The sequence below is a fragment of the Phoenix dactylifera genome, chromosome 17 (genome assembly GCF_051530095.1).
Source record: "Phoenix dactylifera cultivar Ajwa chromosome 17, Ajwa_hap1_PhDact_Kaust_v1.1, whole genome shotgun sequence".
Taxonomy (NCBI): Eukaryota; Viridiplantae; Streptophyta; class Magnoliopsida; order Arecales; family Arecaceae; genus Phoenix; species Phoenix dactylifera.
This window is the reverse complement of record NC_143206.1, coordinates 4,069,029-4,141,117: the sequence shown is the minus strand read 5'-3', so window position 1 is coordinate 4,141,117 and position 72,089 is coordinate 4,069,029. Positions and strand designations below refer to the sequence as shown.

The following is a 72,089-nucleotide window of genomic DNA, read 5'->3' as shown; positions in this document are numbered from 1 at the left end:
ATATTTTTTAATTTTTAATTTAATTAATTTTTTAACTTTTCTTTTTTTCTTTAAAATTTTAAATTTCAAATTTCGAATTTCAGAATTCAAATTTTCAATTTAAAATATTTTTTGAATTTTAGAATTTTGGAATTGTTTTTTTTTCAATTTTTATTTTTTTTGAATTTTAAATTTCAAATTTCAAAAATTTTAGAATTTAATAACTACGAAATTATTAACTAGAAATTATCAAAATAAGAAAAATTAATAAAAATAAAAACTTACTATCGGAGTGCGTTCACTCCAGGCATACAAAATCCGATTTGATCTTCGTGATCGTTCTTGCTTCTCGATTTGCCTCCCCGGCAACGGCGCCAAAATTTTGTTGTCCGATTCCTGTTTAATTAAAAATATGCTAAACAGATCGTTGTTAGAACCGACAAACAAAGTTTAATTTAATTTTACTCTTACCTTTCCTACTCATTGAATAGCGGTTGTAAGAGGTCGATCCACAGGGAGGCGATTGGAGTTGCATAAAAATTAGAACGTTCACTCGAATTTGAAATTGATTTTTGAATGATAAAGGAAAACATTACGTCGGGGATGTTGATAGATTCTCTAATCTACCGGAGAATGATTTCTACTTGAAATTAACGGAAAGACAGGTACTTAAATCCAAAAAGTATTTATATATTAATGAAAACAAAAGCTCTGGCATAAAATGGATAAAAACTGTGCTAGGAATATTGAAGACTGGAATATCGATTGCATGAAAGAAATTTTAATGTATTGCATAAAAAAAAAAGAAAGATTACAGAATTTGAAGAACGAAAATTAAAAACAATAGAAATTACAACTTTAGCATAAATAAAACTCTCTATTAAAATAAAACTAAAAATCCCAAAACACATGCTCTCAAAATAAACTCTTAATAAAACTAAAAACTAAAAAAAAAACAAAGCATGCTCTGTTTTCAAAAGAGAAAACAAAGCATATCTCTTTGTTTTTTTTCTTTCTCTCTTCTTTCCTAAACCGAACACACCCTTCCCCTATTTCTTGGCCCCAACCGAGCACACCCCCCTCCCCTCTCCTCCTCCTCTTTTATAGATCGCGGGGTGCTGAGATTAGGGGAGGAATGCGTGTCATCCGGGATACTGGGAGGTGGATCCGGATGGAGACGCTGGGAACGTTGATTACAGACGCGGTGGATAATGGGAAATTGCTGGGACTCCGCGAGAGATGCGGATGCTTCATGGGCGGATGGATGGCTGTGAGGGAAGTTTGGGACGCGCTGGGAAGACGCCATTCACGGACGCGGTGCTTGGGGGCGATCTGTGAGGCGGGATCACGGGAAGGAGGGGCTGGCCGCTGGGATTCCGGGATGAAAGGGGATTCGGAAGAGGCTGGCCGACGGAAGGAGATGGATTACCGGCTGCTGGGAGGAGCCTTCTCGGATGGCTGGGACGTTGATCACAGACTCGAGGCAGCGGGATCGACGGAAGGAAATGAGATGGTGCTGCATCACGGGCGGAAGAAATGGGAGCAGGGGATCGCGAGGCTTGGGAAGATGTCGGTGATGAAGCGGGAGATGAAGACGGACGCGTGATGCTGGGATGCTTGAATCGCTCGGAACGATGGGAGCGTGGAGATGGGAGGCGAGACGGGCTGATCCTGGGAATCCGGAATGGGCGCACGGCTGAGGAGCTAGGACGAGCGGCCGTGGGAGGCTTGGATCATGGGAGAGGGGCTGGAGATACTGCATTTACTCGGAACAGCAGCTGGGAAGCACAGTGATTGCGGAGGATTTGGAGACGCCTTGCAGCTGGGATGCGGCTTCGCCAGTGAACGCGATGGACGATCGCGTGGAAGGCGGGGACGGCTGCTGATGCGGGGAATGTGCTTCGGTTGGGACCTTGCTGAGAAGAACCCGGGGAGTTGATGAAGAACTGTATGGAAATGGCTGAAGAAGATGGCTTGCTTTGAAGACGTTGAGGATGGAAAATCCGTGGAGAACATCCGCTGTTCCAGAAAGATGGCAGGGATGAAGACATGCTGAGTCGAAGGACGTCGGGGAGGTGCTTGCTGTCTGCGAGTTCGGGCGTTGGCTTGGCCGGTATTGGGCAGCAGGAGGACGCACGCGAAGAAGATGACGTGCTGCCGAGGTTGAAGAAGGCAGCGTGGAAACGAACAAGGGAAACCGAAGGCCGTGATGTGTTGTTTGGGATGAGGAGATGGTAGGATGATGGGAGGTTGTTGTGGCAATAGTTTGCTGCAGACGTAGCGGTGGGAAGATGAAGACTTGGTGGCCGGGAAGTTGTAACGTGGGAGTGGTTGTTGGGAGGAAGATAGATGTGAAAATATTAAATTTTTCGTAATACTGTTCATATGAACAGTGTCATCTCGTAACACTGTTCATATGAACAGTGTCATCTCGTAACACTGTTCATATGAACAGTGATTTCAGCATTAACTTCAGGAATGAATAGTATTTTCAGCTATTCTTCATGGGATTGGAGGTTAAAAAGTTCTTTTTTTTTGGGGATCTCTATTCCGGAAGAGTGCGGGTGCTTATTCGGAAAGGAGGGAACGTGAGGATCACTGGAAGATCGCACATGGGCTCGGATGTTTGGGTGCAAATGTGCTCGATCATATCATAGTAGGATTGGGCCTGCACAGTTTGGGCCATGATGCATTAAAACTTTAATTTGTAATAATCTGTGCCAAACAAAAATATAATATTAAACCAGTGAATTTATTATTATCAGTTAGCAATAACACTAATTTAGGTGATATGTAGATCGCATTTTTGTGCTCTCATCAATATATATTCATCTTTCAACGAAATTAGGAAGAAGAAGTGGACTCCCATTGCGAGTTCTCTTCTTCCATCTCACATGCCCTGCGCGTGAGTTTTTTTTCTTGCTTTGATATTCATGCAGGATATTTGGGCCTCTGTGGTCTTTTAGGCTGGTCAGTGGTTTGGGCTCTTACATTCTTCTCCCTTCAAATAATTTTGTTCCCAAAATTGACATGCCTAAATTTTAGGCTGGTTAGAGGTTCGGCCCACAATAGACACGACTCCAATAGGCTAAATAAGGCCAAAATTCGACCCAGACATGACCCAATAGGATGAACAGGACCTAAAAGCTATATAGCCCACAATAGATACGATCCAACAAAGCCCAAAATGCAAATTTGGCCCGCAATGGGCATGGCCCAAGAGGGCCCAAAAGGAGAGAACAAGCCCGAATTGGATGACATGGCCCAATGAAGGCCGAAATGATGTTCTTCATCCCGTGAACTAAGAAACAGGGAGCAAGGGGAAGAGAAGGAAGAGTAAGAGGTGATGCCGAAAGGTCCAGCGGTGGCCAGGCCTGGGTGGCCGGAGGTCCAGCACAGTGGAGCCGGCAATGGAAGCAGTGGAAACTGCAGTGGCAGCCGACGGAAGTGGCAAATGGATGACGATGGAAGAAGACCGAAAGCATTCTTGGTTTGGTCCAGAATAGATTGTCTAAAAATAGAAAAATGAGAAGAAGGGGAGCTCACCGGCGAGTCGACGAAGGGAAGGATCTCGGCCAAGGGTTGCTCAATCCGGTGGTCAAGTGGCAGCAGTGGCGGCGCTTTCAAGGACAAGGGGAAATCAAAGAAAACAGGGCACTCGGATGGCATAGAGGGAGAAGGGGGAGTTTTGGGTGGCATGCCCACCACCGGAGAGGGAGGAGGAGGGAGGTGAAGGCTCGATGATGGATTGATGGTAGATGTTGCCCAGTAGATACAACCCAAGAGGGGGGGGTGAATTGGGTCTTTTAAAACTTTTAAACTACTTCTAGTACTTTTTGATTAACTATGCTAAGTTGTATAGATGCACAGTGAAAGTTAAACTTAGCAAGGGTTTGATGTATAGACTTCGACTTGATTAAATATGCTTGCAACTAAAGGATGTGCGGATAAGAATTAAGCAAGCAATTTATCTAAGTAAGTAAGTGTGTTAGTTAGACAATAACTAGAGGCATTACAAACACAAAGGACATATAGTGGTTCGGTGCACCCCAGCACCTACATCCACTCCCCAAGACCTCTTGGGAATTTCACTATAATCCTACCGATTACAGCCGGTTGTTTTACAAGCTCACAACCCAACTTGTTGTTTTACGAGCGCACAACGAACTCGGTCGGTTTTCCCAGGCTCACCGACTAGAACCAACCCCGATTGTTTTTCCGGGCTCACAATCAAACCCTTACACGTTGGTTTTACCCTCGGCTCACCAACAAACCTAAACCTCGTTGGTTTTCCCTTTGGCTCACCAACAAACCTTAATCCCGTTGGTTTTCCCTTTGGCTTACCAACAAACCTTAATCCGTTGGTTTTTCCTTTGGCTCACCAACAAACCTTTAACCCCTTGATTCAATCTCTTGATTGAATCAAGTTACAAGATATTAAAACAAAGAATAAAAACAAATCAAAGCTTCTTAAACAAGCAGATATGACAATATAAACAAATAGAGTAAAGAGAAGCCCTCAAACGAGTTTTGAAGATGGAGGAGCTCGGCTTCTTCTTTACTTGATCCTCCTCTGATTTGGCATGAAGTTGAGGATCCCCGAGGCAGCACACGGATGGAGAGGAAGCTTTCGGATTCACTTGGATGCTCTTCTTCTCTCTATTTCGTTTTGGATAGCCCTTTTGTGCTTGTGGGAGATTTCCTTTGTAATCTCTTTGAGATCTCTTTCCTAGATGATCTCTCCCATTTTCATGATTTCTCCCCTAGCTCTCTTCTTGTTTTTATAGCTTTAGATGGCGTGGAAACAAGAATATAGCCGTTAGAGACAAAAATAGAGCCGTTGGACACAGTCTGCACTTCCTGACAATATTACCGTTGGGATCGGAGTCGACTCGCGCGATCAGGAGTCGACTCGCCTGTTGCAGGAGTCGGCTCGTGCTTTACTGGAGACGACTCGGCCACTGTTCCAAATTTGAATTAAAGTGCATGCCTTGACTGGGAGTCGACTCGGCTTAACCTGGAGTCGACTCGCCAACTTCTGGAGCTGACCTGGCAATTTCGGAGTCGGCTCATCCACTGAAGTCCGTGGATCCAATTTTGAATTTTGTCCTCTCGAGTCGACTCGACTGTCCTGGGAGTCGACTCGAATCTCAGAGCCCGAACTCCCAATCCTCTGTCTTTTGGCTCATCCAGTCTTGGAGTCGACTCGAACTTCCTCGGAGTCGACTCGGCTCTCAGTTTCTAAAAGTTGGTCTTCTGCCTTTTGACGTGAAGCTATCGTGGAGTCGACTCGAGCTGTCTGGGAGTCGACTCGAATCTCAGAGGCAGTAACTTGATCTTCTGTCTGTTGATGGTCGCGCAGTCTCGGAGTCGACTCGTGTATTGCGGGAGTCGACTCGAATCTCAGAGTCCATGAAATGCTCTCTGACTTTTTCCTTGTGTTCCGCTGAGAGTCGACTCTTGCTTTCTTTGGAGTCGACCTACCAACCATCGGAGTCGACTCGCGTTCCACTGGAGTCGACTCGAATCTCAGACCCGAAAACTGCTCTCTGACTTTTCTGCCTGTGACTCCTAGGAGTCGACTCATACTTCCCCGGAGTCGACTCGGTAAACATTGGAGTCGACTCGAATTCCTCAGGAGTCGACTCGAAGACTATTCTTTTGAATTTTTTTCTTTGATTTTACTCCTCCAATTTGAATCCTTTGAACTTTAAGCTTGGGCCAATAAATTGTAGCTTTCTTCCAACTTGAGAGCTTTGGAGGCCTTCTTGTGTTCTCCCAACTTGCTATGTTCCTTGCAAAATAAATATCTTTCTCCTTGCAACATAAACATTAGTATCTATACTTCAAGGTTTTGTGATCATCAAAATCAATCTATGAATCAATCTTTGGGTCATCAATCTCCCCGTTTTTGATGATGACAAAACTTGGAGTATATGCAATATAAAAGATATTGATTTCTAGAAGTAATACATAGCTAAGTTGCATGAAGTAGAAAACATATATATGTAAAAACATACTTCATGATAATGCTTTAGATTTAATCAGCTTAACACAATTAACATATTTAAATTTTAAGCTGATTTGTATTCAATTCAAAGTAATAAAGCATTCTGAGGTATATAGCATATACTTAGATATTTCTCCCCCTTTTTGACAACATCAAAAAGATAGTGAAACATTAAGCACAAAGATCAGAGCAGAACACATCGAGTGTGAATTCAAGAGGTTTTCTAATTTGATACCACAGATAGTTTTCTAATCAAGTGTAGGTGGAATCTTCCTTAGGTTAATTCAAGAAGTATTACAAATGATATTCAAGGAAAAACATGAGTGGAAATCTAACCTCTCTTCACTGAGTATGAAAGCTTGTTCGTTTAAGACCTTTTGTCCAATCTATTAAGTATTTTATCAACATGAGAGCAATTTAATTAATTTTCAGAGTAAAAGATCAAAACTTATATATTTGGAAAAACATATCATCATGTTGGATCATTAATTCTTAATGACTTCAAAGTTCTTATATGATAATAAGAGCATTGGGGCACAAATACCAAAATATGAGTTTATGCAATTTTTGATACATCTTTGAGCTCTTTTAAAGACTTTCTTTTATTCCTTTAGAAAATAAGCATAATTTGATACATAAAATAATGAATTTGCACAAAATTGAAGTTCCAAAAATAGATTTTCTAAGAGATACTCAAGAAAATTTAACACATTATTCTCCCCCTTTTTCATTAAATTAGAGGCTCTTAAGATTTGCAATTTGGTTCAAGAGTGATGCATGAGATATACTAACCAAATAACACGCCTCAAGGTGTATCATACAGATTTTCAGATTTAAATTTTAGATGATACATATTGGAGAGTATTAGAATCACTTTTCATTTAGTGTTCTTTCTCTCTCCTTTAGTTATAGATTTATGCGATTAAGTTCCATAAGACCTCTCCTTCTGAAATTTTCTTTCTCCCCCTCAATTGATCATTCCATTTAAGAGTTTAGAATCCTAAGATAATGTTCAATAAGATTGTCAATCTCAAAAATATATTTCAGCTTATTTTCATAAGACTCAAGGTTTGAGATAAGACAACCTTTATAGAACTCATCTCAAGGAAATTAAAGCATGTCTTGCAATATAAGGAGGTTCATCAAAATCAATCCATAAAATTCAAAGTATGCATCAAAATAAAGTGTCTTTGGGATAGGATACTGAATATCTAAAGCTCCCCCTCAAAAGATGCATTCTTCTTTAATCATTTTAAATTGTTGAATTTCAGATTTTAGTGATAAACGTGAATAACACTGAAATTCTGTAATATCGAGAATGTAGAGTAATCTAGTATTATTCTAAAATATATAGTAATTACTCTTTCTAATCCTTTACGAACAAGTTATGCTTTCTCTTAATCTTAGAGAAAATGTATAGAAATATTAATCAGAAAATGATTCATTTGAAGCTCAATTTCTTTCAAAAGCATTTACATTTTCTTTCTTTTAGAGTCATTTGAGTGAACTGAAATATTTCTAGTTTTAAGATCATTCACTCTATTGATGGAAGTCTTTAATAATGTAGGAGAGAAAAACATATAGATGATCATTGAAGTATATCTATTTATAGAACTCAATTTCTTAATTATAGTTTTTCTGCAATGGATACATGAAGCATAATAAATCTTTTTAATATCAAAATAAACTCATATATTTAAAAATATTTGTTTGCAATTAAGATCATTGAAAGACACATCATTTAGACCAATATTAGTATACTTTGAAGATAAGAAATGATATGTTTCGGATGCGTATCGGAGCAATCAACCAAGGCATCAAAATTAATTCTGTTTTTCTTAAATTAAGATTTTATTTAGAAATCATATTGAGTTTAAGCTTTTATACAAAATTAGATTCTGAATTTCATAAAGATTTTCAATAGAGGCTTTTAAAGTCATAATTTGAGATATGGATCTTCCACATTGTAGCTCATCTTAAATCATTATGATTGAAGACACATATTTCACACATATAAGAGGATATTCAGAATATTTGTATTTATGTTTAGCACATTATATACCAAGGTTTGAAGGATAGAACAAACTCAATTCATTTTGCCTAAATAGAAATATCCTTCTCTTCTCCTTTTTACAAATTTATTCACCTTTCAGATTTTAACGATGATTGTGAATGACAAATCTGAAATTTCTTTTTAACAATACAAAAAAAAATTATATAGTATTCCAAATATTCAATCAAATTATCCAAGAATGAAGCATTGTAAAACATTGAGAACCCATAAATCAAGACATCATACCATATGCACACTATATTAAGTGTTAAGTCATACATTAAAATAATAAGAACAAGCATGTCAAGGATCAAAATCAATTCTTTTCAAATAAACTCCTCCTATTTAAATATTATCTTGCATTGATTTCATCCTTAAATTATGTTTTCAAGTGATAAAAAAAAACTTGATTCTTCTTATATACTTTCATTTACTTTGTCTTTCATTTTTACTTTCTTATGCTCTATACTCTATTTGCTCCCTATCCGATGGAGTTGGGAAGGGGCACGAGGTACTACCACTAGCTTCCCTCTTGTGCCGTCCCTAATATGCCCTACACCGAATAGTTGGGTCAAATAGTGCCGGGTACTACCACTAGCCTCTCCATTGGCACCATCCCTATGATGAGCAATATAGAAAGGTTAAAATGTTTACTTCAAAACCTCCCTGTTTAAGTGTAATTAATTATGGATTTTATCCCTTCCAAAAGAATGCTCACACAAGTCTCACAAATGTGTCGAATATATTAAGTTTGTTTTGCTTTTCCTTAAGGTTGAAGTGTTTGCCTCTACTTGGATTTTACTTCTCTTGAATAATATCCATTTTCTTTTCTTTATCTCTCTCTCTCTTTTTGTTATTCTCAAGTAATTTTCATGAGAGAGCAGAATAGAGAATTAATCTTACGTATCATATATATGTATATCATGCAAACAATATTTTCATTATGCTCAAGGATTCATAACTTCTCACAAGTTAATTTACATCAACATTTTAAGCATATACTTGTGTATTTCATGGTTATGACATAGGCAAAGATATATTTTAGTTTGGGCAAACCATGAAATAATTTCTAAAAGTATAAGTCAGTCAATACACATATAGACATGATATCAAAAATTAATAATTAAAGAATTTAATCATGCCATAATAAGATTTAAGTTACTGACTTTGCTCAACTAATTTGTGAGAAGGGTATCTAAATTACCTATTCATTATATGTTCTTCAAGCCAAACTAGATTTCTTATGTGTGAACTTTTGGCTGAAGAAGATCCTCTCTCTTGTTTGCATGTGAATGTTTAGTGTATCTTACATGAAGATATCCTTCAAGTTGAAATTTCTCATTTTTCTTTCTTGAAGAAAGGTCATTAGTTTCTTTAAGATACAAAGCATTCATCCAACATATATATTTTTTAACTAGATGACTCAATATAAGATATGACAATAGTTGCATGTTGAGTCACTTTACTCAAGAGATTGCCTAAATATAAGCAAGCACATATCATTTGAACTAAAGAGATAGATTCATTAACCAAGATAGTTCAAGTCAATTTAGTTTAGATTCTATTTGCTTAAGATAATTATCAATAAGATATGTTAACTATGTTTTAATCAATTTATCTTAAACATTTGTTTCTATCAAAATTCAGATTATGATTTATTTGTTATCAATAAAATATGATTAATTAAAGGTAGATTGAAGTCTTGCACAAGGTCACATAATGAGCATACAATCTGGTCTACTAGCTGTATGATAAAATAATTATTCTATCATGCTTCAACACAGCTTTAACACAATAGATCTACTTTGCTCATCCTTTTCAAATTCAACAAGATGGGGTCATAGATATACCTTCTTCATGCCAATCTTCTATAAGAGTTTTCTTGTGGACTAACGTTGGTCAATGAAGATCCCCTTTCCTGTTTGTCTTAATTTGGAGTTTGAGAGAAGATGTTAATTCATTCATCATATTTCAAACTCACTTTGCAATATAACTCTTCATTAGTAGAACCAAAAATGATGTCATCAATGCATACTTTGAGCAAATAAAATATCACAAATTCATCTTTTTGATGCATAGATTTATCACTATTACTTTCTATCAAAAAGGTTGCTTAAGCTTTTATATATCATGCTTTTGATGCTTGTTCTAAATCACATATTGCTTTATCATATATGTAATGTGTATTTTTAAATATGGTGGTTATTTTTCATAGATCTCCTTTTTAATGAAGTAACCACATAGGAGTGAATTCTACACATTTATTTGACAGAATATAAAGCTCATGAAGCAAGCACATGATAATGATGATCTTTACTTCTAATCATGCAAGAATCTTTATCAAGATCTATTTCCTCTTTTCTTGATTTAGTCTTTTAGTAGTCATCAATTTTTCTTCATTAAGTGCATATGTAAAAGATTAACCATATAATTTGATTTTAGTATTTTGATAATAAATCATTAGCCTCATAAAGAATAAAATGAATTGATATTTCTGCAACTAAAATCTTTTCATTGAATATTCTATATGCATTGCTTGATGAATGATATCCAAGGATAGAAGTATCTTTATCAGATTTGGCATTATTTTCATAATAACATGTACGACTGAAAAATATGAAAGATATGCAATGGTTCATTTTCCATTTTTCAGAAGATCAAAATTTTCATCAAAAATAAAAATCATATGTATGACAAGCAGTGATGATAGTCTTTTAAAAATTATTTAAGTAGATGACTATCATACATAATTGTCTTTTTCATTTCTTCAAGAATTCTATTAATCCTATTTTGCTTATGGTGTCCTTGGTGCTGAAATCATTGGATTTAATATTATTTTCTGTATAACCTTTATCAGGATTTTGGTTTTCAACACTGTGCCATGATACTCTTTATCTTCACAGTTTGGAAACCTTTATCATTTGAACCACTTTTACAAGATTTAGTAAATACAGAAAAATACTTCAGTTTTATTTTTCAAGAATAAATCCAATGTAAGCTTTTGAAAAAATTAGTGTTGGAAACAACATCTCTAGATTTAGAAATTATTTTTGTTTGTTTCCTTAGTTAGCATGCATAGTAAAACTTTGACCTTTAAGAGGATAATCTAAGTAAGCCTATGGCAAGGTCTTTTGAGATTAAGTACATACTAGCATGAGCTGATTTCATATGCCAAATATGGTTTCTTTAATCTTGGTATTCATAGTGCATATATTCAAAAGCATACCAAGTACACATTATCATATCTATGATCAATAAACAATAATGCCATAGATAAAAACTCTCAATCAAGCATATAGAGAATTCATAGAGTTATTCTTAATAAGTTGATTAATCATTTAGCACCTTATCCACTAGTGAGTAAAATGAAATGATTTGATTATATTTCCAAAAGTATTTTCTATATCACAAAATTGATCACTACTAGCAAATCATATCAAATACTAAAGCACAAATAATGATGAGATGCAAGAATTACTGATTTCATTATTATTTTTTTTTGTTAATAACTTTTTAAGTTTCTTTATGTTCCATAGGTACCTTGGTACACCTATGTGTACATCCTCATTTTCTCATTTTGGGTACCCAAGCTTGCTTGAGTCCTTGAGAGTTAGGACATATGGTTCCTTTTGGAACCCATATCTGTTTAATAGTAATAACTTTACCATTTGATTTAATTATACTAGAACGATAGGTAAAGTTGTTATTCCCATTCTTTTCATGTTTGAGATAAGTTATCTTATTTAATGGTTTGCATGGTGAATTGATAACCTTTTTCTCTAGAGGTTTATTGTTAAGTAAAGGAGTCAAGCCAAGTTTTGATTTATCATAAGCAACATATTGGCTTTCAAACATCATTTTCAATCGTTCTGAGCTTACGGTGAATTTGTTAATAAAAGATTTTAATTGATTAATTTCTTTACTTAAGTTTTGATTTTCTCTAATTAAGCTATGATTTTTCTGAATTAATTCTTCTGAAAATGACCTTAAGCTTTCATTTTCAGAATTTAGTTTCTCTTGTATTTCATCATTAGAATTTCTTTCTTTTGAAATTTTCAGATTTAGTTTCTTAAGATTTTTATTCTTTACAGCTAATTTTCTACATTCACTATACAAATCGTGAAAAGCATTTAATAATTCATCATAAGAGAATTCGTCTTGAAAATCATTTGAGGTAAAAGTAGATTCAGATTTTACCTTGTCTTCCTGTGCCATAAAGCACAAGTCCGTTACCTCTTGTAGTTTCTTGGAGCTAATATCATCATTGTTGCTCCTAACTTTTATTTTCTGGCTTGACTCTTTCTTGGTCAAGGCTTTCTTCCTTTTTATCTCTTTCTTCCTTTCTTCTTGCTTCCTCTTTTTCTTTGTCTTTAGGAAGCTGATTTGCCTCGGAGTCGACTCGGACCTTATTGGAGTCGACTCGGTTATCTTGAGGGTCGACTCTGAAATACTTGGAGTCGACTCGACTGAGGTGGGAGATTCAACACCTTTTTCTGCAGTCTCATTGTTAGAATGTAATTGAAGCACATGAGAGCTAATCTGAGATTTATCATAAATATTTTCTAAAGTATCCCGGATCTCCTTAGCAGATAAGCATGCAGAAATTTCATTAAACTTTGTTTCTTGAATAGCACAATATAATATGTTCATAGCATCAGCATTCAATTGTGCTAAGTCCTTTTCATTAAAAGTTTGAGAGAGTATGTGAAGATCATTTATTATGATTTTTCATAAGTAATAGTTTTGTGATTGAATAAAGATGCGCATGCGTATTTTCCAATGTGTATAGTTTATGCCATTAAATGGTGGAGGTGTATTAATTGATTGTCCTTCTCCTAGAAAACTATCTATTTGAGTTGTCATGATCTTTGGCTCTTGATCGTGAGATCAATGATTAAACTTAGAGCACCTGCTCTGATACCACTTGTTGCCCAGTAGATACAACCCAAGAGGGGGGGTGAATTGGATCTTTTAAAACTTTTAAACTACTTCTAGTACTTTTTGATTAACTATGCTAAGTTGTATAGATGCACAGTGAAAGTTAAACTTAGCAAGGGTTTGATGTATAGACTTCGACTTGATTAAATATGCTTGCAACTAAAGGATGTGCGGATAAGAATTAAGCAAGCAATTTATCTAAGTAAGTAAGTGTGTTAGTTAGACAATAACTAGAGGCATTACAAACACAAAGGATATATAGTGGTTCGGTGCACCCCAGCACCTACATCCACTCCCCAAGACCTCTTGGGAATTTCACTATAATCCTACCGATTACAGCCGGTTGTTTTACAAGCTCACAACCCAACTTGTTGTTTTACGAGCGCACAACGAACTCGGTCGGTTTTCCCAGGCTCACCGACTAGAACCAACCCCGATTGTTTTTCCGGGCTCACAATCAAATCCTTACACGTTGGTTTTACCCTCGGCTCACCAACAAACCTAAACCTCGTTGGTTTTCCCTTTGGCTCACCAACAAACCTTAATCCCGTTGGTTTTCCCTTTGGCTTACCAACAAACCTTAATCCGTTGGTTTTTCCTTTGGCTCACCAACAAACCTTTAACCCCTTGATTCAATCCCTTGATTGAATCAAGTTACAAGATATTAAAACAAAGAATAAAAACAAATCAAAGCTTCTTAAACAAGCAGATATGACAATATAAACAAATAGAGTAAAGAGAAGCCCTCAAACGAGTTTTGAAGATGGAGGAGCTCGGCTTCTTCTTTACTTGATCCTCCTCTGATTTGGCATGAAGTTGAGGATCCCCGAGGCAGCACACGGATGGAGAGGAAGCTTTCGGATTCACTTGGATGCTCTTCTTCTCTCTATTTCGTTTTGGATGGCCCTTTTGTGCTTGTGGGAGATTTCCTTTGTAATCTCTTTGAGATCTCTTTCCTAGATGATCTCTCCCATTTTCATGATTTCTCCCCTAGCTCTCTTCTTGTTTTTATAGCTTTAGATGGCGTGGAAACAAGAATATAGCCGTTAGAGACAAAAATAGAGCCGTTGGACACAGTCTGCACTTCCTGACAATATTACCGTTGGGATCGGAGTCGACTCGCGCGATCAGGAGTCGACTCGCCTGTTGCAGGAGTCGGCTCGTGCTTTACTGGAGACGACTCGGCCACTGTTCCAAATTTGAATTAAAGTGCATGCCTTGACTGGGAGTCGACTCGGCTTAACCTGGAGTCGACTCGCCAACTTCTGGAGCTGACCTGGCAATTTCGGAGTCGGCTCATCCACTGAAGTCCGTGGATCCAATTTTGAATTTTGTCCTCTCGAGTCGACTCGACTGTCCTGGGAGTCGACTCGAATCTCAGAGCCCGAACTCCCAATCCTCTGTCTTTTGGCTCATCCAGTCTTGGAGTCGACTCGAACTTCCTCGGAGTCGACTCGGCTCTCAGTTTCTGAAAGTTGGTCTTCTGCCTTTTGACGTGAAGCTATCGTGGAGTCGACTCGAGCTGTCTGGGAGTCGACTCGAATCTCAGAGGCAGTAACTTGATCTTCTGTCTGTTGATGGTCGCGCAGTCTCGGAGTCGACTCGTGTATTGCGGGAGTCGACTCGAATCTCAGAGTCCATGAAATGCTCTCTGACTTTTTTCTTGTGTTCCGCTGAGAGTCGACTCTTGCTTTCTTTGGAGTCGACCTACCAACCATCGGAGTCGACTCGCGTTCCACTGGAGTCGACTCGAATCTCAGACCCGAAAACTGCTCTCTGACTTTTCTGCCTGTGACTCCTAGGAGTCGACTCATACTTCCCCGGAGTCGACTCGGTAAACATTGGAGTCGACTCGAATTCCTCAGGAGTCGACTCGAAGACTATTCTTTTGAATTTTTTTCTTTGATTTTACTCCTCCAATTTGAATCCTTGAACTTTAAGCTTGGGCCAATAAATTGTAGCTTTCTTCCAACTTGAGAGCTTTGGAGGCCTTCTTGTGTTCTCCCAACTTGCTATGTTCCTTGCAAAATAAATATCTTTCTCCTTGCAACATAAACATTAGTATCTATACTTCAAGGTTTTGTGATCATCAAAATCAATCTATGAATCAATCTTTGGGTCATCAGTAGAGGAAGGGGAGTTTTTATAGTGGTTTCCGAATGGGGTTATGGCGCGTTCACTGCCGCGATGCCCACGACGGTTGAGCACAATCAGCGGCCGTTCCTAGCAGCCGTGGGGTTACCGTGAAATGGCCACGGTGCCTTTGCCCCATCTTGCCCGAGGAAGGCGGAGTAGAGGATTGCGATCACGATTCCCTGTTCCACTCTCTTTTGGGCCAAGGGCTGAAGTCGGCTAAGCTTGCTGATTTTAGCCCATTCGGGCCCAGCTCTCACAGTTTTGACAGAGTTGAGAGAAGGTTTCGAAAGCGGGAGGACGAAAAGCCTTTTCTGGAGGCAGTCTCTACTAAAAGCTCTGTCACACATCTTCCAAAAGGAGGAAGAGGACATCTTCCGGGCTCTCAAGGCAGATATTGGCAAGCACAAAGCCAAAGACTTTAGTGATAAGGAGCTTCATAAGTGAAAGGTTATTCGCGATAACTGGGAGATGATGGGCGGCGTCGTGAAGGCCGATTGTCACCCATCTACCACCACCACTGTGGCTCCTTAGACACCAGCATCTAGAGCCAATGCGGTGCCTCTGGGTGGTCAGTGGTGCAAAAATCCAACAAACACCCACATCGAAGAAGCACACACCATTCTCGGCCAGCCACCAAAGGATATAAAGAAGCTCTGTATTTCAAACGTTTGATGTGTATGGGGAGAGAGATGCATGAAAATCCCACACAATATGTGAGGATAATGGGCGGAAGCTAGCAGTCCCTGCCGACTTCAGCCCATGGCCTAAGCCAGAACAGGGGAACGCAATCACAATCCTCTGCTCCAGCTTCCTCGGGCGAGACGGGAACAGAGGCACCATGTGTTGCCCAGTAGATACAACCCAAGAGGGGGGGGTGAATTGGGTCTTTTAAAACTTTTAAGCTACTTCTAGCACTTTTTGATTAATTATGCTAAGTTGTATATATGCGCAGTGAAAGTTAAACTTAGCGACAGTTTCATGTATAGAATGTGACTTGATTGAGTATGCTTGCAACTAAAGAATTCGCGGATAATAGTTAAGCAAGCAATTTATCTAAGTGAGTAAGTGTGTGAGTTAGATAATGACAAAAAGCATTACAAACACAGCAAACATATAGTGGTTCGGTGCACCCCAGCACCTACATCCACTCCCCAAGACTTCTTGGGAATTTCACTATAATCCTACAGATTACAGTCGGTTGTTTTACAAGCTCACAACCCAACTTGTTGTTTTACGAGCGCACAACGAACTTGGTCGGTTTTCCCAGGCTCACCGACTAGAACCTCCCCGATTGTTTTTCCGGGATCACAATCAAACCCTTACACATTGGTTTTACCCTCGGCTCACCAACAAACCTATCACCGTTGGTTTTCCCTTTGGCTCACCAACAAACCTTAACACCGTTGGTTTTTCTTTGGCTCACCAACAAACCTTAACACCGTTGGTTTTTCTTTGGCTCACCAACAAACCTTACACCGTTGGTTTTCCCTTTGGCTCACCAACAAACCTTTAACCCCTTGATTCAATCCCTTGATTGAATCAAGTTACAAGATATTAAAACAAAGAATAAAAACAAATCAAAGCTTCTTAAACAAGCAGATATGACAATATAAACAAATAGAGTAAAGAGAAGCCCTCAAACGAGTTTTGAAGATGGAGGAGCTCGGCTTCTTCTTTACTTGATCCTCCTCTGATTTGGCATGAAGTAGAGGATCCCCGAGGCAGCACACGGATGGAGAGGAAGCTTTCAGATTCACTTGGATGCTCTTCTTCTCTCTATTTCGTTTTGGATGGCCCTTTTGTGCTTATGGGAGATTTTCTTTGTAATCTCTTTGAGATCTCTTTCCTAGATGATCTCTCCCACTTCCATGATTTCTCCCCTAGCTCTCTTCTTGTTTTTATAGCTTTAGATGGCGTGGAAACAAGAATATAGCCGTTAGAGACAAAAATAGAGCCGTGGGACACAGTCTGCACTTCCTGAGAATATTACCGTTGGGATCGGAGTCGACTCGCGCGATCAGGAGTCGACTCGCCTGTTGCAGGAGTCGGCTCGTGCTTTACTGGAGATGACTCGGCCACTGTTCCAAATTTGAATTAAAGTGCATGCCTTGACTGGGAGTCGACTCGTCTTATCCTGGAGTCGACTCGCCAACTTCTGGAGCTGACTTGGCAATTTCGGAGTCGGCTCATCCACTGAAGTCCGTGGATCCAATTTTGAATTTGATCCACTCGAGTCGACTCGACTGTCCTAGGAGTCGACTCGAATCTCAGAGCCCGAACTCCCGATCCTCTGTCTTTTGGCTCATCCAGTCTTGGAGTCGACTCGAACTTCCTCGGAGTCGACTCGGCTCTCAGTTTCTGAAAGTTGGTCTTCTGCCTTTTGACGTGAAGCTATCGTGGAGTCGACTCGAGCTGTCTGGGAGTCGACTCGAATCTCAGAGGCAGTAACTTGATCTTCTGTCTGTTGATGGTCGCGCAGTCTCGGAGTCGACTCGTGTATTGCGGGAGTCGACTCGAATCTCAGAGTCCATGAAATGCTCTCTGACTTTTTCTTTATGTACCGCTGAGAGTCGACTCTTGCTTTCTTTGGAGTCGACCTGCCAACCATCGGAGTCGACTCGCGTTCCACTGGAGTCGACTCGAATTTCAGACCCGAAAACTGCTCTCTGACTTTTCTGCCTGTGACTCCTAGGAGTCGACTCATACTTCTCCGGAGTCGACTCGGTAAACATTGGAGTCGACTCGAATTCCTCAGGAGTCGACTCGAAGACTATTCTTTCGAATTTTTCCTTTGATTTTACTCCTCCAATTTGAATCCTTTGAACTTTAAGCTTGGGCCAATAAATTGTAGCTTTCTTCCAACTTGAGAGCTTTGGAGGCCTTCTTGTGTTCTCCCAACTTGCTATGTTCCTTGCAAAATAAATATCTTTCTCCTTGCAACATAAACATTAGTATCTATACTTTAAGGTTTTGTGATCATCAAAATCAATCTATGAATCAATCTTTGGGTCATCAATCTCCCCCTTTTTGATGATGACAAAACTTGGAGTATATGCAATATAAAAGATATTGATTTCTAGAAGTAATACATAGCTAAGTTGCATGAAGTAGAAAACATATATATGTAAAAACATACTTCATGATAATGCTTTAGATTTAATCAGCTTAACACAATTAACATATTTAAATTTTAAGCTGATTTGTATTCAATTCAAAGTAATAAAGCATTATGAGTATATATAGCATATACTTAGATATTTCTCCCCCTTTTTGACAACATCAAAAAGATAGTGAAACATTAAGCACAAAGATCAGAGCAGAACACATCGAGTGTGAATTCAAGAGGTTTTCTAATTTGATACCACAGATAGTTTTCTAATCAAGTGTAGGTGGAATCTTCCTTAGGTTAATTCAAGAAGTACTACAAATGATATTCAAGGAAAAACATGAGTGGAAATCTAACCTCTCTTCACTGAGTATGAAAGCTTGTTCATTTAAGACCTTTTGCCCAATCTATTAAGTATTTTATCAACCATGAGAGCAATTTAATTAATTTTCTTAATGACTTCAAAGTTCTTTTATGATAATAGGAGCATTGGGGCACAAATACATTCATGCAATTTTTGATACATCTTAGAGCTCTTTTAAAGACTTTCTTTTATTTCTTTAGAAAATAAGCACAATTTGATACATAAAATAATGAATTTGCACAAAATTGAAGTTCCAAAAAGCAAGCCAATTAGAGCTCATTAGTGAAGTTCCAAAAATAGATTTTCTAAGAGATACTCAAGAAAATTTAACACATTATTCTCCCCCTTTTTCATTAAATTAGAGGCTCTTAAGATTTGCAATTTGGTTCAAGAGTGATGCATGAGATATACTAACCAAATAACACGCCTCAAGGTGTATCATACAGATTTTCAGATTTAAATTTCAGATGATACATATTGGAGAGTATTAGAATCACTTTTCATTTAGTGTTCTTTCTCTCTCCTTTAGTTATAGATTTATGCGATTAAGTTCCATAAGACCTCTCCTTCTGAAATTTTCTTTCTCCCCCTCAATTGATCATTCCATTTAAGAGGTTAGAATCCTAAGATAATGTTCAATAAGATTGTCAATCTCAAAAATATATTTCAGCTTATTTTCATAAGACTCAAGGTTTGAGATAAGACAACCTTTATAGAACTCATCTCAAGAAAATTAAAGCATGTCTTGCAATATAAGGAGGTTCATCAAAATCAATCCATAAAATTCAAAGTATGCATCAAAATAAAGTGTCTTTAGGATAGGATACTGAATATCTAAAGCTCCCCCTCAAAAGATGCATTCTTCTTTAATCATTTTAAATTGTTGAATTTCAGATTTTAGTGATAAACGTGAATAACACTGAAATTCTGTAATATCGAGAATGTAGAGTAATCTAGTATTATTCCAAAATTTGTAGTAATTACTCTTTCTAATCCTTTACGAACAAGTTATGCTTTCTCTTAATCTTAGAGAAAATGTATAGAAATATTAATCAGAAAATGATTCATTTGAAGCTCAATTTCTTTCAAAAGCATTTACATTTTCTTTCTTTTAGAGTCATTTGAGTGAACTGAAATATTTCTAGTTTTAAGATCATTCACTCTATTGATGGAAGTCTTTAATAATGTAGGAGAGAAAAACATATAGATGATCATTGAAGTATATCTATTTATAGAACTCAATTTCTTAATTATAGTTTTTCTGCAATGGATACATGAAGCACAATAAATCTTTTTAATATCAAAATAAGATCATATATTTAGAAATTTTTGTTTGCAATCAAGATCATCGAAAGACACATCATTTGGACCAATATTAGTACACTTTGAAGATAAGAAATGATATGTTTCGGATGCGTATCGGAGCAATCAACCAAAGGCATCAGAATTAATTCTGTTTTTCTTACATTAAGATTTTATTTAGAAATCATTTTGAGTCTAAGCTTGTATACAAAATCAGATTCTGAATTACATAGGATTTTTAATTGAGGCTTTCAAAATCATAATTTGAGATATGTATCTTCCACATTATAGCTCATCTTAAATCATTAAGATTGAAAACGCATATTTCAATAACATTAGAGCACTTTCAGAATCTTTGTATTTAATTTTGAGTTTTGATACAAAATGGAGGATATTTTAACAAGTATTAGGATATTATGTATCAAAGTTAGGCAAGTAGAAAGATAGATCAAGATTAATTCATTCTGCCTAAATAGAGATATCTTTCTCTTCTCCTTTTTACAAATTTATTTAACTTTCAGATTTTAAAGATGATTGTGAACGACAAATCTGAAATTTCTTTTCAATAATACCCAAAAATTTGTGCAGTATTTCAAACATTCAATTAAATTATCTAAGCATGGAGCATTACAAAATATTGAGAACCCATAATTCAAAACATCATACCATATGCACACTATATTAAGTGTTAAGTCATACATTAAAATAATAAGAACAAGCATGTCAAGGATCAAAATCAATTCTTTTCTAATAAACTCTTCCTATTTAAATATTATCTTGCATTGATTTCATCCTTAAATTATGTTTTCAAGTGATAAAAAAGACTTGATTCTTCTTATATACTTTCATTTACTTTGTCTTTCATTTTTACTTTCTTATGCTCTATACTCTATTTGCTCCCTATCCGGTGGAGTTGGGAAGGGGCACGAGGTACTACCACTAGCCTCCCTCTTGTGCCATCCCTAATATGCCCTACACCGAATAGTTGGGTCAAATAGTGCCGGGTACTACCACTAGCCTCCCCATTGGCACCATCCCTATGATGAGCAATATAGAAAGGTTAAAATGTTTACTTCAAACTCTCCCTGTTTGAGTGTAATTAATTATAGATTTTATCCCTTCCAAATGTGCCGAATATATTATGCTTGTTTTGCTTTTCCTTAAGATTGAAGTACTTGCCTTTGCTCAGATTTTTCATCTCTTGAACAATGTCCATTTTCTTTTCTTTATCTCTCTTTCTCTTTTTGTTATTCTCAAGTAATCTACATGAAAGAGCAGAATAAAGAAATAATGAAATGTATCGTATAGAGGTATATCATGCAAACACTATTTTCATTATGCCCAAGAATTCGTAGCTTCTCACAAGTCATTCTAAATCAGAGTTTTAATCATATACTTGTGTATTTCATGGTTATGATACAGCCATAGAAATATTTTAGATTGAGCAAACCATGAAACAATTTCTAAAAGTATAAGTCAGTCAATACACATATAGACATGATATCAAAAATTAATAATTAAAGAATTTAATCATGCCATAATAAGATTTAAGTTACTGACTTTGCTCAACTAATTTGTGAGAAAGGTATCTAAATTACCTATTCATTATATGTTCTTCAAGCCAAACTAGATTTCTTATGTGTGAACTTTTGGCTGAAGAAGATCCTCTCTCTTGTTTGCATGTGAATGTTTAGTGTATCTTACATGAAGATATCCTTCAAGTTGAAATTTCTCATTTTTCTTTCTTGAAGGAAGGTCATTAGTTTCTTTAAGATACAAAGCATTCATCCAACATATATATTTTTTAACTAGATGACTCAATATAAGATATGACAATAGTTGCATGTTGAGTCACTTTACTCAAGAGATTGCCTAAATATAAGCAAGCACATATCATTTGAACTAAAGAGATAGATTCATTAACCAAGATAGTTTAAGTCAATTTAGTTTAGATTCTATTTGCTTAAGATAATTATCAATAAGATATGTTAACTATGTTTTAATCAATTTATCTTAAACATTTGTTTCTATCAAAATTCAGATTATGATTTATTTGTTATCAATAAAATATGATTAATTAAAGTTAGATTGAAGTCTTGCACAAGGTCACATAATGAGCATACAATCTGGTCTACTAGCTGTAAAATAATTATTCTATCGTGCTTCAATACAGCTTTAACACAATAGATCTACTTTGCTCATCCTTTTCAAATTCTACAAGATGGGGTCATAGATATACCTTCTTCATGCCAATCTTCTATAAGAGTTTTCTTGTGGACTAACGTTGGTCAATGAAGATCCCCTTTCTTGTTTGTCTTAATTTGGAGTTTGAGAGAAGATGTTAATTCATTCATCATATTTCAAACTCACTTTGCAATATAACTCTTCATTAGTAGAACCAAAAATGATGTCATCAATGCATACTTTGAGCAAATAAGATATCACAAATTCATCTTTTTGATGCATAGATTTATCACTATTACTTTCTATCAAAAAGGTTGCTTAAGCTTTTATATATCATGCTTTTGATGCTTGTTCTAAATCACATATTGCTTTATCATATATGTAATGTGTATTTTTAAATATGGTGGTTATTTTTCATAGATCTCCTTTTTAATGAAGTAACCACATAGGAGTGACTTCTACACATTCATTTGACAGAATATAAAGCTCATGAAGCAAGCACATGATAATGATGATCTTTACTTCTAATCATGCAAGAATCTTTATCAAGATCTATTTCCTCTTTTCTTGATTTAGTCTTTTAGTAGTCATCAATTTTTCTTCATTAAGTGCATATGTAAAAGATTAACCATATAATTTGATTTTAGTATTTTGATAATAAATCATTAGTCTCATAAAGAATAAAATACCTTGATATTTTTGCAACTAAAAACTTTTCATTGAATACTCTATATGCATTGCTTGATGAATGATATCCAAGGATAGACATATCTCTATCAGATTTGGCATTATTTTCATAAGAGCATATCAAGCATAACTTGTACGACTGAAAAATATGAAAGATATGCAATGGTTCATTTTTCATTTTTTTCAGAAGATCAAAATTTTCATCAGAAATAGATCTAATAGAAATCATATGTATGACAAGCAGTGATGATAGTCTTTTAAAAATTATTTAAGTAGATGACTATCATACATAATTGTCTTTTTCATTTCTTCAAGAATTCTATTAACCCCTTTTTACTTATGATGTCCATGGAGCTAAAATAATTGAATTTAATACTATTTTCTGTATAACCTTAATCTGGATTTTGGTTTTCAACACTGTGCCATGATCTTCACAGTTTGGAAACCTTTTTCATTTGAAACGCTTCTACAAGATTTAGTAAATACAGAAAAATACTTCAGTTTTATTCTCCAAGAACAAGTCTAATGTAAGCTTTTGAAGACTTAGAGATGGAAACAACATCTTTAGATTTAGAAATGATTTTTGTTTGTTTCCTTAGTTAGCATGCATAGCAAAACTTTGACCTTTAAGTAGATAATCTAAGCAAGCCTATGGCAAGGTCTTTTGAGATTAAGTACATACTAGCATGAGTTGATTCTATGTGCCAAGGATGGTTTCTTTAATCTTGGTATTCATAGTGCATATATTCAAAAGCATACCAAGTACACATTATCATATTGATGATCAATAAAAATAATGCCATGGATAAAAATTCTTAATCAAGCATATAGAGGGTTCATAGAGTTATTTTTAATGAATTAATTAATCATTTAGCAACTTATCCAATAGTGAGTGGAGCATACAAAAAAAATGAAGTGATTTGAATATATTTTCTTTTCATACCCAAAAAGACAAATATCACTTATATCAAAAAAATGATTAATACTTTCAAGTTATGTTTTAATCAACTAATAAAGTAATTTCAATACGAGAAGATGTAAGAATTACTTATTTCATCCTTTCTTTCATTTAAATCATTCTTTTTAATTACATTTTAAATTTAATTCTTTAACACATGTCTAGAGCACCCATTGTTTAGATAACATCTTTCATTAGAACCTTGGATAGCTAGACATGCTTGCTGAAAGAATAATCATATTTTCAACTTAGGAACCCAAGCTCTTTTGGATCCTTGTAGGTTAGCTATAATTGTTCCTTTTGGAACCCAAATCTGTTTAATAGTAATAATTTTACCATTTGATTTAATTGTGTTAAAATGATGGAAAAAGTTGTTATGCCCATTCTTTTCATGTTTGAGATAAGTTATCTTATTTAATGGTTTGCATGGTGAATTGATAACCTTTTTCTCTAGAGGTTTATTGTTAAGTAAAGGAGTCAAGCCAAGTTTTGATTTATCATAAGCAACATATTGGCTTTCAAACATCATTTTCAATCGTTCTGAGCTTACGGTGAATTTGTTAATAAAGGATTTTAATTGATTAATTTCTTTACTTAAGTTTTGATTTTCTCTAATTAAGCTATGATTTTTCTGAATTAATTCTTCTGAAAATGAGCTTAAGCTTTCATTTTCAGAATTTAGTTTCTCTTGTATTTCATCATTAGAATTTCTTTCTTTTGAAATTTTCAGATTTAGTTTCTTAAGATTTTTATTCTTTACAGCTAATTTTCTACATTCACTATACAAATCGTGAAAAGCATTTAATAATTCATCATAAGAGAATTCGTCTTGAAAATCATTTGAGGTAAAAGTAGATTCAGATTTTACCTTGTCTTCCTGTGCCATAAAGCACAAGTCCGTTACCTCTTGTAGTTTCTTGGAGCTAATATCATCATTGTTGCTCCTAACTTTTATTTTCTGGCTTGACTCTTTCTTGGTCAAGGCTTTCTTCCTTTTTATCTCTTTCTTTCTTTCTTCTTGCTTCCTCTTTTTCTTTGTCTTTAGGAAGCTGATGTGCCTCGGAGTCGACTCGGACCTTATTGGAGTCGACTCGGTTATCTTGAGGGTCGACTCTGAAATACTTCGAGTCGACTCGACTGAGGTGGGAGATTCAACACCTTTTTCTGCAGTCTCATTGTTAGAATGTAATTGAAGCACATGAGAGCTAATCTGAGATTTATCATAAATATTTTCTAAAGTATTCCAGATCTCCTTAGCAGATAAGCATGCAGAAATTTCATTAAACTTTGTTTCTTGAATAGCACAATATAATATGTTCATAGCATCAGCATTCAATTGTGCTAAGTCCTTTTCATTAAAAGTTTGAGAGAGTATGTGAAGATCATTTATTATGATTTTCCATAAGTAATAGTTTTGTGATTGAATAAAGATGCGCATGCGTATTTTCCAATGTGTATAGTTTATGCCATTAAATAGTGGAGGTGTATTAATTGATTGTCCTTCTCCTAGAAAACTATCTATTTGAGTTGTCATGATCTTTGGCTCTTGATCGTGAGATCAATGATTAAACTTAGAGCACCTTCTCTGATACCACTTGTTGCCCAGTAGATACAACCCAAGAGGGGGGGTGAATTGGGTCTTTTAAAACTTTTAAGCTACTTCTAGCACTTTTTGATTAATTATGCTAAGTTGTATATATGCGCAGTGAAAGTTAAACTTAGCGACAGTTTGATGTATAGAATGTGACTTGATTGAGTATGCTTGCAACTAAAGAATTCGCGGATAATAGTTAAGCAAGCAATTTATCTAAGTGAGTAAGTGTGTGAGTTAGATAATGACAAAAAGCATTACAAACACAGCAAACATATAGTGGTTCGGTGCACCCGAGCACCTACATCCACTCCCCAAGACTTCTTGGGAATTTCACTATAATCCTACAGATTACAGTCGGTTGTTTTACAAGCTCACAACCCAACTTGTTTTACGAGCGCACAACGAACTCGGTCGGTTTTTCCAGGCTCACCGACTAGAACCTCCCCGATTGTTTTCCCGGGATCACAATCAAACCCTTACACGTTGGTTTTACCCTCGGCTCACCAACAAACCTATCACCGTTGGTTTTTCCTTTGGCTCACCAACAAACCTTAACACCGTTGGTTTTTCTTTAGCTCACCAACAAACCTTAACACCGTTGGTTTTTCTTTGGCTCACCAACAAACCTTACACCGTTGGTTTTCCCTTTGGCTCACCAACAAACCTTTAACCCCTTGATTCAATCCCTTGATTGAATCAAGTTACAAGATATTAAAACAAAGAATAAAAACAAATCAAAGCTTCTTAAACAAGCAGATATGACAATATAAACAAATAGAGTAAAGAGAAGCCCTCAAACGAGTTTTGAAGATGGAGGAGCTCGGCTTCTTCTTTACTTGATCCTCCTCTGATTTGGCATGAAGTAGAGGATCCCCGAGGCAGCACACGGATGGAGAGGAAGCTTTCAGATTCACTTGGATGCTCTTCTTCTCTCTATTTCGTTTTGGATGGCCCTTTTGTGCTTATGGGAGATTTTTTTTGTAATCTCTTTGAGATCTCTTTCCTAGATGATCTCTCCCACTTCCATGATTTCTCCCCTGGCTCTCTTCTTGTTTTTATAGCTTTAGATGGCGTGGAAACAAGAATATAGCCGTTAGAGACAAAAATAGAGCCGTTGGACACAGTCTGCACTTCCTGACAATATTACCGTTGGGATCGGAGTCGACTCGCGCGATCAGGAGTCGACTCGCCTGTTGCAGGAGTCGGCTCGTGCTTTACTGGAGACGACTCGGCCACTGTTCCAAATTTGAATTAAAGTGCATGCTTTGACTGGGAGTCGACTCGTCTTATCCTGGAGTCGACTCGCCAACTTCTGGGGCTGACTTGGCAATTTCGGAGTCGGCTCATCCACTGAAGTCCGTGGATCCAATTTTGAATTTGATCCACTCGAGTCGACTCGACTGTCCTGGAAGTCGACTCGAATCTCAGAGCCCGAACTCCCGATCCTCTGTCTTTTGGCTCATCCAGTCTTGGAGTCGACTCGAACTTCCTCGGAGTCGACTCGGCTCTCAGTTTCTGAAAGTTGGTCTTCTGCCTTTTGACGTGAAGCTATCGTGGAGTCGACTCGAGCTGTCTGGGAGTCGACTCGAATCTCAGAGGCAGTAACTTGATCTTCTGTCTGTTGATGGTCGCGCAGTCTCGGAGTCGACTCGTGTATTGCGGGAGTCGACTCGAATCTCAGAGTCCATGAAATGCTCTCTGACTTTTTCTTTATGTACCGCTGAGAGTCGACTCTTGCTTTCTTTGGAGTCGACCTGCCAACCATCGGAGTCGACTCGCGTTCCACTGGAGTCGACTCGAATTTCAAACCCAAAAACTGCTCTCTGACTTTTCTGCCTGTGACTCCTAGGAGTCGACTCATACTTCCCCGGAGTCGACTCGGTAAACATTGGAGTCGACTCGAATTCCTCAGGAGTCGACTCGAAGACTATTCTTTCGAATTTTTTCTTTGATTTTACTCCTCCAATTTGAATCCTTTGAACTTTAAGCTTGGGCCAATAAATTGTAGCTTTCTTCCAACTTGAGAGCTTTGGAGGCCTTCTTGTGTTCTCCCAACTTGCTATGTTCCTTGCAAAATAAATATCTTTCTCCTTGCAACATAAACATTAGTATCTATACTTCAAGGTTTTGTGATCATCAAAATCAATCTATGAATCAATCTTTGGGTCATCACCGTGGCCGTTTTGCAGCCGCCCCACGACCCCTTGAGCGGCTGCTGATCATGCTCAACTGTCGTGAGAATCACAGCAGTGAGCCGTTCAAAAAAAAATTTCTATAAATCCCCCTTCCTCTGCCACCGAGCCACCATCTCCGAGCTCTCTCCTCCCTCGTCCTCCTTCTCAGGTGGCCGACGTGCCACCCCGGACAAGCTCCATCCGAAGTTCTCCACGATTGCTCTGTTCTTTCGAATCCTCCCTATTTCGAGCATCGCCGCCACTAGTCGCCACCGATTGAGCAACCAAGGCTGAGGTTCTTTGCCTTTGGCCTCCTAGGCCCGAACACCGCCGGACCTTTCGACATCACGCCCCTCTCTTCCTTCTCTTCCCTCTTCCTTCTTGTTTTCTCAATGGGCTGAAGGAACTGTCTTGGCCCGTGTCCACCCCATTTTGGGCCAAGTAGGAAAAAAATGATGAAGATCCCCTCTATTTATCCAATTGGGCCATTTCATCTACTTGGGTCGAGTTCATCCATTTGGGCCGTGTTGGGCCATTTCATCTACTTGGGCCGAGTTTATCCAGTTGGGTCATGTTGGGCTGTTTCATCTACTTGGGTCATATTTATCCATTTTGAGTCGTGTTGGGCCGGGATCATTCATTTTGGGCCCTATTAGGCCGTGCTCATTGTGGACCAAATTTGGACCTAGTTCAGTCATACTGGGCCTGTTGGGTCGTGCCCATTATGGGCCAAATTTAGGCTTAATTAGTCATTTTGGGCCCAATTGGGCTGTGCCCATTGGGGGTCAAATTTAGGCCCGATTCAATCATTTTGGGCCGTGTCCATCGTGAGTTTTATATTTTTTTGCAATTTTTCAAAGGAAGTTCAAGTGAAACGAGTTTTATATTGATATTGGTACTACGAGTTTTATACTTTAAAGATTATGCAAACCTCAGCATATTTTTTAATATTAACAACTTTAAATTTGTCATTTATGATGTGCTAAAATGAATCTTAATGGCTAACGAAGACATGAATGGAAAAAAATTGCAACAGTAAGATAGGTTGGTAATTGAAACAAGGGGATTTTAGAAAATTCAAAAAAAAAAATTAAGAAAGACATGGAATAACTAAAATGGTAAATTTAATTAAACTATATGATTATAAAGTTTCATTATAGGTAAATTAGGAGAATAATCCTTTTATCTCCATCATACCTAGGGGTGGCAATCGGGTCGGGTCAAACATAAACGGATTGGATCGGATGCAGATCGGGTCAAAAAATTATAAACCTAAACCCGACCTATTTATCAAACAGGTCCGGAAATTACAACCTGAACATGACCTATTTATTAAACGGATAATCCGACCTGATCCATTTAACTTGTTTAATTAAAAAAAATCTCAATTCTCGTTCCCCACTCCCCAATCCCCAGACTCCCCAATGAACCCCTTCTCCTTCTCCACCCGTTTAATCCGCCGGCCCTACTCTCTTCCTCCCATCCTTTCGCAAACCCGCAAATCCGCTGGCCCTACTCTCTCAGTTGGAAGAAGACAACGATCTCTGGCTCGACGACGACGACGACAGCGGAGGTAGAGAAAGCGTACCTTGAGGAGCTGCAGATCGACGACGACGATCTCTGGCTCGACAACGATGATCTCTGGCTCGGGATCTTGAGGGCCAAAGAAGAAGAACGGAGAGAAGGGAGGGCCCGAAACCCTAACCCTAGCCCTCGCCGCTGCCCTCATGCTCTCGGATCCCCCCCTGCGGAGATCGTCAAACGACTCAAACTCTCGGTACCCTTCGTCTTCAGCATCCTCCCCGCCGCTCGATTTCAGGTCAGCGGCGTCCAGGGGCGTCGCGGGGGTCGTCGGGGCCAAGGATGGTGAGGGGAGCTTCCAAGACTTCCAGGGCCCTTGATCGCTAACTAAGGAAGAGGAGGAGGGTCCTATGGAGCCAATGTGGAGGGGGGCTTTGAAGCCTTCCATGGGTCCTTGATCGCTGACTATGGAGGAGGAGGAGGGTGCCATGGAGCTTTGGGTAGAGCTGTAGAGATAAAAGAGGAAGGGGAAAATGGGAAAACTGAAGAGGATGGGGAGTTGCAGACAGTGACCACGGGAAAAAAAAAACACCGTTTGCATCAAATTATAAACAGATTAAACGGGATAAACGGATCAAACAACTAAAACCTGTATCCGACCCAATTAATAAATAGATTAAACGGGTCAACCTATTTACAACCCGTATCTGTTTAGGCCAAACATGAACATATTTATGATGGGTCGAACACGGATTGAATTGACGGATCGGATCATATTTTACCACCCCTAAGATTCATAGCGATACGTACCATGAAAATTAGTAAATTTATCCATTTATATCGGCTAATATAATGGGGTTAGATTTTTACATATGGGATCGAGGGTAATTCTCTTTCGCCGTAAATAAACACCCTTTCGCTTCGGTTCAGATCTCATCTCCGAAATCGAAGATGGGGAACGTCGCCGGGAAGGAGGAACTGGAGAACGGTGATGACCCCTCCGTGAGATCGGACGGCGATGGGGGCCTCCCGCCTTACTCCAATCACGTCCGGCGAGCCAACTCGGCGGACTCCATGGGGAGCACGACGCTGGAGGGCCCCGGGCGGTCCCGATCCCCTCTCATGTTCTCTCCCCAGGTGATGATTTCACCTCGTCGATTGGTCTGATTTGTTTTCTTGATTCATAGAGGAAACCAATCTTTTGGTGTCATCTATTTCCTTCTTTAATAAGTTTTTCAATTTAGAGTGCTGGCAAAAGATTTAGCAAATCGATTCATAGTTGGTTCAATTTTTGGATTTAGTTGGAATCAGTTTCGTTTTTCTTTTCCTTTTCCCTTTTCTCCTTGCTTTTTAAATGCGCAATGGCTGGTATGCTCTGGTTTATTTTGTTAGGGAGTGGTTGTTTTGTGAAGGATGCGGATGGGTGATGTGGATGGAGAAACGAGCTTAGTCAAATTGTTGGTTTTCTTGTTTTGTATCACCTTTTTATTTAGAGGAGTAACTAGCTAGTCAGGTGAAATTGAGGGTTTTCATTGGGATCAATAGGCAAATATTGTAACACTGGGTAGGCTTTGCAGTTCATATGAATTATGCAAATATGAAAAAATTGTTGGGAGACTATTGGTCTTTGATAACTCGATGAGGGGCATAACTAGGCATGTTGGCATCTCTCCTTTTGCTGGTAAATTAATTTTAAATTTTCTTGTACTTAATGTTGCTTTTGAAGTGATTCTGTCTGTTATATAACAACCTAATAAAATAATTATCTGGTTGTATTCTTGAGTAACCACTTGTAGGCCTTTAACGCAGGTTGTTTCGACAGGTAACCTATTGCCACATAAAAGTAGAGTGAAGAAATGAAAGTGGTTAAGGTTCTAGATGAGTGCGTGATTCATTGCATTAAGCTGATGAATTCATGAGTTTTGGTGTGCCAGATATCATGATCATGGGAAGCAAAAGATTGGACATATTGAAACCTACATGAACTGATTTAACATAGGCTTTCCCTTTTCGTGCTAGATGTTTTGCTGATTGTGCAGTTTATAGTGTCTTTTGATTGCATGCTACGTATGGTTTCCATCTTAGATGACATGGATGTCGCATGAGGACAATAATATCAAATTCTTGTTTATAACCATCTGTATATACTCTTTATCTTCTGCATCTAGATATTTTGTTTCAGTGTATTATTAAAATAAACCAATTTAATTGTTTAACCAATGCTTTTGAACTGACATGGTAAACACCAGCAATCTTCAAACCATTATGTGTCTTATCAAGTATATGGCTTGTCCATTTACATATCAACACTAAGTGGGCAGTGTTTACTAAAATAAACTAGCTAGAGAGATAGTTAAGTTGCAAGTAATATCTTGATAAAATATGCTAGAGATTGGTCTTTGACTTGTATCTTGTTATTTCTATCATGTCATTTAGTGTGATGGGTAGAAGAACTGATTTGTTGAACCTTTTTTCTCTAAATCGAATTCCATGGTCTTCCTAATTTTTTGCATATGATCAATTTATTTTTTATTGTCCTTCATCTTTTAAATTTCAATTCTCCAACTCACATGTTACCTTTTACTGATAAAGTCTGTCGGAATAATGTTAACAGCTTATAACTAATTTTTTTGAAGAAGAAAATCATAAACAATATGGAGAGATCGTGATGGTATGCTCCCTTTAGCATGCGTCTTACAAGAGAAGTAAGAATAACAAAATATGTAAAATGAGTAACATATGCACAGGCATCAAAATACCTATGACCCGATACCCTTCCAAACTATATGCACAGGCTTGAAATTTTTGACATGCAGCAATGCTTATTAGGTAAGCTTTCATGCTGTGTGAGTTGTTAGTTTGGGTTGTGGGGTCCTTTTCACACCCATTAGTTATAGGTCTACATGATGCCTGATGAATGCTTGATTTTAATGATGTGGGTAGGAACATTCAATGGAAGGGCTTGATATTAAGTCTAGGGCATTAATCAATGCTACCAAGATTGTGGTCAAATCATAAATCAAGAGGGAACCATATTAGATTGGATTGTGGTTTGAATCTTGGATCATAAGATTTTTTTAAAATTTCTTTAAAAAATTTAAAAATTATAAAAGAAATGCAAAACTGAGAATATGAGTCAAATATATTTAGAGGAATGGAGAATAAAAAGCCATAGAGATAGGACGTCTATTTTTATCATCAAAAGTACATATATGTCATGTTCAAAGAAACAAATATATAGATATAGATATATGTATGTATATGCCTACATATGTATATATGAATACACACATTAGGTTTGTAGAAGATCCCACAAAGCGAGAAAGATCCGAGAAAATCAATCATGTAACCATATCATCATTCCTTAATCCCTGATTCCTTTCGCCCCAGGTGAGGCTTTCTTTCTCCTTCTATGCTTTCTAATTCGATGAGAAACTCTCAAATATGGTACAAAGCAGTCATATTCGTGCTTTCCTATTTCGTCAGAAAAATCAGATAAGCTGAGTCCTATATCTCTACTAGGAGAGTCTATGGCAACCTCTCTATTCTTCCAAGTTAATTCGAGTTCTCGGTAGGATCACCTGAGATTTCACATATCTTGCATCTGTACATCTTCCAATCCAAGACATTCTTGACTTTTTAGATGCATTCTCATCTTCTTCTATATGCCTTACATGTACTTGTACAATGCAAACGCACATACACACTATAATGTATGGAAATGTCCAATGCACATTAAAAAAATTTATTTAATTGTGAAAGAGGGGAGAAAATGTGGGAAAAGAATAAAACAAGATACAAGGTATTTCTTTTTTTAACCATGTTTATAGATTAACATTACATATTAGAAAATTATAACAAAGTAAACAAAGAAAAGGTAATAGTTAATATTATGTATTTCCCTCTCACATTTTAATCTAACAAAAGTTCTAGTATAAGTATTGAGTTGGGAGAGGAGGGCTAGATAAGGGTGGATGATAGGTTAGGGATTAGGGATAAGATGGAGGTGGGAAAAGCGAGCTAGATGAGTTAGATAGAAACGGGGACTACTAGTGGGTTAGAGAGAGATGGGAAAAGTGTTGTTTTTGGTGCATGAGAGAGAGAGAGAGAGAGAGGAATAGGAGGGGGAATTTAAGATAGGAATGTGGACTGAGCACAAGGAGATAAAGATGAGGTAGTTATGTAAATGAGTATGATTAGAGAGGTATTTAAGTTTATTTTTAGTGGGTTTGTTGTCCTATAAGTGAACTACATATTTTAAAGAGACATGAGAACATTCTTGAGAGAGAGGTCCAACCTTATCCTATATTGTGAAGGGGAGAACTTCAATTATAATAAATTTCAATGTGATTGGTATTAGGAAACTGTATATTCCAACTTTAACCATTGACATAATATTTTTAATATTAAATTCTAATAAACATATTAACTATTGTTCATCTGAAGGACAATTTTGATAGATCCAATGACCCCAAATCCCTCGTTTTAATATACTCAACTCAACTATTTTAAATTCAATTGTCTTTTAAATAGGAATATTTTAGGAAAAGAATAAGATTTTGGTATATGGTTGTAAAAAAATATAGAAGCTTTTCCCCTCCTTTTAACTCCATGAACTCGAGGTAATGGGCTTGCTAATTTTACATTTTCGAGGCTTATTAACCATAAGTGGATAATTTAAAAGTTATGTAGTCATTGATTATAGAAAATGAACTTCCACATGATTTAATATGTAAACAACATAAGCAAGGTTGATTTTATGATCTCCTATAAGCCACAACATAATCTAGACTAAGGATTGTTGTGCTGGTACTAAAGCCTGTACGGTTGCCCAACGGTATGGTATGGTACCCCCTATGCCGTTCTGTGCCGGGCTCATACTGACACAATAGAGAGGGCAGCGGAGAGGAAGAATGGGAGAGAGGAAAAGAGAGAGAGGGGGGGAGGGAGGTAGAGGGAGAGGAAGGGAGGGAGAGAGAGGAAGAAAGCCAGTGGAGTGCAGCCCGACATGACAGAGAGGGTGGAGGAGAGGGAGAATGGGAGAGAGGAAGAGAGATTGGGGGAGAGGGAGAGGGAGAGGGAGGAAGGGAGGGAGAGAGGGGGAGGGTGGCGGATAGTCGGCAGAGGGCTGGGGAGGGGCGCAGAGGTGTGGTGGGGCCCTACCCTTCGGTTTTTCTATTTCGTTCAAAATCGGGGTCCTCGAGAGGGGCCCTTTCTTTATTTTGAAGAGTATAAGGAAAGTTGGCAACCTCCTTGCCGATGTCACTTATCAGGGTTTGAAAAAGGAATCGATCATGATTTGGAACCTATACCTAAAACAGATAATAAAGAACCATATGACTAAATTACCTGAGATGCCTATGCCTATAAGAAATCTTAGAGCCACCCATTATCTAGGGTAACAGCTCCTGGTGCAACAATAAGTACCAGCTTAACTTGGGGGGTGGTGAGTTAGTAGTAGTAGGCAGGGGAATATCTATGTTTCATTCGTCTGAAGGTGAAAAAAAGATAAAACTAATTATTGATCAAAATAAGAGTTTGAAACTAAGGACTAATCAAATCGAGCTCATCGATTTACCAAGTTAATTTGTGAACTCTTCAAAATAAAAAAGCCCCCCCCCCCCCCCCTTTGACACTCTTATTTCGAACAAAACAAAAAAATCAGAGAGGGAGCCCCTCCTCCATCTCTCTACGCCCCTCCTCGGCCCTCCATCAGCCATCCATTGCCTACTTCACTTAAACTCTTCAAAATAAATTCCCCCTTTGGGACTCCTATTTCGAACGAAACGGGAGAACTGGAGGGGGAGCCCCTCCTCCATCTCCCTACGCCCCTCCTCGGCCATCCGCCACCCTTCCTCTTCCTCTCCCTCCCCCCTCTCTCTCTTTTCCTCTCTTTTCTTCTCTCTCTTCTCCTTCTTTGCCGGTTTCTTGATTTAAAGGCCAGAACCATCCTGGTCCATTGTCGGTACAGCTTGGTAGCTCCGAATCGGACGGTTCGAGATGGTTTTACCGATGCTGATCTAGACCTTATGATCCTAATTAATCCCAATCCAGGGATTAAATGTCGATTGTCTAGGGCCGTTTTGATTTATATTATAAGATTTTGGTTGTAAATTATTAGACTTAACAGCTGCATTAATTGCATGGAAATAATTTTAACCATCATGTCTTGTTCTGGCTATTTGGGATGGCTATTGTGATCCTTTTTTGCTATCATACCTATTAAGTACAGGTTCTTCCAAATTCGCCCTCTCAACTTTCATTAATGTTAGCTTAGGTCTGTCACATGTTTTCCTAGGCTATTGGACACAAATTAAAGCACCACTTCTCATCACATTCTCAAAACTTTTCCTAGGCTAGTGCGGCACCAATACGGGGTCCGGTACCGGTATGACAAACCTTGATCTCTATATTAATTTTTTTTTGATTAAAACATTAATTTGCTTATTCTAAGATCTATATTGATTCCTTTCTTAGTATTTTGCTGCATTTTACAAATTTCTGTGCTCAATAGTTAATTTAATCTGTTTTAAAATCTGCAGCTGACCTTTCAATTGAGCCCAACATACCTTGTGTTCCCTTTTCCTATTAGCTCCTCACTCCAAAACCCTAGACAATTTTTTTTTTTTTGCACTACCATTTGTTGATAAATTCAGTTCTGTTATTTTCTGTCCTGTTCTCAGGACTTTGAACAGCATGCATGAAAACTGTTCTACCCCACAAAATATCCTAACTCTAGGGTCCTCTCATGCAACGCAGGCCAACCCTAAGTGGTCCTACAACCTTCTCCTTGTGATTTGTTCAACATTTTTGAAACTAACAACCTTTTTTCCATTTTGCATTTTCATTGTTTTATGTGGTATTGCTGACTTATTAAAGCCTTACTTGCCACGTGTCCATCCATGATAGGGAGGTCGATTTTATGCCTTATCATATGCTCTCCACTTGCGAGCTCGAGCCGTTTTCTTTGGCTCGAGCGAAGGAAGTAGTTAGATTACTCGTTGACCTGTTTCATGATCAAACATTTTGAGTGTTATTGAAAGCAATTTTGTTTCTGCCTTGTACTATAATGTCTATATTTGAGTTTGGCTTAGTGAGGCTGAGGTGCTTTTAGAAGTATGCTCTAAGAGGTTTGATGTATTTGTGGTCGGCTCGAACCTTTGCCGTTCGCTCCTAGCATTGCTAGGCTGCCACTACGGTTAATGGCTACGAGAGATGGATCTCTTCAGACCTCAAACCCTCATGGGCGGCAAAGTTAGTCCAACTAGAATGCCACTATGGTCGATGGCTACGATGGAGATAGATCTCCTTGGACCCCAAACCTTTGAGAGTGTCAAAGTTGGCCCGACCTTGTTTTTTGGCCTTAGGTAGACAAGCTACTGCTTTGGTTGATGGCTGTGGGAGATGGATCTCCTCAATCCCCAAACCCCTAAGGGCCGCAAAGTTGGCTTAACCATAGTTTTGGTTCTTAACAGTCATAATGTTGTCGTTCTGGTTGATGTCGGTTTTTTATCTTGGGGCCTTCATTCCCATCCTAAAGAAGTTGGGTTATAGGAGTTTAGCTCGCTAGATCTTCAATTGGTTGGGATTTTGGATAGCTATTACCCGATCGGATGTGCTTCCTCCTATCTGAGTTTAGTTTTTTCTAGGACTTTCCTCCTCTTGGTTGGTATTATATCACCATTTTCGATCCAATACCTAGCTTGAGCTAGGATTTTTTTGCACGATCGGACCTGCCTTTGTGCGTGGATGGATTCAGGTATTGAATTTTTGAGGGATTGTAAGATGTGAAAGCTAGACTTTGTACATTTGAAATCATTTAATGGTGGCCAGATCATAAATAATCAATTTAAATATATTGATTTGAGGTGCTCGCGGACGCATCGATGGTGAGATGGTTGCCGAAGATGCTTAGATCCTGTGGAGGGAGAAGATTGGATACTTCCTCATTTCCTATAGATTTCACCATTCTGTTGATGTTGATGCCAAATCCTGCCCGACTATGGTTGTCTGGAGGGTGCTAGTCAATCCATGGAGGGATGCTGATGTGCACACAAAAAGAAGAGAAAGACTTGCCAGATTGGCTTTAGTCGGGCCCTCCGATGCCTAAGTCGGGAAGGGCTTTAAAACAATAGTTGAAAATAGAAAATATATGAGAAAAGATTAGTGTAGAATAGTCGGGCCTTCCGATGCCTAAGGCTCGGCCTTCTCTCCTCGGCCCCAACCTCCACCTTGGCCTCGGCCTTCACCTTAGTCTACCATGCCAACTGGCCTGCCAAAACAATAGAGTAGAATGATGGATGAGGGTTTGAGAGCCTCTCACCATTAGAGCTTTGAGCTTCAGTGCCTCTCCCTTTTGGGTCCCTTGGCCTTGTTTATTGAGGCATGGGAGTAAGGATTCATTACAATTGGATATACGTAAATCAAGGGATGATCCATTACTCCTTCCTTTTGAGCCATAACCTCCTTTCTTATGAACCATAACCATCCTTTCATTTTTGGACCTTCTTAATTATAGAGCTGTAACCACCCAGAATTTAAATCTTTTAAAAATTGCTTGCCATGTGTCCATGCATGATGGAGAGGTCGGTTTTATGCCATAACAATTATCAATATGACAACTTTGTATTTCAAGACTTGTTTATGTAGCTCGATTCTCGTGTTCCTAGCTTTTTCTAGGATATATGATTATAACCGCTTAACTGCCAATATTTCTTTAAAATTATCAATCTTTTCTTCCGATCCATCTAAATTTATCCAATCCCATGCAATTACCTTTATACCCATAGCATTTGAATATAGTTCATTGAATTATGTCTTTATGTGCTTTTGCAAGATATTATAAAGACTGAAACTAATAATTCCTGGATTGATGCTATTTTATGTAAAAGGAAGTTAGTTGGTTTTCGGTAGTTCTAGTAACTTTTTCATTTTATGTATAGGTAAGTTGTCCAACACTTATATCATTGCCTGTTACAGTTCCTAAAGTACCGTAGAAGATAAGAGTTCCATAACTTATTTACTGTCCTTCCTGGTCTTGGCAATCTCTTTTATTTTTTTTTGTTTTTTTTTCATTTTCCGCATCATTAGTAAATGCTAAACATAACAGTATCTATCTTGTTGAACCAATTTCTTAGCAACATTTAAGTCAATTGGGAAATTTTAGAGCAATGCTGCTGTCATGAACTCTATTAGTAGCCTTCAAGCTTTGATCAATCTCCCTTGAAGCCAAACTGGCCTCAGTTTAGCTTCCCATCACCTTCCTCAAGCCTACTAGACCTAAACTCTTATACCCTTGAAATCACCAAACTTGAACAGGAAGGAAGAAAGGACCTTTTATAGAAATCCTAGCAAGGAGGGGACCTCCCAAGGGTCCTCTTTAAAGAGAGCCACCCCTTCACCAGATCGAAGATTAGATACTCTATTCCCCTCTTTCTTCTGATTCTATATAGTTTGTTTTTAAAGAAAATTAACTGTAATCTCAAGTTGTTTTACTGCTCCTTCCCAAATGAAATGCATTTACATCATTTGTATGAATTTTTCTTGCTGGTAGCATGGCTTCTTTACCTTTTTTTTTTGTTCGTTTCAAAATGACCTCAATATGTGCTTTCATAAGGTGAAGACAAACCATGATCACCTGACTCTAGAAGCACCTTGAGGCATATTAGATCGAATCCCTATATTATGAAAGATTCTAGTCAAGCTTCACTTGGCTTTGCTCTCATTTATTGGAGGAACAGATTATAGATGTCATCACCTATCAAGTGCATCCATAATTTGTTCCAGATCTTAGAGGAGATGAGTAGAGGCCAAGCCTAGCTAGGGCTGATCTATGGGTAGCCCCTTTTTCCAGCAACACCCTTGATCTTACTCTTTCTCTAGTTTTGTTCCATGCGTTTTTGTTTCTTCTTGTTTATGTTTTCTTTTCCTTCTAGATTAAAAAATAGGTGACTGCTCCATTACTTATTTCGGTTTATGGCCAACCCCCACAGAGACATCCACCACAGCAATATTGATTATGAATAATTAATATTTTAATCCAGCTTCAAATTTTATAGCACTAAAGAGCTTATCAGGGCCCCTATATTTATATAATCTTGCTGTTGGTTGTATTCAGTGAATAAAAACCTTCTATCAAATTTTTAAACTTTCATCACATTATATCAAAGTATAAACTCTTTTAATATATTTCCATATCTTTTATTCATTAATGAGTGACAAGGTGATAATGTCCCTTGGGGTTTCTCCTAAAGATGACTTTTACTGCTTGAAAATTCCAAGGAGGTTAAACAGCAGTATGAAGCTTTCTTCATGTGCTTAGCTTTCTCAGGAGTATGTTCTTTCAAATTTGATGAGTGACCTTCAGCTAGTATTCTAGTAAGTTCTGATACCATACTGTTAATGTGCTATGACCTTTTAGATTGTAATGGAAACTGATTCTTTCTATGAAATAAGTTACTAGCTTCCTAATTATACAATATGGCTATCATGCATGTATTGTTCCAAATGAAATTGACAGGTAACTTGATGTTTTAGATTCCTGTGCCTCCCTTGCTAAGAGCTACTGATTCCCCTCCAGTTTTTAATCAACTATGGGTGAATGAAGCACAAGAACCTTGGGATGGTCCCCTTGAAATGGGAATTCCAACAATGATATCATGGAACCTGGGAGGAAATGATGTCTTAGTAGAAGGATCATGGGACAATTGGACCACAAGGTACAGTAGGAACTGCAAGAACTTCACATTTGCATCATAATCCACTTTAAGAAATTTCATGTTTGCATAATTATTTCCAGGTTTCCTTTTCACTTTGGTTTAACATGCTGCAAAAGAATATCGAATAACCATGACAAGAATGTGTGTGGCTTTTCAGGAAGGCTCTGCAGAGGTCAGGAAAGGTCCATTCCATTTTGTTGGTCCTCCCATCTGGAGTCTACCAGTACAAATTCATTGTAGATGGAGAAAGGAGATACATTCCTGATCTTCCTTGCATAACTGATGAAATGGGCCAGATCACCAATCTCCTTGATGTCCATGTGAGTCTGCATAACCATGATTCTGCAAATAATGGTGCTTCAATATGAAACAGCATCATTAGAAACATGTTTACAATAGATAAGGTGTGAGTTGAATTCTTCATGCAGCAATATTATCCAGTCCCTTCCACGGCATAGTTGAAACAGTAGTAGTTACCGTGGCTAGAAATTTATTTTGGTGTGAAAGTGAACATCACTTCTTGCAAGCCAAAGAGTCACACTACTTGAATTTATTCTTCTTTTGGAAAGTAAATAGCTGCTTGGGTTGTCTTCTTTTTTGTAATGCAGGATTATGTTCCAGAAAATCCAGAAAGTGTTGCCGAATTTGATTCCCCATCATCACCAGACTCTAGCTACAGTTGGTCATCACCTTCAGATGAGGACTTTGCAAAGGAGCCACCAGCTGTTCCACCTCAGTTGCACCTCACTGTTCTTGGGATGCAACACTCCGAGGAAGCTTATCTGAGACCCCAACATGTAGTTCTCAACCACCTTTTCATAGAGAAAGAATGTGCTTCTCAGTCATTGGTGTCCCTTGGCTTAACTCACAGATTTCAATCCAAGTATGTGACTGTTGTCCTATACAAGCCAGTGAGAAGGTGACGGAGCATCTTTTGCGACTCTATTCATATGCAGTAGTAATGCTTTTGATGTTGCTTGAATTTTCTTTGGTTTTGGTCATGTTTTTTTCGCATTTCTCACATGGCATCGCCATCCAAATGCCTTTGCTTACTCTGTTGTACTCACGTGATGACATCATTTAAGGTTGAACAAGCTACTAGCCCCTTATGCCACATGATTCAAATTTTGACCATTGTATGCATCAAGTAACATGATGATATGTGAGCTCTTCCATTTTGTACCTACAAGTAATTGTTCTTAAATCTCATTAGTTAATACTTGGGTCTACTTTGCTTTTGAGGTAATTGAAAGTTTCAAAGGGCAGAGGAGCGCTTGATGATTCTTCAAAATCTCTCAAATGAGAGAATTTGATGCTGCAGATAGTTGTGTTCTCAATCATAAATGGCTGGTCGATGTGTAAGGATTATTCTGTTATGCCCTTGAGACATGTTTCATTTGATTGACTTAGGTTTGAACATATCATTGTTGCATGAGGTTTGACATATTTTCTTTTGTATCTTTATATGGTCTGGATGTTAACCTGTGAACAATTATCTCTGCTACAATGTTTTCTCTTTCTGCCATATGTGAAAGACCATACCTTTTGCATTACCGACATTTGATTATCTACAATTTCCAATTTTTTTTGGAGCTATAATATGCTTTTTGCAATTCTCACCTACAAGCACCTTGAAATCGCTTCCTCACTCACCATCCATTTGTTGTGCCTGTGGAGTTTGTTTAAGCTTTTCATCTGGTGTCCCTTTTTGGTGCTTCGTCTCTGTGATCCTATCATCTCACCTAATAGTATTTAGAATTGAATCATAAATGGGATTACAGCCATAGGCAACCCCAAGCACTCCTTTGGAAACTCCTACAGTCTGCATGCTAAAATAAGTATAGGGTGTTTACAAAAAGCTTTCCCCAATTCATCCACTCCAAGTCACTACTCCAAAATACCCAAAATTGTTTTAAAATTCCTACTTGATGTTAGATCGACATTACGCAACCTAGACTCCCACCTTGTAGGCCAAACTCCTTAACTGTGGTTAGATCTTCTGGGGTCAAAATTATATCCATTTTGGCTGAATTATTGAGTGTTCAAGCGTTGAATATGCCATTTTGAACCTGAAACTGCTCTATTCACCAGCCATGTTGACCAAATCTAATTCTTGGTCAGATAAACTTCAAATAGGTTCAAATTTTGATCGCATACACTACTATATCCTACTCTAAGCCACAAAAGTTTAACTTAATCTGACCTCTTTAGCCATATTTTTTCAGCCGTCAAAAATATGCTAATTGATAATGTTCCAACACTTTGTCAATATGACCACCTGGTTTTGTAACTCTTCAATGGGACTCATCAAACCACCAAGCTATGTCATCAACTCTTAAAACGGATCCCTGGATCATAATGAGCTTCTTGAAACACAATTTTAACCGTCCACAAGCCAAGGCCATGTGACAGCCTGCGAGCCTATCAATATTTAACAGTAGACCTACCTTGCCTTCTGATGTTGAGAACATTCTACTGGATCAGCTATTTGGAAAGCTCAACATTTCTTGCTCTCTCCCTTCCCTTAGCTTTTAGGATCTTAGCTTGAAGTTTTAGAGCAATGCTGCTGTCATGAACTCTATTAGTAACCTTCAAGCGTTGATCTATCTCTCATGAAGCCAAACTAGCCTAAGTGTAGCTTCCCATCACCTTCCTCTAGCCTAGACCTACCCTCTTATACCCTTGAAATCATAAAACTCGAAGAAAGCAAGGATCTTTTATAGAAATCCTAGCAAAGCGGGGATCTCCCAAGGGTTCTCTTTAAAGAGGGCCACCCGCCCCTCCACCAAATCGAAGATTTGATACTTTTCCCCGTCTTTCTTTCTATTCTATATAATTTTTTAATTATTTAAGTACGTAATCTCAAGTTGTATTACTTTTCCTTCCCAAATGAATGCATTTATATCATTTATACAAGGCTTTCTTGCTAGTAACATAGCTTCTTGACCCTTTTTTTTTAATGTTCGCTTCAAAAAGACCTCAATATGTGCTTTCTTAAGGTGGAGAAAGACCATTATCACCTAACTCTAGAAGCACCTTAAGATAGAGATGATTATGGGTCGGACCTTGATCTAAACTATTTTCATTTTTAAATGGGTTTCCGGCTGGGCCTATTTAAAATGGCATTTTCTGTGCCCAAGCCCAGCACATAATCAGCTCTACCTTGAGGCTTAGATCTAACCCCTACATATGGGAAGCCTCTAGTCAAGCTTTTTGTTCTCATATGTAGGAGGAACATATTGTAGATGTCATATACAAAATATATTCCATATCTTGGAGGAGATGAGTAGAGGCCTAGCTTAGCAAGGGATGATCTATGTGTTGGCACCATTTTCCAGCAACACCCTTGGTCTTACTCTCTTTGGTTCCTTTCCATGCTTAGTTTATATTTTGGCTTTTATTATAGTACTCGGAAGGGCTTTTAAATCCTTTTATTGCTGGCTTTTTTCTAGCCATCCAATTCATCATGGATGGCATTGCTTTACCTATCGACAACTAGTTGTAGTTGGTTAAGTGCGTGATAGTATGGTAAATATTCTAAAGTTCGTGGGCATTTTGGAATTGAAAATCAAGGGCAGGTCCGATAATTAATTTGAAAATCAAGAGCTTTTTTTAAGGCCCTTCCCCACCCAGGCTTGATGCTTGCCCTAGTATCATATATAGAGAGAGAGAGAACAATGGCGGTGCCATAGTGATATTGTGCTCGATTGAGAGGAGATGGCCGGCCTCGTGGTCGCCATCAAGCCCCACGTCAAGTTCATCGATAAGCAGTTCATGCCATCCTTGATGAGGCATTCCATACCAATGCCAACTTCACCATCGCCTACCCCAGCCTCACCCTTCATGGTTCCTTTATGAATAACTTCTAATCTATCTCAGATTTCTTTTGTTGAAATATAGGTAAAGTTCCTATTAAATTCATTAGCATCTAAAAAACAATATAGAGCATTCATGGCTTTAGTGTTAAGCTGAGCTATTTTCTTATCATATTCATTCCATTCTCTTTCGGGCTTGGAAAAGGACACTCAATCTACAACCTTGGTAGGTGTGTGTGGTTCATTGATTATAATGTCCTACATGTCATAATCTAAAGCTTGAACAAAAATTGCATGCATGCTTTCCAATATGGGTAATTAGTGCCATTAAATAGTGGAGGCGGTTAGTTGACTGTCCCTCGATTAGTTAACGTCCTACATTTTCTATATTTCTTTTTGGAACTTCAGAGAGGGTTGTTTCTCCTCACTCTTTACTACGACGGCAGGAGACCTTCTGGAGACAAAAGTCACGGGTTCAGTAGATTTTGGAGGGGGACTGCAACACCAAATTTTTCCATCAGGCCACTATTATCTGGCAAGGAATAGGACTCATATTATCAAAGAGAGTAGTGGTCAAATGACTGAGGATCCAGACCATGTTAAGAGGATATTGGAGGACTTCTTCAGATCCAGAGTAATAGAGCATACCAGGGGTGGAGGGTCGCCCCCCCAACCTGACCTATCCAGGAGGGTTACGAATGAGGAGAAAGCTGAGCTGATCAAGACGGTGTCAGCACCAGAGATTCAAGAAAGCCTCTGGTCTTTAGCTGAGGACAAGGCCCCGACGTCGGATAGTTTTTTTTCTCTTTTCTTTAGGAGGTATTGGCATATTGTTAGGACAGATGTGACTGTGGCTGTTATGTTGTGTTTTAGCATAGCCACTATGCCAAGTGAGTGGAAACGGACCTTCATAACTCTCATTCTGAAAAAACATGATGCCACGTGGTCAAGCCATTATCGCCCCATTAGTCTCTGCACCACCTTCTACAAGATCATAGCTAAAATCCTGGTGAGAACAGTGAGAGAGGTACTGGCTGAGTTGATTAGTCCTGAGTAGGGGGCTTTCATTGGGGGTTCGTGTATCTCTGATAACATATTAATAGCCCAAGAGTTTATGTGTGATCTCAAGCAGGCCTCACATAAGCGGGGTTTGATGTGCATCAAGTTGGATATGGAGAGGGCGTATGATAGATTGGACTGGCGCTTTGTGGCACATTCCTTGGAGATATTTGGTTTTCATCACCAGTAGATCAGATAGGTGCTAAGTTGTATCAAGGACTCCTCCTTTGCTATTTTGGTGAACGGCACGCACACCTACGAGATTCTTCGAGTCCTCAGTGGGTCTGTGGCAGAGCTGCCCGCTGTCACCTTTGCTATTTATTTTTTGCTCAGATGCTCTATCCCGAGCTCTCCGATGTGTCGTTGAGTCCCACGAGCTGGAGCCCTACACACCGAGGACAGGTACCTTCCAGTTTTTCTATTTATTGTTTGCCGACAATTGTCTCTTGATGGCTCGTGCAAGTAGGAGGTCGACACAGACAATTCGGAGGATAATTGCAGAGTACTGCAGTGCATCTGGGCAGCGGGTCAACTTAGCCAAATCAGCCATCTGCTACAGTCCAAAGATCGACGCTCAGGTGAAGGCTGCCATCTCAGAGATTTTGGAGATTGATGAGCAGAATGGCACCATGTGGTATCTGGGGGTTCCCATCACCGGTCGGCGACTGTGCAGGGCAGATTGCGCTGGGGTAGAGCTGAGCTTCCAACAGAGATTGGAGAGGTAGCAGGCGAGCACCCTGTCCAAGATGGGCAATGTCACCTTGGTCAGGTCAGTCTTGAGCTCTATACCCTTGTACATGCTTTCGAATACTATGGTTCCGATTGCTTGTCTAAGGCAATTGGAGCAATTGATGCGGAGTTTTGTTTGGAGCGGGCATGCAAGCATGCGGGGGCCGTACTCACCTGCTTGCTTGGGAGGTTCTCTGTCAGCCAACGAGCAGTAGGGGACCGGGCATCCATTCTCTCATCATTAGGCGGGAGGCTTTGGCATCGAGGCATGTGGCTAGATTCCTTCTGGAGCCGGATGGGCTTTGGAGCAGACTGATGAGAGCAAAGTATGGGGGGCGTCAGTGTTCCTACATTTGGCATGAGATGTGTGCTCAAGCTCCTCAAATTCTTCCTTGCATCTCTTAGGCTGTAGGTGATGGTCGCAGTATTGATGTTGTCGAGGATAGATGGTTGGCAGGATTGTCGCTATCTAGATGGCCCACCATGTTCGACCTAGGTGCGACGGTCGGGAGCAGAGTGAGCGACCTATTAGTTCCGGGAGTCTGGATGGGATGTCGAAAGGATCCATCTACTCTTTGGCGACGATCTAGCGGAGAAGGTGTTGGCTACACCTCTATCCCTCGAGAGGACGGTAGATAGGAGGGTGTGGAGCTCGACTGGGAGGGCGAGAGTCACAGTCAGTGATCTCCAAGCGATAGTGGACTCAAGGCCTGGCCGACGGCTAGAGGGTCGCTGGATTTGGCGACTACGTGTCTATCCACGTGTGGCTCTATTTCTATGGAGGGTGGCATGGGGCATTCTCCCTACCAGAAGAATCTTGGCTAGGAGGGGGTATCGGCACCAGCTGACTGTGAGGGATGCCCGAGGGAGGAGGAGACCATCGATCACGTTCTGTTTGCGTGCCCGCAGGCGCTTCAGGTTTGGGGTTTTGTATCGACCCACCAACAGACATTTACCTCTATTGGGACCTTTTTGAGTCAGTTGAGGGACTCAACTCGAAGATTTGACATGGTAGACAGGAGAGCAGTATGGGCTTATGTGGCATATCACATCTAGTTGGATAGGAATGCGAGGATCTTCGAGGGATGAGGATTTCATCCGAGATCAGTGGTTGATAGGGCTTTTGCACATGTAGCCGAGCTGGTGAGTGTCGCAGCAGATATTTCACCTGGAGATGATAGGGACACCTGGGGTTCCTCTTTGGCTCCTCCAGTGCCTAGGTATGCGATGATACCGATGGTATCCTAGGAGCCCCCACCCCCTGATATTCTCAAGGTGAATTTCGACGGCAGTGTATCGGAGGACGACATCAGATGTGGCGTGGGCTTCGTGATCAGAGACCAGAACTCCAAACTAATTATGGCCAGTGGTCGGTGCATTTTTGACGGATTCATTCCTGTGGCGAAGCTGCACGCGGCATGGGAGGGTCTTGCATTTGCTAGAGTACACCTGGGTGCTCAATGAATACTCCTAGAGGGCGACTCATCCGCGGTGGTCGCTGGATCCGGTGCCGGCAGGCTAGGCAGGACCTGCACCCGCTACTCCGGGACATTTGGAGCATGGGGGAGGAGTTAAATTTATTTCGGATCTCGCATGTATTTCGGGAGGCGAAAAGTGCTGCGAATTGGATCGCCTCCTATGCAACCCACTATTCAGGGTTTGTATTTTGGGGTACTTCTGATCGTGTGCCGCAGGCATTAGATCGTATTTTATCTTGTGATTGCTCTGGGCTCTCTCGTTGTCATGTGCAGTGAGAAGCTGGTTTCACCAAAAAAAAAAAAAGCATTTTGGTCACCATTGGAGAATGTTCTATTGTCATACCAAGTATCTTCTCATCGGTAAACAGAAATGCAGGGATAATAATTTTTTTTTTTGTAATCTGGAACATCTGGCACTCCACAACTACTTTAAATTGTCCATCTGTTTTGGGAAATATAGAACTCAATCCCATTGTGTCTTGATATTTTTGCTATTGCAGTGAATTGTAAACTATCATAGTGCTCATTGCACATGCACGTATATGACTAAAAAACCAATTACATTGTGCTTTTGTGGTTTTCCCTATCCCTACCCAGGCCCGACCCGAACCTGATCCAGACTTGACCCGGCCCGAACTGACTCGAACCCGACCCGGCCCGATCCATACCCAGACCCAGATCCGAAATTTTTTAGGTCGGGTCTGGATTATACATGGACCCGATCTGACCCGAATGACCTTTTGGGTCAAAAATTGTAGGCTCAGACCCGATCCGACCCGATCTTCAACTGAGTTGGGTCTGGGTCTCAAATTAGGATTTAAATAAGAAACCGGATCAGATCGGGGTCACTCAGGATCCAACCCGATCCAACCTATTTGCACCCCTTGATTTAGTCAAAAAAGTCAAAAAAATAACAAGTTGTGGAATGCACCGGACAACTCTCTCTCCAATTCAAAAAGTATTACCCGAGTGGTTGACCACATATAAGGCCGTTGAGATTGCTCATTTCTTTGTTTTTCATCAGTTCTTTGTACGACGATAATTCGGCTGCTTCGGTCGAACACCATTGAACTATGGTGTATTACCGTTTGTTATAAGAACAGAAACAGAATGCAGCTTCCTCCAAATGCAAATCCGTCTCGTCTCTCCGGGTCGCATGCCCCCATCGAAGAAAAACCGGCATTCTTCTTGTAACACACAGTTCTAAGCATGAAAACCAGCACTCCATCCCAGTGCACTTCATCCGATAACCTTGACCCCCATATCGGCCCGTTTAATCTGGCCCGTTCATTCCGCAGGGTAGAGCTCTAACGGACGGTCAAGATAGGGGCCACGGAGAGACCAAATTAACGAAACGTTGTGGTCCTTCCGAAACGATGAGGGGCTAATTACGTAACGGAAGAAAATGGCGGTTTCGGTTTCGCCGGCTACGAACGCCGCCGACGTGACACCCCGGAACACGTGAGAAACCCCACTCCGTTTTCACCAAAAAAAAAAAAACCCCACTCCGCGTCGGAACCGCGTTGAGGGCAAAACCGAAATTCCATATTATGCAGAGATAAAGATTATAATAAAAAAAACAAAAGAGAAGATTCCCGAGAAAGCTGTAAATAAGATAAAGCTGACGCGAATAATTATACAGCCACCCTCTTTAGTAGTTTATCCTTTCTACTTAAATTACGAAAATAGCCCCTTCGATTCACCCGAATAAATTTAGTTTTGCAGAATAACCAAAATACCATCTAGAGATGAGAAATTGGCGTCAAAGCTGCACAATGACAATGGGTGCAGATAGATCGGATGGGACCAGATTATAAGTGATCTTGATCCAATTTGAATTTTTAGTCTAGTCCTAATTTTGATTCCAAAACCAACGCAATAAAAGATCGAGTCGGATCGGATCCACAGGTATAATTTTTGACCTAGTAAGTCATTTGGGTCAGATTGGTCCATATATAATCCAATCCCAACCTAAAAAATTCGGATTCGATTCGAGTCGGATCAGGTATGGACCTATTCAACTTTACAAAATAAATACGAAGTAGATTTCAGTATTTATGCACAATGTGTTATAAAAATTCATGTACAATTAATAAATCTGAACCTATTAAAATCTGAACAATCAAGCCCGTGAATTAGAGTCAATTATGGAATTCTTTATCTTGTGATGCTTGTATGGTAAGTCTAGAGGAAACTTTCAAATAAGTTGCAAAATTATTTTGCATTGCAATGCTGAGATACATCCCTCAGCAAACTGTTTACAGACACCAAGTTCAGGCATTAGTTAACTTTACTATTAAAATAATTTTCAATATTCTTCTTTGGCTATTGGAAATGAAGTTTTAGGTGTATTATAAATGATATTAATTCAAACACAACGATTCATGATATTCATCACTTATAGAGAAGTTAAGAGACAAAGGCTTGAAGAACGCCAATGCTCAGGGTGTGAATGATAATGATATTTTGGAAATTGCCCACATTATTTGAAATGTCATTCTAGATTGGCTGCTCTTGGAATGAATTCTTCTAATTGATATGCAGAAACTACTCTTTTTCAAATATAACACCAATATCTACATAGTCTTAAGAGAATCAGAAAAAAAAAGTCAACATCTATAACAAATATCCATAAAAGTAAAGTATGCACATATGGCAAGAGAGAGAACGTATCAAAGACTATAAAATTCTAAGTATGCTTAAAGGGTAATCTCTATTTTTCGAAACTAATAAGAAAAATTGTCCAAATTTGTAAGAAAAGTTAAAAAAGTCGGATTATAGGATAAAAAATTCAAAATTATTCTAAAAATTAAAAATATCGCATCGGATCAAAATTTAGTAAATTTAGATTCAATCTAAAAGATGAAACAGATCTAATTTAGAATCGGGCTTGCCTCCATAAATTTTTTAAATCTGATTAGATCAAACTTAAGCAGATCAAATTGAGCTGGATTATGGATCAATCCGAAGCTGATCGCCTGAATAATCAACTACTAGCCGCCCCTGCTCTTTATTTGGAATTTTTGGGAGTGGGCACGATACGGATACAAAGTATGACGCACATTGAGATGAACACTAGGACAATCAGAGCGTACAACGTGTCCCGAGCAGGTATGGCTTTTGACAGATGGCCGCACGGGAGCAGACGGTCTGCAGGGCCAAACAAACAATGTCAGGGCTAAAATCGTCAATTTAAGTAGCCTTCATGTTATTCGTAATTTGTGTAAAGGAGTAGGGGTATTTTAATGGAAGAGCGATAACTTTCGGTTTGAGGGCGTTGAACGCCGTGGGGCTGGCGAGGCGACCGCTCCCGTATAGAACGGCCCCAAATTTTCCGAGGCCAGGTGCAGGAAACGCTCGAGTCCTCACACCTCCGTCCTTGCTTTGTTTTCCTTAGTCCTTGGCCTCAGATCTCTTCTTCCCGTTTTCTCTCGCTGTGCTCGTTCTCGGAGAAGCCATGGCGGATCAGCTCACGGACGACCAGATCTCCGAGTTCAAGGAGGCCTTCAGCTTGTTCGACAAGGACGGAGACGGTCTGATTCCTCCTCTCATTTTCTTTTCCATTCGATCCGTATAATTGCTGTGATTTGTTTCCGTTTCGCTTGGTTCTGAGATCTTTACGGTCGGATCTGGTGGTTCATTTTCTTGTTTCGATTTGGTATGGATCCTTTTGTTAGTGTACTTTGTCGATGTAGGGTTTCTTCATTGTTTTTCATTCAGATCACTAGAGAGGTCGATGTAGATGAGGTTTGATAGGTCTTGTTCGTTTGGATGCGCTCGTGTATATATTGTTGATTTTTCTCGCGTTAATTCTTTTGGGAGTTTGATCTGACTTCTTTCTTTTGTATGGTTTAAGGATTGTGTGTATGAATATTGTTGGACGGTTGGATTGCAAATTTGTTTCTGCGCTGTCTGAATTTATTTGAGTTTAGATTTTTTTTTTGCTTGAATTGATGGCTAGTAAATGCTTCTTGTTCTCTGATCATATAGCGTATGAATTCTGTTTATTGGTCTGAGATCTTAATGTGTTGCATTTTCTTGTTGTGCACCAGTGTAAAGTAGTAACACGATGATACATGTGTTGCCACCCAAACCCGACCTGATGGAGTTAGGCTGTTTGATGAACGAAGATTCATCAGCCGGCATGAAGCTGGTCTTCTCGGTGTGAGGTCCAACCTGCAAACAAAAGGAACTATCGGAGGTTGCCGGAGTTGCTCTGGCGGAGGATCCTTCAATGCTTAAGTCAGGTAGAGTTTTGGTGGAACATAGGAGATCCGAGAGTACGAGGAATGAGCTAAAACCAAAATTAAATTCCTTTTACCTGATATTTTCTGTCTTGGTTTATAAAGGAGGGTAAGAGTCCATCGGGACCTGGTCTGTTACACCCTTATCTTATCTATCATCTTGGGCAGTTGTGTCTTTCCTTATTTGGTGCACGCCGAGCTGTAATCACTTGCGCTATTTGCTTGAAGGTTTGCTCGGTCGTTAATTATGTGCGCCATGTGTTGCTCAGCCTTTGATCGGTCGAGCTAGTAGGTGCGATTTTAATGGGCATCAAATTTGGGCCATATTGCTCGTCCCCCACTTCCGAGATCAAGTCATTTTCTTGGAATCAGACGAGAAATTGCACCTGCTAGCTCGGTCGACCAATGGTCGAGTAACACGTGGTGTGTGTAATTAACGATTGAGCGAACGTCTAGGCAAATAGCATGGGTGGTTACTGCTCGCATGATCTCAGGGCACCAGATAAGGAAGGACTTAACCACGTATGATGACAGATAAGGAAGAGATGTAATGGCTCATCTGAAGATTGTGCAACCGATCGCGACAAACTCTCACCCTTCTCTCTATATAAACTGGGCTAGGGGATTTAAGTAAAGGAAAATTACCTTGCTCTTAGCTCATTGCTCATATTCTCAAATCTCCTCTATTCTACCAAAACTCTATCTGACTTAAGCATCGGAGTGTCCCTCGCTGGAGCAGCTTCGACAACCTTCGATAGTTTCTTTTATTTGTAGGTCGAACCTCATGCCAAGCTGACTAGCCTTATCCAAACCGACTAGCCTTATCCAAGCCGACTAGCTTCATCCAAGCCGACCAATCATCATTTGCCAAATAGCTGAACTCCGTCAGGTCGGGTTATGGGCCGCAACAACATGTTTTAGTAGTGGACATATTGATTGCTTGGAGCATTGATATTGTGTTGATTGGTGGAGATTTAGATCCTACAGATTGAATGTGGCCCTTCTAATTACCATGTTGATCATGATAACATTGCCCTTGTTTGACATAATGGCTGGTTAATCATTGAATTGTTTCCTCCATATTTAGCACGAGTTGCTAATTTTGAAAGGGAAGTAGTTATGACATCCTACTCGTATCCCTTCTCATTTTGCAGTGCCAACATGGTGCTAGTGGGACATGTTGTGATTTGTTGGCCCACTTGCAAATCATGCCAAACCTTGTGAATTGTGCCAATCCCCTATTGTGATGTTGGCAAAAAGAATCTTGAGACGCTATGGGCGGGGGCATCCAAAGATTACTCCTTCAATATGTCCTGGATGGAAACTTGTGAATCCTGCCACCACCTTAGATACTTTTATGGATGTTATATTGGATACACTAGACAAGGGAAATTGGGAGGGAATGCTTGATGTGACAAGTTGTCACTTAGTTAAATCCATCCATATGCTGAAGGCTTGACAAATGGGGTTCATTTACTGAGGTGGAATGACACACTAGTTAAAAATATGTCTTTCAGTTTCTAAAGAAGGGAAACAAGTAAAGCAAAATTTCTCCACGTATATTGCTTTTTTTTTTTTGGTTGTTTTGAAATCATCCGGGTCATTTCCACTGTATAACAATTTTGGGGATCTTAAATGCCCCTTATTAATTTCACATGACAAGAACCCCAAAGGCCAAAGATGTGAATTATTCAACATGAAGTTGTGACTGAGATTCTGTTGAAAGGACCTTTATTTATGGTTTTTGCTGATGGCGAAGAAATTTTGCAGCCCATGGATGGAAAAATTGGATAGAGTAATATCAATGAATCTAACTTTGATTAGAATCTAGATCTAGAACTAATTAGATTGGGTGTGAGCGCAAACTCAATACATCAATTAATTGGTCAGATTTGGGTCAATTAATGTAGTCCGAGTTAGGCTTGTGTAAGTTTCTATTTTACAAGTCCTTGTATTTGGAGCAATAATGAGTCAGTTTAGTTGTTGATAGCTTGTTACTTTATTTTTTTGGTGGGGAGCTTTCTTACGTTCTGAAGAACATTTTAATTGCTTTCTTACGTTCTGAAGAACATTTTAATTTATTGATAGTTTGGAACCAAGTTTGCCATATCGATGCGTATTGCCCCATATTGGATGTACTATACCGTATTGGTACCTAACTGAGATTTTGTATGGGGGCATGTTGAGTCTAGGTATGTTGAACCGACTCTCATATTGGGCATGTTGAGTCTCATATTGGGCATGTTGAGTCTAGCATATTGGGCATGTTGAGTCTAGCATATTGGGCATGTTGACTCTCATATTGGGCATGTTGAGTCTAGCATGGTATGTTTAAAGATATCAATTAATTCCCAAATAGGAACATTCTTTGTAGAGAAAGAATTATGTTAAGGTTAATGATGCTGTTGCATGTTCGGCCTCTGAGGAGTTGCTATCTTAGTTTGTTGTCCAACATGTCACCTTGTGAAATCTTGCAGTGTCCTAATACGTGATGTTATGAATCCAATACTTTGGTCTGATTACTTATCTCTCTCCTTTTGGAAAGAGTTTGGAGAGGCCTCCAATGTCTGATTTTTAATTTTTTTGGTGTTCAAAATTATTCATGAGCTATATTAAGCAATTGATCTATGTGACTTTTGACAATCATATGCTGGAGAGTTTCCCCTTTTTCTGTGTCACATGAAGATCGAAATATTTGAGTGGTCTAAACCTATTTAGAATGAAATATCTAGATCTGGTCAAACTTAGAGCTAGCCTCAAGTAAGATTAAAGGCTCAGCTCAAACTCAACCCATTTAGGTAAAAATTGGGTCTCGAGAAGAATTCCCAAATATGGATTCTTGGTCAAGAATGATATCTTATTAGAACCGTACATATCCGCTTCATCTTTTGGAAATGTCTTGGATCTGATGAAATGGGATGAGTTTAGGTGGCAATTCTAGATGCATGGTTATCCTCACCGAGTTATCCATTTATTTTGCAATTGCATAAAGAAAAAACAAAATAAAGGTGGACATCAACAAAAAAAAAGACTAATTAACAGTCATTGAAGGACTCCTTCACTGGAACTACTTTCTGAATTATGTGTTAACAAATCCAAGCATGAACTGGTTTTCTGTTATTGCCGAAGTTCGGACTTGGATATACATCACCTTTTTATCACATTTTTATCAGAAAATTGGCCCTCCAATCGATCTTTTTTTTTTTTTTTTATGCGCATCAGTTCTGTCATTCTACAAATCAACATTTGAGGGACTGACCATCTTAGATTTACTATCTAACATGTTGTCTTGTGTAATTTTCAATACCCTGCTATTTAATATGATGCAATCAATTCATATCTCTGGTCTAATTTCTATTTTTTGACATAAAAGTTATATTAGGACCGTTTAAGTTATTTAAGGTCATTGGGCCTGAAAAAAGTAAGTCTAATAATTTAAAATGGTAAGAAGTAAGAAATCAGATGCTCTTGTTGGTCTAATGCCAGCATGGATGTGCATGCATTGCAAACTGTTATCAGTGAGTTGAACACATTTCTTTGCTGTTAGTCCTCGTAGCAGCTTTCTCTCTCTCTCTCTCTCTCTCTGTGTGTGTGTGTGTGTGTGTGTCCATCTGTCTTCTCTGTGTGTCTATATGTTAGTTTCATTGCAGTTGCCTTTTTTTGTCTCTCTCTGTTAAGTTCTATGTATTGCTTAGGAGCTCAAAAAACAACTTCAGAGGAATTCAGGTGCAGCAAACTTGTTTAGCTAGTGCTTAATATGAAAAGACAGTCATTTTGAAATGCACACATTCTTGAAATGTGCAAGAGTTTTCAGAATGCTGCTGTTTCCCAAAACCCTCCCAGTAGGTTATTTTTGGTTGAATTGCTTTATGATGAAAGAGGAACTAATTCTGCTTATGAATTTATTGATTATTGAACATTGTTGCCAATCAGGGCTTTTACCTGGTCTGTCTAGTGCAAGAAATTTATAGGCGTTTCAGGTAGAATAATATACCTGTTGCAACAGCTTTGTGCCTTAAGCCATAGGATTGATGAATAGGGCTCACAGATGTATAGTTTTATCCCTACCGGGGGAAGCAAGGAGCTGTTGCCAATATTTTGACAAGTACATGCTTTTCTGATTTAAGGTTTGAGTATGCATGTGCGTTGTTCACATAGAACGGATCATGATTAACCAATTGGAAATCTTAGTTTTAAAGCAATATGGACCAATTGTAACTGTACTTGTTCCCTCCATGTTATGAGAAGGTAGCTTTGTATTTGAATTTTGTGCATCTTTGCTGGCTTAAAGATCAAGCAGAAAATTGTAGGCCAACTGACCCTGTTCTATATGGATACAGTATGATAAATCATGTAACAAAATCTAAATGTAGAGTGTGCATCTGAGATCAATGGATGGGAAACATATAGTTTTTCCAATATACCTTCTTACAGCTGCTGGATGTTGCTTAAACACTAGATGATTGGTGTAGGATAACGTGGGCTTCTGCTAGAAGAGGTGATTTATGACAAGACATAGCCCTCTGTTGTACCAAATCTAGCATGAGTGTTAGCTGATTGCTGAGGTACTGTAAAATTGCTAGGATGACATTGACCTAGATTTCATAATCCATGAAAATCTCTACTCGATATTACAGAGAATTCATAAAAAGTTTGATGAAGACAACTTTACCTAATGGAAATTCTCACTGGAACCTGTTTTTTTTGGCTCCCTGGTGAAACTTTCAAAGTTATATTTTGCTCTAGCTATTTCTGTGTTCAGTGTTAGTTGGCAGAAGTACAACATTTACTGCTTGGTGTGAATTAATTGTAGTTTTACATGTTTGATGGCCCTTCATGCTTGGAAAAGGCCAATTAAGGTATATATTTTGAGAAGAGTTGCCGGAGTCATTAAATCAATTTGGATATTCATCTGTAGTTGATGTTTGGAGTTGGCACATTGATCATTGCATGCATGTTAGTTATTGAGTGATCAAAGAACTTTTTATCTTACTTCTTCATTTGCTTGATTGGATTTTTGGATGCCTAAAGTGTCCGTCATTTTGAATAGTGATTGGCACGTGCAGTAAAACACCTTTTTGTAGTGGAGCTAATTATTAGGACTGGTCATAGTTAGGAATTCATGCCTTGGGCTGTTTGCATGGTTTAATAGATTTAATTGCAAATTGAGAAGCAATTTTTTTGTTCTTATATTGCAACTATTTGGATGCCAAGTTTATGGTTCTTTGCCTGTTCGTCAATGTTATTTTACCTGTTATTTCTAAGTCATTATGCCAAAATAGTTAAACTAATGGAATTGCAGATCCTTAATATAGCAATCACCTAGCTAGGCCGTAATAGTTAATTGAATAAAGTCATAATTTAGCTGTAATTTACGAATGGTTTTAAGTTGCAGTTGGGGCCCCTGCAGTTCTTCAACTGATAGGGGAAACCCTTGCTAGGGTTCCCAATATTCTTCAGCACGTGTTCATGTTTTTTTCCAAAAAACTAGTTTACCTCAAGAAATAGTCTTTCTGCGGGCTGCGTTATAATAGAACCTTTCTTGAAGTGTTTCAGTAGGCCTATGAAACGAAGCTACTTCCTTTTGAGAAGGATTACGATGCTCTTTACTTGCCGGCATTGGATATGAATTCATGCTGTTCCATCATGTGACCTGTTCATGCTGAAAGATGGATTTGTGGATTTGTTTTTTTGAAATATGTTGTCACTATGTTTCATTTGTGCTAATTTGCAATCATTTTAATATGTTAATCTGGTGTGCAATTTTCCAACCCCAAAGTGTTGTGCATTGCTTTGGAGATAGAACAAAAGGTAGTAGTCGTTATTTTTATTATCATTTGAAAGTTGTAATAGATGCTAATAAACAATAGAAGGCTAGCAGTTGTTCTATCTGCACGTATCAAACTTTATAGGGGAAATAAAATATTAAAAGTGCAGCTTGTTTTGGGTGGAATTTCAATAGGTTGCATTACGACTAAGGAGCTGGGAACTGTGATGCGGTCACTGGGGCAGAATCCAACTGAGGCTGAGTTGCAGGACATGATAAATGAGGTGGATGCTGATGGCAATGGGACTATTGACTTTCCAGAATTCCTCAACCTGATGGCTCGCAAGATGAAGGATACTGACTCAGACGAGGAACTCAAGGAGGCCTTCCGAGTGTTTGACAAGGACCAAAATGGCTTCATCTCAGCTGCTGAGCTCCGGCATGTCATGACCAACCTTGGTGAGAAGCTAACAGATGAGGAAGTTGATGAGATGATTCGCGAGGCTGATGTGGATGGTGATGGCCAGATCAACTATGAGGAGTTTGTCAAAGTCATGATGGCCAAGTGATCCCTCATGATGACATAAAAAATGAGGAAATTGCATGGCAGATAAGCAGTAAAATGTCATCCCATTCCCTCTTATGCAGGTAGTTTATCTGGATAGCTGTAGTTATGAAACAAACAGGGACGACTCTAGTGCTCTTTTTGTGTCATGGATGGTTGTTTTCATTACACTATTCATCCATGGTTCTGTGAATCTGGCCTGTGTTTCTATCTTGTGATGTTGGGTTTTGCTTGGATATTTATGTAGACCTATTTTTTGTTCCCTCTTTTCCTAACTGTTGCAAACTGGAACAACGAAGGCATCCTCTTGCTTGGCCTTTTCTATTAAATTTATATTTTATTGTGTCATGTTTACCTTGTCGTTGCTATTTATTCTCATTCTGATAATTGAAAATGCTGTTGCAATTTGTTGCTTTTATGGTTCTGGCAATCAGGTAGATGCTTGGTAATTATGAAGGCATTTGGCCTTCCTTTTGTGTTGATGTGAATCATATGCGATGACCGGGTGGTCACAGATGCAGCAGAGGCAGGAACAAGCTGCTACCGTGATCATTGGGTACCAAGTGGTTCTTAGCTTTTATTATGCTGGAAATAGAATATCTATTAGTTTTGTTCTCTAATGTTGGTGCACCTGAGATCACATTTGTAGATGGCGCAAGCAGAGGAATGTGACACAGCCTTCTGAAAAGTTAAAAATACTAGACCAATTATGGTTCTAGTTACTCCAATTTCTAATGGTGGTTCGAATGTTTCCAGGTTATAAGAGAGTCAAATTCAGTGTTTTGAACCTATTGATATGGACCGAAGTGTCAACTTTTGAGGTGGCTAGTGAATTTGCAGGTCAAAACTTCGGTTAGATTGTGTTTCTTATCACCTTCAAGGCTCTTTGTAACCCTGAGATCGAGTACTTGTGGTTCTTGGGTCGATGGGGCTGATTGCGGCTCAAACCCGGTGTCAACTTACATTGGCTGAACGAGAGTTTTTAAGGATTGATGAGGTATGAAGGGGTGCAGGGCGAGGATTGCATAGAGGAAAGGGGTGTTTTCTCTAGGAGACAATATGATCAGACTATGACTGCAAATATGCCTGGATCTAGAGGCAGGTATAAAGGATGTTTTAGAGTTTGGGAAAATATTGTAGGACAAGTTTAGAGGAAATAGTGATAGTCACAAGATACAATGGAGGTTCAACGCATGTTATGAATCTTAAAGGAAAAGATTGCTATAGATGAAGTCTTTTGTCTTACAATATTTTTGAGTGCAAGAGTGAATTTTAGAGTAAGGAGTGTATTGAACACACTTGGCATCCCTAGAGGAATGGGGAAATGAATTTCATTTTGGGATAATAATCTAGAAGCGTGATGTGCTAGAGGGAGTGGATGTCATGTGCTGCAATCCTCAAGGGGTGATGGAAGCGTGTGATTATTTTGGGTCGAGATTAAGAGTAGTAAGGATGCATGTGACACGGGTGCAAAATCTTATAATCTCGGGTGCACCTAAGCTAAATATGGTGGGGAAATGAGGTTAGATGGAGGGTCCCAATAGCAAAATTAAGACTGCATCAAGGACAAGACTAGAAGAATGTTCACTATGGCTCTTATTATGATATATGTCAAGCACAATCTTATATGAGTGTAGATCCTTATAGAATTCTTAGAAAATTTTGTGTTTAGGCTTTAGATTGATTGATCGGCCATGGTATAACAAAAAATGCACTTATAGCTCAATTTTGAGAGATATATATTAAGAAAGTAAAAATGGATAATAAGTCTCGGATAACATTTGATGGATGTTATAGAAGAATTGGAGATGCCGTAGGAGCATACATTATATTGCCTTCAATTTTTGTAATAAACTTATTAACTTAATACACCTTATAATTTATTTTATTATTTTTTATACAAATTTATATAATCATGATTTAAAAACTCGGTTTTTATTCCTGCTTAGGCATGGAATGAATTGCTTTGGACTTCAGTTTTTCTTTTCTATGTTTCTGTCCACAATTTCTAATAAATTGTAACACATACTTTTGATTCATCACTTTTGTAGAATGATGGGCGAAAGCAGGAACAAAATAGCATAGACTCAATATTAGCCATATAGAAGGGAAGCACCAAAGAGTTCAAAAATGGCAAAAGCTCATAAGAAAAAGATGTAGCAGCAATGACACCAATAGAAGGCCTAGAGTGGTAAAGTAATTATCTAAAGAAGGTGAGAACATAATAGCATCAACCTCGATAATATATTGAATTACAATGTGTAGAATGCATTACACGAGGGAAAGGTTTAGATAGCCATACGTTGGAAAGGATTGAAATTGATCATACATGAAAAGAAAGGCAGGATGAAAGGAATCTTGGCTATACAAGGAGTCTTGGCTATGCCGATAAGAGTGGCTCTACAAGCATAAAAATAGTGAAAATGCAAAAATTCAAGAATTTAACAGTGTTTTCTCTCAACATTTCCTTGCTAATAAATGCTACGGTTGAAAGCTGGAAAGAATGACTTGGAAGAAAACAATCATAACGGAAGATCTGGACAAGTTAACCATACTATGCTCATACTGTGTAAGTTTAGTCATGACAGTGCAGGAAACATCTACCCGAACACATAAAGAAAAACTCAAGTAGAATAAAAAAAGTCATCTACAAAGCTTGCAAAACTGAATGAAATATATGACAACCGGAGGGAAATAAAAGAACTACATTACTAAAATTAACCAAATCAAAATTCATAGAACACTTGGACTTCTGGGCATATAAAGGGACTAGGGTTCAACCATCGTACCACCTCTGGTAGAAAACAAGAGGTAAATATCATTTGGTATTTCAAGTAGTTCTCATGATAGCTTCCAAACAGTGTTTCTGACTCCGGATGTAATTCTTTAAGAAAATTTAGAAGATGATTCTTACACGAACACAATTATGATATACAATACTAAAATATGAAAACATTGTAGCAAATAAATTTTCAAATTAGATTAAGTCTTCCTTTAAGAAGAAAATTTGAGATGTGGGTGATGGATAAAGTCCCAATGTAACTGCAACTGAGTAAACAAAGGTCCACTCCGCATAAGTAAAAGATTAACACAATTAAAATTTGAACCATCACATGACATAGGATGCTATTTGGTATGTTTAGATTCTGAATTACTAGTCAATTGTGTTCCAATGATTGATATATTCCAGAAGGGTCGGCAGATGGCGGTGTACCACAATCATTTGTTATAAAATGACTACTTGTTTTCATTGATTACTAGCTTTGCAATGTTTTCGGAAAGGGCTGATTAACACTTAACCATGCAACGTAACTAAAAGAAATTTAAGAAATTGTGTAGCTAATGAGAAACTAAAATAATCATCAACTCATTTGGCCACACTTGGAGTTTTTCATAATATTAAATTTGTTGGTCTATATTTAGCAGCAAGTGACAGCAATGAACCAAAGGCTCTGATATAATAGATTATCTATTAAAACATAATTTATCTTTTAAGGTAAGAGGGGCATAGTTTCTTCCAAGGCAGCATAGTGTATAAGGAAGAGGGGTTTTACTATTTTGTGCCAATAAGTATCATAACAGAGGGCCTTTGGATTCAGAGGTGATTAGATTGGTCATAAGCATGTAGAGATATGCGGATAGGGACCGAGACTTTCTCAAGCTAGCTAGAGTGGAGTTTCAGGGTAGGAGAAGAGACAAAAATTTGGTTTTCATGAAAAAAAAGAGTACATCATAAAGATGAATTTGAGTTAATTTAAAGAATTTGAGATTTAAGGTAAAGAAAAGCCACTCAGAAGTCAAACAACTTGGGCAAAAAAACATACGCATCAAACGAGAGCAGAACATTGGGAAAGAAGATCATAAAACATCCTTGTCAGGAGCATAGAGACCATAAGAATCTCTTTTCCTTCTTTTGTTATCCACTGTCAAAAGCAATGCTGGAGGAACAAAGAATGAACCAAGAGATCGGACTATCTCCGATATTCGGAACAGCAGAAATCCCACTGAAAAATCTTATTCCGACCACTTTTCCATCAACATATATATGGGAGCAAATCTTCTCTTGAGTTTTTGAGATAATTCCGGATAAGGAATAGCAGGGGGAGCGCGCACCGAGTCCCTGATTACAAAGAAGGCTATAGTAGTGGCTGCTTTGCCTTCAACATCCGCATCGGTGGGTTCTCCCGTTCCCCCCGATCAAACAACACTAGCACAATGCTGCAAAGCGGATTTATCTCTACCTATATAAGCTACCAAAAAATAATCAAAAAATCTAAAAAATAAAGAGAGAGAGAGAGAGAGAGAGAGAGAGAGAGAGAGAGAGGAGAGAACCACTAGAGCTTCTGAAAATTTAGAATTTCTTAAGATTTTTTTTTTATTTTTGTAATTTGTATGCTCTTTTAATTAGTAAAGGAATCCAACCTAATTTAGGCAAGACTATACTAGAAAAAGAGTAAAGTTTTATCCTATTCTAAGTAGAGAAGACTCAAGAGAGTGCATCTCAATGGAACGGTAGAGAACTTGCAACTTCTTCATTTTTAACTAGAAAAAAAATTTGGCTCAAATAAAGAGGATATATATCATGGCTACGGAGAATAGAAATAGAGAAAATGTAAGCGAAGAGCATACACTCTACTTTTCATCCACTTGAACTCCAACAAGGTGAAAGCAAAGTTTAGACTTGCTTGCTAAATTCTTATTTATTTTATTATAGACTCACTTTCCACGGGAGATATGTCCTATAATTTGCAGGTCATGAAAGTAATAAAGTAAAACAATTTAGAGCTTTACTTTCGAATTTCTTATTATTTATATTTTTACTATAGATATTTGAGTGGAGATCTATTTTTAGTGCCTTTATTCTCGATCTCAAAAACCATGGCATATTCCTTATATTTATACTAGTTTGATCCTCCATATTTTAGTTGGTCTTTTCTTCTAGCTAAAAAAAGGGAAGATGTAAGTTTTCTATTATTCCATACAAGTGCACTTTGTTTAGTTAAGTCGGATTCCTCTTCTAGTTAGAAGGGATGAAAACTTATTTCTTTTTATACTAGTGCAGTGCAGCTTGAATCGGGTTGGATTTCTCTCCTAAACAAAAGAGGATACAAATAATAAAAGTTAATAGAAACATTATAAAATTTCAAATTTGGGTACAAGCTAGATGTTGACTTCTAGATCAAGTTTATCTTTAATAGCATTGTGAAATTCTTTTTAGATTAGAAGTTATAGCTTCTAGAACTTTCGTTACTCAATATCTTAGATATGGATCTTGCTTCTGAAGCTTATTTAGACCAATTCGAAATAGCTAGATTAGTACACATTAGGTTAGATGATCCATTTGGATCGAAGCTCCTATTAGCTCTTGCTAGATTAAAACTAGAGTTGAAGAAATGTTTGCTTTCTCGTCTTGTTATTGGAAGTAGTTTTTTGGTCTGAATTCATTCTTTATTATGAACTTTCCACTTCTTTTAGCATTAATAGAATAAACTTGTTATCTTCTCTAGACATTTGAGACAATTTTGTGACAAAAGTTGTGAATGTTTAAGCTAGAGGTATTAGTTGAGTCACATGCTTGTTGAGTTGGTTAATCTTCTACCCCAATTATGTGAGGCGTTCCTTTACATCATCATCTCTAGAGATAAAAGTAGTAATAACAATTGCTTTTGTCCTTTAATGTACTTTAAACAGGGATAGTGGTTCTCCCATTTGTTTTCATTACTCATGAGTCTCAACCATAAACTAGGGCCTCCATAAAATTTGATACTAATTTGATCCTATCAGAGAAAAGAAAAAATTTCTTTCAACCCACTTAGCTCAAATCTATCGAGCAAAATAATAAACAATAACAATTTTACAAAGTAGGATTCTAAGCCCTTTAATTTCATTAATTTTTCACAATCTTCAGATCTTGGTACGTCATATACAGAAAGTAGAATCTATGCTATTTTCTTTCACTCTTTTTGTTAGGATTCTTGTAGTTGGACGGTAGAGTCTATGCTCTTTGCTTTCACTCTCTCTATTCTCATTCTCTAAAATCATAACATATGCCCTTTATTTGTACTAGTGAGGTCTTTATTTGAGTAAGATTTATTCTAGCTTAAAAAAGAGAAATAACAAGTTCTCTACTATTCCATTGATTCTAAATCATGAAAAGAAGTCTTGTGAGAGGCTAACATCCTGTAGCCTCCAAATTCAAGCATTATGTGCTGTCTTTGTGGCCAATGTGTCCTTGCTTAGAAGCCTTGAAGTGGCCTTATAATTGTGATCATAAAACTTTTGCAAATTGAAAGTTCTTTTCCTCACTATTTTTTCAACTAACACAAGATCATTATGATTAAGATGATCATCATGTTCATTGATTGTGACATTAACATTTTCCATGTGATCACTCTTGGGGTGTTTACCCTAGCTTACTATCAAAGTGGTTTTATTTGGCACTCTATCATATTAGGTCCCAAAAGCATGCCAAAGAGTATTTTTCGAAAAACTAAGCTAGTGGTTGATTGGGTTGCTGGTGTGCTAGATCTATCAGGTCGATCAGTAGAATTAGGATGATCAAAATATAGGTTCAAATTGCCCTAGTAAAAGGACTTCAAATTTATAACATGATGAGAATATTGCAAAAAAATAAAATAAATAAAGAAGTAATAGCTTTAAGCAGAGAAACTGGATGAATGCAGGATTGATTACATGAGAGACTAAGAATAATTGAGTTACAAGATTGTTGCTGGAAATTGGACCCGGGGGCAATCTTCGGTCGAGGGAGAGGGAGCTGCGGGTCACCACGGCGGGGCGGCGACCAGTCGGCGGGCGGCGTCCTTCGTCTGGGGTGGCCGGAGAGAGGGAGCTGGGGATCCTCACGTCGGGGCAGCAATCCGTCAGCGGGCGGCGTCCTCCGTCTGGGTGCCTGCAGACAAGCCGGTGGCCGGGTTTTCCGGCGCCGGCCCTCCGACGCTCAAGTCAGGGAGGGGGCAGATAGTGTAAGGAGGAGATGAACAGTGCTTGTAAGGCGCGGAATTTTCCCCCCCAACCTGAGAAGCTAAGGCTCCCTTTTATAGGTGGGGGTCGGTTTACCTGTGATGTAACAGGGCGAGGCCATAGTATGGCTCGGCATGTGGCTCAGGTCGGCGCATGGTCAGGCGAGTCATTGTGCTGATGTCGGCGGCGAGGGCGTCGTACGACCCGAACCAGTACGTTACCAGGCGAATCATTGCATTGATGTCGGAGGTATGGCCGAGATCAGAGACTTATCATGGTTGACCAGACTCTGCTGGGCTAACTTGCCGTGGAGAGCCGAGGATCCGTAGATGTCAGGAGCCATGCGCATTAATGGTGGAGTAAGCCGGAGATCCGCATTAATGGTGGAGTAAGCCGGAGATCCGCATTAATGGTGGAGTAAGCCGGAGATCCACATTAATTGTAGAGTGGACCGGAGGGTTACAGCGGCCATGCGCAATAAATGCTGAAGCAGTGGCAGGGCATGGTCCTCAGTTGGACCTCGGAGGAGTACGGCCGTAGTAGGTGGCTGACAAGGGTAGACCTTGAGCGTCAGGATTTTCCTAGGTCGGAAGTCTCGAGGTCGGATGTCTTGAGGTCGGGCGTTCCGAGGTCGGACGCCGACTTCAGCTGTTCAGGGTCGGCGATTGTGCGGCTTCTTGGGGGCATTTGTGTCACTTGGGGGGGAAAAATCTTATTCCCCCAACACTACCCCCCGACTTCCGAGTTCGAGCGGCTTGCGGGCTCGGACGTGGGAAGTAAAGTCTATCATTAAAGTTGGGGGGCGAATCTCGTCTGCGCCCTCGTGTTTCTCGGAGTGTTTATGGCGAGACCCGCGCCCTTGGGCGTTTCGAGGTTGCTTTATTCAGCGAACTTATGGTAGAGCTCGTGTCTTTACGTTTCTCAGAGCGGGTGTAGCGGGGGTGGCGTCTCTTGGATCGCCAAGATCGCTTCATGTGGCGGACTCATGATGAGGGTCCTTGGGCTCGACGAGGCGACGCCTCGATCCCGTAATCGGAATTCTCCGCTCATCAATGAGCGTGCCGTTACGGGGTTCAAAACGGACACGCGGCATGACCTAGGATCGGACGCTTCTGATCTCGTATTACTGGATCATGGATCCGGCGAGGTGAAGGCTACGTCGGGGCTCCACGTGCCCCAGGGCCTTATTAAATGAGGGGAGCAGAGGTGCCGTCCGTTCGTTGTTCAAGGCGATTCGATTCTGCGGACCCATAATGAGGCCCCGAGATCCGATGGGACAGGGCTTCGATTTCGTACCCGATTTATTGATCCGGAGTGAATATGGTGCCTCGGTCTCCGAGGTCAACACGTGGCGCAATCCGATCGGGGGATGGAAACCGACCCTGCCGATCTGGACCGCCAAGGGGGTCGATATAAACCCCTTGAGGTTGCCCTAAAAGTTTTATTCGGCTGCCTCTTATTTTTGTTGTCTTTCTCCCTTGCTTCCTTCTTCAACCGAACCTCGCCGTCGGTGCCCGGAGCGATTTCCGGCAATGTCTAGTAGGTTCCTACCCTGCAACTGCTAGGGTTCTCCTTCCTTCTCCTTTCCCAGTTTTCATTCTCTGTTTTCGATTTCACTTCGCTCTTGTAAAATGGGTCTTGGTCCGGAGGAGGTAGGGTCCAGCCTGTCAGAGGAGGAGCTGGAGTTGATCCGCTCCCGCTTCTTCTTCCGGCCCGGGTTTCGCCTTGAAACCGCGGGGCCGGAGGACAGGGTGACACAGCCGCCCCCAGGTTGGATCGCGGTCTACCGCGAGACACTCTGGGCTGGTCTGCGGGTTCCCGTTCACGAGTTCGTGAACAACCTGCTGGCCGAGTACCAGCTCGTCCCGGCGCAGTTGGCTCCGAACTCGTGGAGGACGATCATCGGGTTCTTGTCCCTGTGCCTCGGGCACGGGATCCCGATCTCAGTGGGTCTTTTCCGCCGGTGTTTTCTGTTGAAGAAGAACCCGGCGGATGCAGGGTGGCTATACTTTGCCTTTCAGGGCGGTATGTCACTCTTCCAAGGCGCCCCTTCCTCGATTCATGAGTGGAAGGGGAAGTTTTTCTTCCTGGCGTCCGAGGCGCCTTGGGGGTTCGACCCGAGGTGGGGACACCCTCGGTTGAAGGCCCTCAACAGGCTCTCCGAACCGTCGGGGAGGGAGCTGAGGACCCTAGACTCTCTGCGAGCCCTCGGGAGGGGCAACGACCTGACCGAGCTCCTGCGGGAGGGCGCCCTGGCGAGCGTGGGTCTGAGCTCGGCGCGCTCCGAGGGTAAGGGTAGTTATATTACTTTCTTTTCTTGTCCTTTGTTTTCACTGCTACTGGTCTGACACTTAGTGAAATTTTTTGTTCAGACATTCCCCTCATGCCGACCAGCAACACATCGCTTTTTTTCCGCCTGAGGAGGCGAGAGGCCGAGGTCGGCGGAACTATGCCTTAGCCTCGGAAAAGGGCAAGATCAGACGGCGCCTCGACGTCGGCCGGGACGAGTGGCCCCGAGGCGGGGGTCTCCACAGCCGACCCGAGGCGGGCACGGGTCGTCAGCCACGTGGGCCCATCAGCCCCTCCTTGCCCTGCCCCCATTGCCCAGCGGGGGGAGCCGTCCACGATCCGGCAGCAGCGCCCGGGACCTGAGCCGACTCGAGGCCCCGAAGCGAGCGGCTCCGGGACCTCGGGCTCGGGCATGCCGGGCCCTTCCCGAGCTTCCCGGGAGGAGTCAGTCGAGCCGGACTCCCCTATTCCCGAGGGGAGCTCGGCCATTCATAACGCCGAGGTCGCACGCTCCGTGCTTCGGCGTGCGATGCTTCCAGCGGACCGGGCCGAGTTCCGGAACATTCCGCTGGAGGTGGTCGTTGACAGTGCTTTCTGCAACACCGCCCGGGTAAGTCCTTTTTTCGATTTCCTTAAAGTTGTTAGTGAATCCGTATGTTTTTAACTCATGATCATTTTGTCTCTTTCTTTGCAGCATGTTCACGAGCTCAACACCCTGGTGTTCATCGCCCAGGGATGCCAGGAAGAGACCCGGCGGGTCTGCCGGGAGTTGGAACCGGCCAAGAAAAGGATCGCCGAGCTGGAGGCGGCGTTGGCCGAGGCCGAGGCTCGGAGGGCGGCCACCGAGGCCGAGCGCCTCGCTATGGCGGAGGGGCTCAAGGAGGAAAAGGCCGCTCACGCCCTAACCAGGTCGGCCTTGCGCGCCTCGGAGGCGCGCCTGGGGGAGGTCCAATCCGAGGTTGCGGGCCTCAAGTATGAGGACGGAGTTTTCCGCCTCCGAATCGAGCAGCTCGAGGCCCGAGAGAGGAGGGCACTCGAGCGAGCTGATCATGCCGTGGAGCTCTTCAAGGGGTCGCAGGAGTTCCGCGACATGTTAGAGGAGGAGACGGTCGACGGGTTTCTCCGGGGTTTCGAGAACTTCCGGCTGCAGGTGACCCGATACTGCCCCCAGTACGACTTTTCGACGATCCGCCCAAGGATGGACGCGGGCTACGGGTCCGACATGGAAGACCTTCCTGCCATTTTGACATCCGAGGCAGGATTGTACGAACAAGACCCCGCCGAGCCTTCGACGAGGGCGGCCGAGACGGAGGGTGTCCCGGAGGCGGCACCGGCGGCTGAGACGGTCGACGTCCCGAAGGCGGCACCCGAGGCCCCTGCCCCCGACCCCGAGCCTGTGCCGGCTGAAGATCCCGAGGTCATCACAGTGCCAGACGATCCCCCGGATGTAGCTGCCGCCGCTTAAGGCTTGGCGTATTTTTTCATGTCAGCGGGCGAGATTGTGGAGGCACAGGCGGAGAAGATGGATCCTTCCCTGATAGAGATGCTAAAGAAGCGTGGGCAAGACAAGTCAGGGAGAAAGAAAGGTGCTGACTTGAAACGGGAAGGGGGATGGCATGATCTGGGAAGTGCTAAGCCAGTTGGAGAAGACCCCGAGCCTGTGCCGGCTGAAGGTCCTGAGGCCATCGCCACGGACGACCCCGCGGATGTTACTGCCGCCGCTTAAGACTTGGCGTATTTTTTCTTTTTCACTGTATCCGAGGTCGGCTCTTGAATGGCCGACCTCCAATTTTGTAATTGGCCTTCCGGCCCTTAGTCAATGAAAAATACTTTTGTCATTTTGTGCTCGTCTTTCCCTTTCTTGTCGTGAATGAGGCTAGGGTCTTAGCTAACCGCCTCGACGACCTCTAACTCTGTATTTTAGTTCTCGGGCCACTTAACGAAGTTGCCCTTTTTCTGAGTTATACCTTAGCCTTCTCGGATCTTAGTCATTCCGAGCAAAGGGAGCTCCGAGCTTAGATTTCCAGAAATTTTTCTAAGTCCTATAACTCGGATCTTGAAAGTCGTCACGTTCGGCCTTTAGGAAAATCCAAGGCATTGAGGTCGGGCCTTAGCCCTTCGAGTAGGACCGGGCTAGGTCTGTTCGTGCCGCTATTCGGGGGAGTCTAGTCGGGTTTCCGAACTTGACTTCCGGGTCCTTTGTAGGGAGCGCGGGCTAATAGTCGAATTATCGCCGAAGGTTTTCATAGTTATCGCTCTCGGACTCTGCCGAGGTTTCAGTGAGTAAGGCTGGAATCTCTGAAGATCGCCTTAGTATCTGTGTTCGGCTGGTGCACTTGCGGCCGGGACCGCTTTCTCAGTTAGACATTGGAGTCTATGTATGGGGGCCGAGTTGGGCCCTAACTTACGGAGACTTTGTTCAAGTTGAGACTTGATTTTGGGGGCGAACGGAGCATGCATAATGTAGTTAGGAGATCGGTCTTAAGCCGACCCATTGGAGTAGCCCGACTTTGGGGCGAGATAGGACTCCAACGTTAGATGATTAGCGGTATGTAGATAAAATTTGACAAGGAGGGCATCGAGTTGGAGGTACCTCTTGCATTCTCGGAGTTGTGTTTCACATGGCGGGGTAGGTTGCTTCCCTTCCTCGTCGTCCTCCGGAGTCATTTTGACTTGTGAGGGGGCTCGGGCTTTTCACGGACCCGACGACACCCACCGAAGTTGAGAGGATCTGGGGAGGCTTTATCGATCTACAGTTCTTTTCGAGGCCGAGGGAGCTTGAGACCCTCTGGTCGGACCCCGGGGCGCCTCAACCTTAGTCGAGGAGTCTTGTGTCAGGTCGGCGGGCCTGTGGGCGTTCTACCGAAGTAGGGCGCACGCTAGTTCAATGGCAGAGCTCTGCTTCAGAAAGTATTGTCCGCTTCGGGGGTCGGGGATCGTCGACCGCTCCCGGGGGTCCACTTTGTGGCGCCCCGGGTGGAACCACCCTTTCCACCCCTCACGGCTTCTTTCCGAGGTCGAGGGAGTCTGGTTCTCTACGGTCGACCCTCGGGGCATCCCGACCTTAGTCGAGGGAAAGTATTGTCCGCTTCGGGGATCGGGGATCGTCGACCGCTCCCGGGGGTCCACTTTGTGGCGCCCCGAGTGGAACCACCCTTTCCACCCCTCACGGCTTCTTTCCGAGGTCGAGGGAGTCTGGTTCTCTACGGTCGACCCTCGGGGCATCCCGACCTTAGTCGAGGGAAAGTATTGTCCGCTTCGGGGATCGGAGATCGTCGACCGCTCCCGGGGGTCCACTTTGTGGCGCCCCGGGTGGAACCACCCTTTCCACCCCTCACGGCTTCTTCCCGAGGTCGAGGGAGTCTGGTTCTCTACGGTCGACCCTCGGGGCATCCCGACCTTAGTCGAGGGAAAGTATTGTCCGCTTCGGGGATCGGGGATCGTCGACCGCTCCCGGGGGTCCACGTTGTGGCGCCCCGGGTGGAACCACCCTTTCCACCCCTCACGGCTTCTTTCCGAGGTCGAGGGAGTCTGGTTCTCTACGGTCGACCCTCGGGGCATCCCGACCTTAGTCGAGAGAAAGTATTGTCCGCTTCGGGGATCGGGGATCGTCGACCGCTCCCGGGGGTCCACTTTGTGGCGCCCCGGGTGGAGCCACCCTTTCCACCCCTCACGGCTTCTTCCCGAGGTCGAGGGAGTCTGGTTCTCTACGGTCGACCCTCGGGGCATCCCGACCTTAGTCGAGGGAAAGTATTGTCCGCTTCGGGGATCGGGGATCGTCGACCGCTCCCGGGGGTCCACTTTGTGGCGCCCCGGGTGGAGCCACCCTTTCCACCCCTCACGGCTTCTTTCCGAGGTCGAGGGAGTCTGGTTCTCTACGGTCGACCCTCGGGGCATCCCGACCTTAGTCGAGGGATCCTTGCGTCAAGCCGATGTTTCATCATCCTGCGATACTTCTCGAGGTCGAGGGAGTTTGGAACTCTACGGTCGAGTCTCGAGGCATCCCGATTTTGGCCGGAGAATCTGGGGATCACAGACGGCCCAACATTAGAAGAGAATTACAGTCGTCAAGATAAGAGAATCATTTGCAGAAAAGGAACTGAGCCCATTGTCCTGATTGTCTTGAACCCCTAGGGGTTTTACTGGTAGTACATTCGTAGATTCTCGGAGTTCCAGCTTCGCGGGATCAGGGTCCCCTCTAGGGACTTTAATTTATACGCCCCTGGTCGTTGCACCCGGGCGATTTGATACGGCCCTTCCCAATTTGGGGCGAGCTTTCCTTGCTCGGTTGGTTGAGAAGCCTCGGCTCTCCTGAGGACGAGGTCCCCTACTTTGAAGAGCTTGGGCTTGACTCTGGAGTTGTAGTATTGGGTCGTTCGCTGTTGGTATCTTGCCATGCGGACCCGGGCGACCTCTCGTGTCTCTTCGACGAGGTCCAAGTTGCTCCTGAGCTGGGAGGAATTGGTGTCGGGGTCATAATGCTCCACCCTTGGAGAAGGCAGGCCGATCTCCAACGGGATGACGGCCTCAGTGCCGTATGCTAGGTTGAAGGGGGTCTCTCCTGTGGGCAGTCGGAACGTGGTCCGGTACGCCCAAAGGACATTGTACAAGTCCTCGACCCACTGTCCTTTGGACCGATCAAGCCTAGCCTTGAGTCCCTGCAAAATAGTGCGATTGGTTACCTCAGTTTCCCCGTTTGTCTGGGGGTGAGCGACCGAGGTGAAACGGTGATCAATGCCGAGCTCAGAGCAAAATTCCCTGAAATGAACATTGTCAAATTATCGACCATTGTCGGATATAAGGATACGGGGTAGTCCGAATCTGCAGATTATGGACTTCCACACGAAGTCCCGCATCTTTTGCTCGGTGATCCGGGCGACGGGTTCGGCCTCGACCCATTTGGTGAAGTAGTCGATGGAGACGACCAGGAACTTCCTTCGTCCGGAGGCTTGGGGAAAGGGCCCCAGGATGTCGATCCCCCATTGGGCAAACGGCCAGGGGGCGATGATAGAAGTCAGCAGGGCCGAAGGTCGGCGCTGGATATTGGCGTTTCGCTGGCACCGATCGCATTTTCGGACGAAATCCGTCGCATCCTTCTGGAGTGTGGGCCAGTAATATCCTTGCCGCAGGATCTTGTAGGCCAGTGCCCGACTCCCCATGTGATTTCCGCAGATCCCTTCATGGACCTCTCGGAGGGCATAGTCCGCCTCGGAGGGGCGGAGGCATCTGAGAAGGGGAGAAGTGAATGATCGACGATAAAGTCTATTCTCGTACAGGACATACCGGGGGGCTTGGCGCTTGATTCGGCGAGCCTCCGTCTCGTCATGAGGTAAGGTCCCGTCTTGGAGATAGCAAACGAGCCCATCGATCCAGCTTGGCTCGGAGTCGATGCACATGGTGGGCTCGGGTTCTTCCGTGCTGGGGATCTGAAGATACTC

The 72,089-nt window shown here is 40.6% G+C and overlaps 2 protein-coding genes across 2 annotated transcripts; both read left to right on the top strand.

Annotated features, from left to right (window-relative positions):
* The first annotated feature begins 29,919 nt into the window (after nt 1–29,919).
* Nucleotides 29,920–40,953, top strand: LOC103722131 (SNF1-related protein kinase regulatory subunit beta-1-like). Its single transcript, XM_008812575.5, has 4 exons — nt 29,920–30,143; nt 39,543–39,724; nt 39,882–40,044; nt 40,333–40,953. Exons 1-4 carry the CDS (start codon nt 29,958–29,960, stop codon nt 40,645–40,647), a joined length of 846 nt encoding a protein of 281 aa, XP_008810797.1. The 5' UTR covers nt 29,920–29,957; the 3' UTR covers nt 40,648–40,953.
* Nucleotides 40,954–50,075: 9,122 nt separating this feature from the next.
* Nucleotides 50,076–57,729, top strand: LOC103722132 (calmodulin-7-like). Its single transcript, XM_008812576.5, has 2 exons — nt 50,076–50,338; nt 57,012–57,729. Exons 1-2 carry the CDS (start codon nt 50,263–50,265, stop codon nt 57,383–57,385), a joined length of 450 nt encoding a protein of 149 aa, XP_008810798.1. The 5' UTR covers nt 50,076–50,262; the 3' UTR covers nt 57,386–57,729.
* The last annotated feature ends 14,360 nt before the right edge of the window (nt 57,730–72,089 follow it).

What these genes read in the sequence shown, in the direction of transcription:
- LOC103722131 (XM_008812575.5), top strand. Translation starts at nt 29,958, where the DNA reads ATGGGGAACGTCGCCGGGAAGGAGGAACTGGAGAACGGTGATGACCCC. An exon ending in TGGGACAATTGGACCACAAG is followed by an intron (nt 39,725 to 39,881) that starts GTACAGTAGGAA and finishes GTGGCTTTTCAG; the next exon opens with GAAGGCTCTGCAGAGGTCAG. An exon ending in CCAATCTCCTTGATGTCCAT is followed by an intron (nt 40,045 to 40,332) that starts GTGAGTCTGCAT and finishes TTTGTAATGCAG; the next exon opens with GATTATGTTCCAGAAAATCC.
- LOC103722132 (XM_008812576.5), top strand. Translation starts at nt 50,263, where the DNA reads ATGGCGGATCAGCTCACGGACGACCAGATCTCCGAGTTCAAGGAGGCC. An exon ending in GTTCGACAAGGACGGAGACG is followed by an intron (nt 50,339 to 57,011) that starts GTCTGATTCCTC and finishes GAATTTCAATAG; the next exon opens with GTTGCATTACGACTAAGGAG.